Here is a 72,089-nt window from a genome sequence, read left to right on the forward strand (position 1 = left end):
ATTAAATAATAAATACAGTAGGCGATAGGCCTTTTTCAATCATATTGAAATACATTTAATGTTCAATCAACTGAGTATTTTACTACTTGTATAGGTTACTGTCTGTAATTTGTCTCAATATATTTCATGTGTAGCCTAACAAGTGGGCAATGATGTGCCAAATCTTGATTTAGTGCATTATTATAGTGGGTGTAAGCATTGTAATATTTGCAACAATAGGTGATATCTTTCTAGCAGCTGATCCTTCGTCATTTTTGTGGAATAATTCTAATGCTAAACTAAGATTTGAATGAAGAAAGCTGATACGAGAGCAGCAGTGTTTTGGGGAAATAGGGTGCTTGCATAGTGTCGCCAGCGATAAGGATAGCAGACTGCACAATAAATAACGAATATTGGTATCCATCTAGATGTTACCGTGATACAATCTACTCAATTGGGAGAACATGAATGGCAACAACACCGGAACACAGTGTCCTCCTTAGTTGTCACAACCCTATGTCAAAACACTCGTAAACCTAAATTCAATCGCTGTCGGGAAACCGGGCACAGAACAGTATGCAGAAACACAGGGCTAGATAAGAGAAGTAGATGAATAGGGCCACACTAGTACCATAGGTGGCACTGTAAGCACCTTAAGTTGGTTGCGATCGGCCAATACAAATTTGAAGAAGAAGAAAAAGAAGAAGACGAAATAGACCTTACCTACCTGTTACATCCATTCATGCTCTGTACACTGCGCGCAAGGACATTGCAACTTTATCTCTATCTGGATTGAAAGTGGAATATAGAAATATATAATGTGCAGATATAGTTAAGGGCAAAATAAATGTTGGTTTGACATCGACACAGAAGATACATGTTTTGGACACTCCAGAAAAGTGCCTTCGAAGGTGAGAGGTAACATACTTCTATATAGCATACTGTACAGTAATAGCTCATTGCGATGATGTAACGTTAACTGGCTTAGAGTAAATCGAACGTTGGTTACCGACTGGATTTAAACCTGGTTCCATGTAGAAGGACATTGGTGAACAAGACAACTACTGTTGCTATGGTACTTTTTACCCCCTCCAATTGAGGCTTTCTTTCTTGTCTTTCAGATTGTTTATAGCAACGACATGACTACAGCAACAGGTGTTTGTTTTGAGTTTATTTGATTAATGCATTAGTAAGATTCACATTGGCAGCCAGTGGATTTCCTTGTCATCCTTGTAACGTTATTTATGTAGCCTATCAAATATGCACATTTGTGCCTACCAACATAACAAGGTTCTCATAACATCGCATTGGTTGTCTTGAATATCATAACCAGAGGGGTGACACAGAGACGTTCATATTCTGTGTGTGTGTGTGTGTGTGTGTGTGTGTGTGTGTGTTTGTGTAATGCATGCACGCATCTGTAATGTATCGGTGTGTGTGTGCATATGAGTGTGTGCACGTGATCTGTTTTTGTATCATGTTCTTCATTCTCCTTTAGGGGCAGCCTATGTGTGTGTCAGTGAGATTCGGCCTTGTCTGTGTGTGTGTAGCACGTAAAGTGTGTATCTTCCACCTGTATCCAATACACATCTGTTCAACACAGCAGATCTGATTTTAGATGGAAGCTGGCAGCTCTATTGGCTGCATCTTAAGGGGGGTCCAACTCCTTTACCTCAGACCATTACTTGATGCTCTTCCTTCCTTGCTCTCTTCCAGTCTGCGTATCCATCCCTGGTGTATCATTCCCTGTGGCTGACCTCTCTGCTCCAGCATGTCTCGAGTGTCCTCCACCCCCAGGTACAGCCCCAGCTCCAACCCCCTGAGCTACTACAGCGCTTACGAGCCCACCATGAGCTACCCCCGTAGGGGATCAGAGCTTCTCCACCTCCCGTTCCCATCTTCCTCCATGTACGCCATCTCCACCTCCAGGAACCTGGGCCTCACCAGCCCCAGCCACAACCACAGAGGGCCAGAGAGGGGGAGAGCCCAGGTACCCCTCCCCAGGATCGAGGTCCCCCAGGCATGTCGGCGCAGTGAAAGCTTCAGCCGAGCCCTGGGGGCCACCAACAAATGGCGGCCGGTTGGGGAGCGTATTAACACCAATGGGGGTAGTAGGGGTCTCTCACCGACTTGTTCGGCGTACCTTATGGTGTCCACCTCGCCCTTGTCCCGCCGGCATCGCTTGGTCAGCCAGTCGGCCCTCACCCAGGACCTGGCCTCCATGGGGCTGTCGGACCAGCAGCCCTGCCCTGCCATCAGAGGACGGAGTCCAGCCAGAGCTGACTACTATGGCTTTCCCTACTGGGTCTCTGAGGTGAGTTAGTGGGACGGAAGTACTGTACATACTCTATGCATAGTTCTATACATAATTCTATGCATAGTTGAATGGTGGGTGAAGGAGAGTGAGTGAGACATACTGATACCATTATTCGTAAAAAAAAAAAAAAAAAACGTATGTACTGTGAGAGGCTGAGCTGATCTGTAGTTGATTCATAGTGATTTCAAAGGTAGACTCAGCAATATGACGTACAGTTGAAGTCGGAAGTTTACATACACCTTAGCCAAATACATTTCAACTCAGTTTTTCACAATTCCTGACATGTAATCCTAGTAAACATTCCTTGTCTTTGGTCAGTTAGGATCACCACTTTATTTTAAGTATGTGAAATGTCAGAATAATAGTAGAGAGTGATTTATTTCAGCTTTTATTGCTTTCATCACATTCCCAGTAGGTCAGAAGTTTACATACACTCAATTAGTATTTGGTAGCATTGCCTTTAAATTGTTTAACTTGGGTCAAATGTTTTTGGTAGCCTTCCACAAGCTTCCAACAATAAGTTAGGTGAATTTTGTCCCATTCCTCCTGACAGAGCTGGTGTAACTGAGTCAGGTTTGTAGGCCTCCTTGTTCGCACACTCTTTTTCAGTTCTGCCCACACATTTTCTATGGGATTGAGGTCAGGGCTTTGTGATGGCCACTCCAATACCTTGACTTTGTTGTCCTTAAGCCATTTTGCCACAACTTTGGAAGTATGCTTGGGGTCATTGCCCATTTGGAAGACCCATTTGCGACCAAGCTTTAACTTCCTGACTGATGTCTTGAGATATTGCTTCAATATATCCACATAATTTTCCTCCCTCATGATGCCATCTATTTTGTGAAGTGCACCAGCCCCTCCTGCAGCAAAGCACCCCCACAACATGATGCTGCCACCCCCGTGCTTCACGGTTGGGATGATGTTCTTCGGCTTGACGATGGTCATTATGGGCAAACAGTTCTATTTTGTTTTCATCAGACCAGAGGACATTTCTCCAAAAAGTACAATCTTTGTCCCCATGTGCAGTTGCAAACCGTAGTCTAGCTTTTTTATGGCGGTTTTGGAGCAGTGGCTACCACACTGTGACCCACTGGAATTGTGATACAGTGAAATAATCTGTCTGTAAACAATTGTTGGAAAAGTTACTTGTCATGCACAATGTAGATGTCCTAACTGACTTGCCAAAACTATAGTTTGTTAACAAGAAATTTGTGGAGTGGTTGAAAAACTAGTTTTAATGACTCCAACCTAAGTGTACGTAAACTTCCGACTTCAACTGTAGATTCCGTAAACAGCAATAGTGGGTCAATTTCCACAACAACTACGAGTGTGTAAGCACAAGGCTCAACTTCAGCTGTTTTGGTTCTTTGACTACCATGCTGTGACAGCGTGAAGTAAACCTTTGCACATGCACAGATACTGTGTGTGACTATTAGGACAAGTCTTGCATCTCGCCAATCTCAATATCTGCAGTGCTGCTCGTGGCAATGTGATTTAGCTGAGTTTACATTTAAAGGTGCATATCAGCTGCAGATAAAGATAGCTATATGACTTGGATGTTCCATGGTGGCATTGGTTACATAGGTTACTAGCTTTGCTTGCCAGGTCTCTGGGGCCGTGTTTTAATTTGACAGTGCATGCAGATTTAGTATTCTGATCATAGAGTTATGTTCAAGGAATTCCGAACACGTCATGCTTCTACACCTATATTTAAATGTGTGTCCGGATTCCCTATTCCTGCGCTATATTCAAATGCCAGGCTAAATATGATAATAACACAACAACAGCTGATGGCAGTAGCTATCTAGCCAGCTAACCTCTGTAGCTAGCAAGCAATGCTAAAGTGATTGCAAACTGGTTAGCATAACTCTAGCCAAACAAAAAAAATAATTCCCGAAATATTAGCCAGCTGGCTAGCATTTATGAGGCCAGCAAACACATTCCTCACACACTAGGAATGTATTTCCTCTAACGTTAGAATAAAAAGATAGTTTAGTGATTAGAGCGTTGGACTAGTAACCAGAAGGTTGCAAGATCGAATCCCCGAGCTGACAAGGTCAAAATCTGGCATTCTGCCCCTGAACAAGGCAGTTAACCCACTGTTCCTAGGCTGTCATTGAAAATAAGAATTTGTTCTTAACTGACTAGCTTAGTTAAATAAAGGTGCCTCTCGGTCCCAAAACACAAGTTTTCTGGAGACTTGTGGGAGGAGTCCTGATGACGTCGCCCACTGTATGCGCTTTCGGTAACCTGATTGCGTCCAGACTGAGGAGAAATCCGACCACCTTCTGAAGTGGTCAGCCAGATCTGAACACAACACCTGTCTTTTCAATGTGGTCTTCATATTCTGATAGCAGAAGTCGCATGTAAGTGTCAAGTGTAGACACGACCTAGGCTCTCAAGACACAGGGCTGGTGGTAAAAGCACACAAGGACATTGAGGTGAAATAATTTCAGTATTTGTTCAGTACTCACTGTAGACCACTTGATGGCATCCTTGCCTATGTCCAACAGAGGGCAAAGAAATACTATCTTTGACAATATAGTACCAAAGTGGTAGAGACTAGAGAGCACTGAACAACTTGAAACCTTCACACAAAACCTTCATTGACACAAACGTAATACTTTGAGTTATGTGCATTTGCGCATGTCTCTCAAGTTAGGATTCAACCCTGCATTCTAAGACACAGCAGGTTTTGATGACTGTTCAGCCACATATTTAAAAATCTCCTGAAAAGAATTACAGTCAATTGCATTTTTATTCACCTCACTGTCAGCAATTGTACTCACTGGGGAGGTGCCACTACTATGAGAATGACAAGACTGAGATCCATATGTAGGCATTCAGCCTCTGCCATAACCAAACTCACTTATTAGTCATCATAGATTGTATTTATTCTGGGTTTTATACAGTCTTTTCAATGTTTCAGTGAAATGAGTTGTGACCTTTATATCCTAAATAAGTTTAGTTGGTTTCAAATAATTAAAAGAAATGGAAGGGAGGACTGGCCTTATTCGTAGTAATGATGGGGGAAAAAAATCTATAGTTACATCGGGATATTATCTGTGATGATATATTTTAATGTGTTGACAATATTGCAATATTTTTTCTTCATAGCTTGTCATCCATCTTTTTTTTAAAGATAGAGAGCCTATTTGTTTTCAGCCATTTTATTTCCATGACTGATCAAAACTCATTTTCTCATGGCTCTCTTGCCCCTCTGCAGCAGACAGACATATGGTGAGCAATATGTTTGGACCATGGAATCGTAATAAAATCCCAGTATTGAATAGCGATACATATAGAATCGTGAGAACCGCAATACATATCGTATCGGCACCTAAGTATCGTGATAATATCGTATCGTGAGGTCCCTGGCAATTCCCAGTCCTAATTCCCATTTACAACACCATGTCTTAGCCTTTTCCATTTGGTTTTATTGAATGTATGATTTAGCCTTGATAGGAGGATTTAGTGGTAAAAGATAGGTTGATGAGCATCATGGGTCAATAGATGGGTAAACACTAAATGCCCCCCAAAAAAAACCACTAATGTAAGAGGTGGAAGAAGTCAAACCACAAAATAAGGTGCGTCTACATCATTGGTTATTGAGTGTATGTTTGTTTCTCAGTTTCATCATCCTAGATGAGAGTAGACTTATGACTATCCATATCTTCCGAGTGGCGAATGTGAGTCATGTAGCCTGATCTACTGATGTGCTGTCTTGTTTGTTTGCCAGGGTGATGATGCCTCACCTAGCAATAGTATGGTAGGTTTCCCTAGAAGGACTTTTCCCACAGAGGCTTCCCTGGAATCGTGGATATGTCCTGAATGGCACCTTATTCCCTATATAGCGCACTATTCACCAGGGCTCTGGTCAAAATAAAAGGAATAGGGTGCCATTTGAGATGGAGACCATGTGATGTATTGAGTAATACCAGGAATATTAGTCATGACTTTGGTGTTATTTCTCTCTGATGTGAGCCGAGAGAGAGTGGGTGTGATATTTCAGAGTGTATGCCTGTGGTTGAGAATGTCTTTTCAATTCTGTGAATAAGAGGTTGACCGATTATGATTTTTCAACACCGATACCGATTTATTGGGAGACCAAAAAAAGCCGATACCAATTAATCAGCCGATTAAAAAAAAAAATAATAATAATAATAATTGTAAAAAACATTTCAAACTAAAAAAAAAAACGTTTGATTTATTTATTTGTAATAATGACAATACTGAATGAACACTTATTTTAACTTAATATAAAACATCAATAAAATCAATTTAGCCTCAAATAACTAATGCAACATGTTCAATTTGGTTTAAATAATGCAAAAAACAAAGTGTTGGAGAAGAAAGTAAAAGTGCAATATGTGCCATGTAGGAAAGCTAACGTTTAAGTTCCTTACTCAGAACATGAGAACATATGAAAGCTGGTGGTTTCTTTTAACATGAGAGTTCAATATTCCCAGGTAAGAAGTTTTAGGTTGTAGCTATTATAGGAATTATAGGACTATTTCTCTCTATACCATTTGTATTTCATATACCTTTGACTATTGGATGTTCTTATAGGCACTTTAGTATTGCCAGTGTAACAGTATAGCTTCCGTCCCTCTCCTCACCCCTACCTGGGCTCGAACCAGAAACACATCGACAACAGCCACCCTCGAAGCATCGTTACCCATCACTCCACAAAAGCCGCAGAGCAAGGGGAACAACTACTCCAAGTCTCAGAGCGAGTGACGTCACCGATTGAAACGCTATTAGCGCGCACCCTGCTAACTAGCTAGCCATTTCACATCGGTTACACCAGCCTAATCTCGGGAGTTGATAGGCTTGGAGTCATAAACAGCTCAATGCTTGAAGAATTGCGAAGAGCTGCTGGCAAAAGCACGAACGTGCTGTTTGAATGAATGCTTACGAGCCTGCTGCTGCCTACCATCGCTCAGTCAGACTGCTCTATCAAATATCAAATCATAGACTTAATTATAACATAATAACACACAGAAATACGAGCCTTTGGTCATTTTTTTATTTTACCGTTATTTTACCAGGTAAGTTGACTGAGAACACATTCTCATGTACAGCAACGACCTGGGGAATAGTTTCAGGGGAGAGGAGGGGGATGAATGAGCCAATTGTAAGCTGAGGATGATTAGGTGGCCGTGATGATATGAGGGCCAGATTGGGAATTTAGCCAGGACACCGGGGTTAACACCCCTACTCTTACGATAAGTGCAATGGGATCTTTAATGACCTCAGAGTCAGTGTCACTGCCCTGAGGCATTGGGATATTTAATTAATATGGTCGAATCCGGAAGCTATCATTTCGAAAACAAAACGTTTATTCTTTCAGTGAAATACGGAACCGTTCCGTATTTTATCTAACGGGTGGCATCCCTAAGTCTAAATATTGCTGTTACATTGTACAACCTTCAATGTTATGTCATAATTATGTACAATTCTGGCAAATTAATTACGGTCTTTGTTAGGAATAAATGGACTTCACACAGTTCGCAACGAGCCAGGCGGCCCAAACTGCTGCATATACCCTGATTGCTTGCACGGGACGCAAGAGAAGTGACACAATTTCCCTAATTATAAGAAATTCATGTTAGCAGGGAATATTAACTAAATATGCAGGTTTAAAAATATATACTTGTGTATTGATTTTAAAGAAAGGCATTGATGTTTATGGTTAGGTGCAACGACAGTGCTAAATCATGACCCGTTTGGCGACGTAGGCTGTGATTCGAGGAGAAATGAACAGGCACCGCATCAATTATATGCAACGCAGGACACACTAGATAAACTAGTAATATCATCAACCATGTGTAGTTAACTAGTGATTATGTGAAGATTGATTGTTTTTTATAAGTTTAATGCTAGCTAGCAACTTACCTTGGCTTCTTGCTGCCCTCGCGTAACAGGTAGTCAGCCTGCCATGCAGGCTCCTCGTGGAGTGCAATGTAAGGCTAGGTTAGAGCGTTGGACTAACAAGGTAAAAATCTGTCGTTCTGCCCCTGAACAAGGCAGTTCACCCACCGTTACTAGGCCGTCATTGAAAATAAGAATGTGTTCTTAATTGACTTGCCTAGTTAAATAAAGGTGTAAAAAAAAAAAAAATACCGATTTCCGATTGTTATGAAAACTTGAATTCGTCCCTAATTAATCGGCCATTCCGATTAATCGGTCGACCTCTACTGTGAATGTATTCTAATGTATACGTAGGTTTGTTTGTGTCAATATTATTGTGTGTGTGTGGAAGTTTGCATTTCAGTTTTATGGCTTACATAACATGTGCAGTACCGGTCAAAAGTTTTAGAACACCTACTCATTTAAGGGTTTTTCTTTATTTTACTATAATCTACATTGTAGAAAAATAGTGAAGACATCAAAACTATGAAATAACACATGGAATCATGTAGTAACCAAAAAAGTGTTAAATAAATCTAAATATATTTTATTTTTGAGATTCTTCCAAGTAGCCACCCTTTGCCTTGATGACGTCTTTGCACACTCTTGGCATTCTCTCAAGCAGCTTCATTCCAGCTTCCTGGAATGCATGTCAATTAACAACTGTGCCTTCTTAAAAGTTAATTTGTGGAATTTCTTTCCTTCTTAATGCGTTTGAGCAAATCAGTTGTGTTGTGACAATGTAGTGGGGTATACAGAAGATAGCCCTATTTGGTAAAAGACCATATTGTGGCAAGAACAGCTCAAGTAAGCAAAGGGTAACAATAGTCCATCATTACTTTAACTTCTTATGGATCAAATCCCGTTAACGGGATCGATTTGACAACATCCGATGAAACTGGAGAGCGCAAAATTCAAAAACAATTATTAAAAATATTTAACTTTCATACATTCACAAGTGCAATACACCAAATGAAAGCCTGACTTCTTGTTAATCTAGCCACCGTGTCAGATTTCAAAAAGGCTTTACGGCGAAAGCAAACGATGCTATTATCTGAGGACAGCACCCCATCAAACAAACACATGACAATCATAATTCAACCCGCCAGGCGCGACACAAAAGTCAGAAATAACGATATAATTCATGCCTTACCTTTGAAGATCTTCTTCTGTTGGCACTCCAATATGTCCCATAAACATCATAAATGGTCCTTTTGTTCGATTAAATTCCGTCGTTATATCTCCAAAATGTCAATTTATTTGGCGCGTTTTATTCAGAAAAACACCGGTTCCAACTCACGCAACATGACTACAAAATATCTAATAAGTTACCTGTAATCTTCATCCAAACATTTCAAACAACTTTCCTAATACAACTTCAGGTATTTTTAAACGTAAATAATCAATCAAATTTAAGACGGGATAAACTGTGTTCAATACAGGACGAAAACAAAGTGGAGCGAGCTTTCAGGATCGCGCGCCCCAACCACAACAGTACACTAGACTCGACCCTCGTTCTGAACAGCAATACTTCTTCATTACTCAAAAGAAAAACATCACCCAATTTCTAAAGACTGTTGACATCCAGTGGAAACGATAGGAACTGCAAGAAAGTGCCTTAGAAATCTAGATACCCATTGAAAACACTGTCACCTCAACAACAAAAAATCCTGGATGGTTTGTCCTCGGGGTTTCTTCTGCCAAATAAGTTCTGTCATACTCAGACATAATTTTAACAGTTTTAGAAACTTTAGAGTTTTCTATCCACATCTACCAATTATATGCATATCCGAGCTTCTGGGCCTGAGTAGCAGGCAGTTCACTTTGGGCACACTTTTTTTCATCCGGACGTGAAATTAAGACATGAAGGTCAGTCAATGTGGAAAATTTCAAGAACATTTAAAGTTTCTTCAAGTGCAGTTGCAAAAACCATCAAGCGCTATGATGTAACTGTCTCTCATGATGACCGCCACAGGAATGGAAGACCCAGAGTTACCTCTGCTGCAGAGGATAAGTTCATTAGAGTTACCAATCTCAGAAATTGCAGCCCAAAGAAATGCTTCACGGAGTTCAAGTAACAGACACATCTCAACATCAACTGTTCAGAGGAGACTGTGAATCAGGCCTTTGTGGTCGAATTGCTGCAAAGAAACCACTACTAAAGGACACCAATAATAAGAAGAGACTTGCTTGGGCCAAGAAACATGAGCAATGGATGTTAGACCAGTGGCAATTTGTCCTTTGGTCTGGAGTCCAAATTGGAGATTTTTGGTTCTAACCGCTGTGTCTTTGTGAGACGCGGTGTGGGTGATTGGATGATCTCTGCATGTGGATTTCCCACCGTAAAGCATGGAGGAGGTGTTATGATGTGGGGGTGCTTTGCTGGTGACACTGTTGGTGATTTATTTAGAATTCAAGGTACACTTAAACAGCATGGCTACCACAGCATTCTGCAGCAATACGCCATCCCATCTGGTTTGGGCTTAGTGGGACTATAATTTTGTTTTTCAACAGGACAATGACCCAACACACCTCCAGGTGGTGTAAGGGCTATTTTACCAAGAAGGAGAGTGATGGAGTGCTGCATCAGATGACCTGGCCTCCACAATCCTTGACCTCAACCAAATTGAGATGGTATGGGATGAATCAGACTGCAGAGTGAAGGACAAGCAGCCAACAAGTGCTCAGCATATGTGGGAACTCCTTCTAGACTATTGGAAAAGCATTCCAGGTGAAGCTGGTTGAGAGAATGCCAAGAGTGTGCAAAGCTGTCATCAAGGCGAAAGGTGACTATTTGAAGAATCTCAAATATAATGCTATATGTGCTATTTCATAGTTTCGGTGTCTTCACTATTAAAGTAAAAATAAAGAAAAACCCTTGAGTGAGTAGGTGTTCTAAAACTTTTGGCCGGTAGTGTATGTGTGTTCAATTGAATTGTTTTTAATGCATTTCTTTAATGTTTCTTATTTTACAGCCATTCTTGGAAACCTTTATTAGTAATAAGACACATCCTAGCTTTACTGTTTCCAGAGAAACACAGCTCCTCTTCCTTTTCCTTCACTGAGAAGTACTGAGACCATGGGCATGTTCATTAGGCACCAAATAGAAGAAACACGCTGAAATGAACTGTGGGCGCTACTTGGACTTGTCCAATGAGAGAGGCTCATTTACATTTTAAAATGTTTTCAATTGTTTGCCCTAATGAATACGACCCAGGATTTTGTAGGTAATGTAATTGTCCCCAAAATAAATAGTTTCCATGCTAACTTTTTAACAGAAATCTATTCAGTTCCCACCGCTGGCTCTAAAATATCCTTGTTAAATTGATCTTGAATGGAACTCTACCATTTGAGTCTTAGCCTTCCTTACCCAGAAAGCTCTTTCCTGGAGTGACACAGTGATTGTGGAATGCGGTCAGGATAAACTGTCCTGGTATAGTATTTTGGCAAGGTGAGGTGACATCGGGAGGGAGAGAACCGGCAGGTTCAATTGTGTGCCTTGAATCACAACCAGGTTTATCCATGATTTGTGTGTGTGTGATCAAGGACATCTCACTTACGACAGTCATCTACCATCCAATCATACCTGATTCATCATCAAAGTACATGATGGAGTTACGTGGCTGTGGCATTGGACTCTGCCCAGCGCACACTTAATGGCTCTGGGCCACCCAGCAATAAGCTGTTAACTTTACCTGTCTCCCTAATGGTCTGTACAGAGCTGTACGGTTTACAAGGACGCTATCAAATCAAGGCTACAATTGCTGCTGTCCTCTGCGCTTTTCTGTGTCACGCTAGCTATATAGATTGATGTCAGGGCTGATGAGTCCTCCTAGGATGACGGCTTCTAGTCTAACCAGCTCATTCATTGTTACTGTGTCCGTGTGTGTGCGTGACCATTTACCTGCTCTTTGATGTCAATGTCCACCTCTGACAGAAACCAGAGAAACCAGAGACTGGTGAGGTCCATGTGGGTTCTAGCACGTATACAAGGAACTGCCCAGACACCTCAGTCCTCTCGCTGTCCGTCTTTCCTTCTTACAAGGAACCATTTGTGTTTACCTGACTCTTAGAAATAAGGGTACGGTTAGGGTACAAATTGTTTCCTGACGTACAAAAAGATAGATCAAAATACACAATGTACCATCCGAGGTACACATAATGATCTCACATGGTACTGTTCGGTACCTTTCTTTTTAGGTTACATGTGTGGATAATCTAGTATAATGGAACATTTTTGTACCCAATATTTTGAATGTAAAAGGTAGTCATGACATTCTACGGCGAAGGTACATTTCTGTTTTCCAGGGTACAAACATATATTTTGTGAACCCTTAATACTCTCAATACCCACCATAAGGTACAATGATGAACTTTTGCCACTTGAAATTAACTAACGGCTTTGTCACTGTGGTTATATCCTAAAAGGAAGATTTGTACTATAATCATGATCATATTTCCCAGCATGCTGTACTGCAGGTAGATTTTTAGAATTGTTTTCAATATCTGTGTTTTTGCATGTACATTGATTGATTAATCTTATGCTACACAAAGATAAATAACATACATTTTTCTAAACTAATCCAATCAGTTAGTTGGATTTTTTTGCACCTGTTACTGAAATGGTTGTTCCAGTTTCAATGTTTTAGGTAGTCTCCTCATAATGTTCCTAATTCTGGCATTCATTCTGAATGCAGGTTGCGTGCGGGCTAATAAAAATTCCAACTGTTGAATATCCTAGATAGGTTTGCAACTTTTCTAGAAATCTCAGTTGGAAAATTCCTGGAAATGGGAGGGAATAAGCAGGAACTCTGTAAAGTTACAGGAATTTTGCAAACCTACTTGCAGGCCTGATGTGGCCTGTAAACCATGAGTTTCATGGCCACTGTATTGGGGTGAATTTAGGCCTCAAAATAAGGCCTTATGAGATGTAATTTGTCATAAAGAGTTGTATTTTCGGTTGAAAACAAACGAATTGAACAACCATGTCATGGGTGGTAACTACAATTTACTCAAAGGCAAGGCACACAGGGAAATTATATTGGCGGCGTGGCTTAGTGGGTTGCTTTCAGTTAGTTATTTTTGGCCACCTTTGAGTGGAAGTGTTGTACCAGATTTTAAGTGGTCTATGATAGAGGTACATTTTTGCCAGTTACGAGGAACAAGTGGCTCTGTCACTGTGATGGCACTCTATAAAGGCTAAATGTACTTTATCTAAAGGTACGCTTTTGTACTTGTGGCCTAAATGTAAGAAAGGTACTATCTGAGGTATGAACTGGGGTGCAATTATGTTCCTATAAAAAAGGTACAAAGGACGTATCTTACAGGGTACAACTACAGTGACAAGCGTTTGTAGCCCATTAAGAACAAATCTAAACCGTTGTTTCTAGGAGTGTAGTGTTTACTTGGAAATTATCTGGTAACCACTTTATTGCCTCATATTTCCCTGCTTAAATTCCTTTTAAATTGCAGTGGGATTCAGTGAAACAAGTAGGAAATAAACCACTTGGTTTCAGGTAGTTCAACATTTTCTTAATAAGCACTAGAAAGTAACATATTCTTACTCTAACTTTCTATATTGCCTTTGTCTTTCCCTCTCTTTTGCCTCTCTCTGTTTCACACTCTCTCTTATCTCTCTCTCTCTTTCTGTTTCTCCATAAAAAAAATGCTATGAAGCAGGAAGATCATATTAGCAGAGACTGTGTTGCCATGTTCTCTAAGTTGAACTTTATGTCATGAAGTCAAAACTAATAGTTTAGATACATGAGGCGCCCTAAAGCTGCCCTATTGGCTGGCAGCAACGGCACTGACACTCACCAACCAATCAGAACCCCAGGACCACAACCAGCTAATGTTCCACCTTAAAGTGTGGTATTGTGGGAGATGACTTAGTAGCGATAGCGGTAATTGACAGCTGGCTGGGAGCGGAGAGCAGAGTGTGGGTGGTGGTGATGATGTCAGAAGACCCTGTCAGGAACTCTGGGGCTGCGTTTCAAATGGAAACATATTCCCTATATCAAGGTTCCCCAACAGGCGGCCAAGCGTAGTTTTATTTGGCCCCCCAAGTTTTAGTTTTATTTTCCATGAAATTAGTTCCAAGTGATTTTAATTTTGGAAATAGAGAGACATAGAGTGCCTTTAGAACGTATTCACAACCCTTGACATGTTCCACATTTTGTTGTGTTACAGCTTGAATATAAAATTGATTAAATGTTGATTTTTTTGGGTCACTGGCCCCAGAATGTCAAACTGGAAAAAGCAATGAAAAAATGTACATCTGAAATGTCTTGAGTCAATAATTATTCAACCTGTTTGTTATAGCAAGCCGAAATAAGTTAATTAAGGAGTAAAAATGTGCTTAACAAGTCACATAATAAGGTGCATGGACTCACTCTGTGTGCAATAAACGACGAAAAAATAAAAACATGGTGTCGGCTCGTGCACGCGCCCCAGTCTCATTGTTCTCAGATCGACCACTATCCAAATGCGCTACTGTTTTTCAGCCATGGCCTGCAAAGTCATGATTCAACGTTCTGGCGCCTTCTGAGAGCCTATGGGAGCGTTAGAAAATGTCACGTTATGCCAGAGATCCCCTGTTTTGGATAGAGATGATCAAGAAGGCCAAGAAATAGTCAGAGAGAGCGCTTCCTGTTTGGAATCTTCTCAGGTTTTGGCCTGCCAAATGAGTTCTGTTATACTCACAGACACCATTCAAACAGTTTTAGAAACTTTAGGGTGTTTTCTATCCAAATCAAACAATTATATGCATATTCTAGTTACTGGGCAGGAGTAGTAACCAGATTAAATCGGGTACGTTTTTTTTATCCGGCCGTGCAAATACTGCCCCCTATCCCCAACAGGTTAAGGACTGGGGAGTTTTTCAGGATAAAAAATAAATGGAATGGCGCTTAGTACAGGCAAAATCCTAGAGGTAAACATGGTTCAGTCTGCTTTCCACCAGACACTGGGAGATGAATTCATCAGCAGGACAATAACCTAAAACAAAAGGCTAAATCTAGACTGGAGTTGCTTACCAAGAAGACACTGAATATTCCTGAGTGGCCGAGTTACAGTTTTGACTTAAATCTGCTTGAAAATCTATGGCGAGACCTGAAAATGGTTGTCTAGCAATGATCAAAAACCAACTTGACAGAGCTTGCAGAATTTTGACTAGAATGATGGGCAAATGTTGCACAATCCAGGTGTAGAAATCTCCTAGAGATTTACCCAGAAATACAGCTGTAATCGATGCCAAAGGTGCTTCTACAAAGTATTGATTCAGGGATGTGAATACTTATGTAAATGAGAGATTTCTGTATTTTATCTTCAATACATTAGCAAAAATGTCTAAACATGTTTTCACTTTCTCATTATGGGGTATTGTTTGTAGATAACTGAGAAAATTAAATTTATAAAATGTTGAATTCAGGCTGCAACACATCAAAATGTGAAATAATTCAAGGGGTATGAATACTTTCTGAATGCACTGTATGTGATTGTTTACAAATGTAAGCAAGGTTTGAAATTATTGTTTTAGTGAAATATTATCTGTTTGGACTTCTACATTTTGTTATTTATTATGTTTCGGCCCCCCGACCAACCGCTCAAGGAAAAACTTGGCCCGCAGCTGAATCTAGTTGATGATCCCTGTCCTATATAGTGCACTACTTTTTACCAGGGCCCATAGGGATCTGGTCAAAAGTAGTGCACTATATGGGTGGTTGTACAGAAGTGCTGCAAATTGCAGTCCTACCCCCAAACAAACCTATGTAAATAAACAGTCTCCAAACTTTTATTTACATCATGATATGTTCGAATTCAACCCAAGGCAATAAAAAACATTTTTAAAGGTCCCATGCAGCCGTTTTTATCTATCAAACCATTTCTGGTAGGCATGTTGTGTAAATCAAATGATACAAACCCCCCAAAATGTATTTTAATTCCAGGTTGTAAGGCAACAAAATAGAAAAAATGCCAAGTGGGGGTGAATAATTTCGCAAGCCACTGTACTAATCTAATTAGTAGTTTGTTTATTTTTTTAACATCTTTCTAAAATAAATGCTGCCCCAACATTTGAGATCACAACCGAAACACACACATTAAAATACTGTAGAATAATTGTGACTTAAGCCACACCCCAACAAATATCACCAGGTGATGGGATTGCACCGCTCTCCAGCATGACCACATGGTGAGTATTCTCTCTCATATATATACATTCATACATACATACATACATACATACATACATACATACATACTGTGGCAAAGAAGGGGGTCGAGTGATAAATGGCAGATATGTGAGGGCAGAACTAATAAACGGGCTCTGCCCGATCACTAAAATGGCCACCCCGATCAGAACTACAGATCACAAAATGGCCAACTGCCAAAACTACAATTCCCAGAAGCAAGGGGAACCCTCAGAAGGTGGAGCCGACCCACAGATAAAAGGTCAAGAAAAACCAGGAAGAGAGAGAGAGAGAGAGGGCGGGAAGGATCTATGAACCATAGAGAAAGAGACAATCTACATTGGCTGGATTTACCGTGTACGAGCTGGACTGTTTTGGACTTACCTGTTGGCGTTTAGACCTGGACCTACCGAGAACCAGATTTGTGTACCGAACCCTGCTATCCTTGACCTTACCTGCGGCCTGGGTGGACCAGGACAGCGAAACAAACACACAGGTACTGTCATGTTTGAAATAACTTTCATTCTGGGCTGACTTTGGTGACAGTTTCCCACTTAATTTGTGACAAACGCTCCTAACTTTGAAGAGGTTTGCCACAATACATACATACATATACACATACACACACACAGTTGAAGTCGGAAGTTTACATACACTTCGTTAGGTTTTCAACCACTCCACAAATTTCTTGTTAACAAACTATAGTTTTGGCAAGTCGGTTAGGACATCTACTTTGTGCATGACACAAGTAATTTTTCCAAAATTGTTTACAGACAGATTATTTAACTTATAATTCACTGTATCACAATTCCAGTGGGTCAGAAGTTTACATACACTAAGTTGACTGTGCCTTTAAACAGCTTGGAACATTCCAGAAAATTATGTAATCACTTTAGAAGCTTCTGATAGGCTAATTGACATCATTTGAGTCAATTGGAGGTGTACCTGTGGATGTATTTCAAGGCCTACCTTTAAACTCAGTGCCTCTTTGCTTGACATCATGGGAAAATCAAAAGAAATCAGCCAAGGCCCCAGAAAACAAATTGTAGACCTCCACAAGTTTGGTTCATCCTTGGGTGCAATTTCCAAACGCCCAAAGGTACCACCTTCATCTGTACAAACAATAGTATGCAAGTATAAACACCATGGGACCACGCAGCCGTCACACCGCTCTGATAAAAAAAAATAGAACTGTTTGGCCATAATGACCATCTTTATGTTTGGAGGAAAAAGGGGGAGGCTTGCAAGCCAAAAAACACCATCCCAACCGTGAAGCACAGGGGTGGCAGCATCATGTTGTGGGGGTACTATGCTGCAGGAGGGACTGGTGCACTTCACAAAATAGATGGCATCATGAAGAGGGAAAATTATGTGGATATATTGAAGCAACATCAAGACTAAAGCTTACTTCCAAAGTTGTGGCAAAATGGCTTAAGGACAACAAAGTCAAGGTATTGGAGTGGCCATCACAAAGCCCTGACTTCAATCCTATAGAAAATGTGTGGGCAGAACGGAAAAAGCATGTGCAAGCAAGGAAGCCTCCAAACCTGACTCAGTTACACCAGCTCTGTCAGGAGGAATGGGCCAAAATTCACCCAACTTATTGTGGGAAGCTTGTGGAAGGCTACCCGAAATGGTTGACCCAAGTTAAACAATTTAAAGGCAATGCTACCAAATACTAATTGAGTGTATGTAAACTTCTGACCCACTGGGAATGTGATGAAAGAAATAAAAGCTGAAATAACTATCTATTATTCGGACATTTCACATTCTTAAAATAAAGTGGTGATCCTAACTGACCTAAGACAAGGAATTTTTACTAGGATTAAATGTCAGGAATTGTGAAACTGAGTTTAAATGTATTTGGCTAAGGTGTATGTAAACTTCAACTGTATATACTGTATTCTACACCATCTACTGTATCTTGCCTATGCCGTTCGGCCATCGCTCATCCATATATTTATATGTACATATTCTTATTCACCCCTTTACATTTGTGTGTATAAGGTAGTCGCTGTGAATTTTAGATCACGTGTTAGATATTACTGCAGTGTTGGAACTAGAAGCACAAGCAGTTCGCTACACTCACATTAACTTCTGCAAACCATGTGTATGTGACCAATAAGATTTGATATAGAAAGAGCCTATAGTGGCCTACACATAATATGGCAGAGTACAACATGGAACTAGAGCATGGACTGTGTACATTCACATATGACTGACACAATGCCACATACGACAAACATTCTGCTTGGCATCAACACGATGTGAAACAAGAGATCTGTTGTTTTACTCCCGCTGAGTCTCATTTCATTGTGTACAAAAGCTCTTGGGTAATGTCCTACACTTTGGCCACAAACTGACCGGGTACCCATGCCCAATGCTGTTGCTGTTCCCAACGTAACGGTGCCACTGTGTCAGTCTTACGTGAATGTACACAGTCCATACTCTAGTTCCATGTTGTACTCATTATGTGTAGGCCACTATAGGCTCTTTCTATACCTACATTGTATTTGAGTCCCCTTTCCTCCACTTCCCCACACAGGTGCATCCACAATGGTGCCCTATACCCTACACAGTGCACTACTTTTGACCAGGACCCCTACACAGTGCACTGCCTTTGACCAGAGATCTATGGGCCCTGGTCAAAAGAAGGGTGCAATGTAGGGAATAGGTTGCAATATCAGACACAGCCAGGGACTTAACACCTTGAGGCCATAAGAAAGTTCAGCTCAGTGGGGGGAAGGACATGTTGGTCAGACCATGTTTACTGTAAGTGAGCCTGTGTTGCTGAAAAGACCAGAGGTACTTTGTCACTTGAATTGCTACATGAAGGGACATTGCAGGACATTTTCTATGGCCAACTCCTCAGTGTCTATGTGTGTGCTTGGCCCAGGATGCATGCTCATGAATGAACTCTTCTTTCCTCCACTGTAGGTAGAGCTCTTCCTTCCTCCACTGTAGGTAGAGCTCTTTCTTCCTCCACTGTAGGTAGAGCCCTTTCTTCCTCCACTGTAGGTAGAGCCCTTTCTTCCTCCACTGTAGGTAGAGCCCTTTCTTCCTCCACTGTAGGTAGAGCCCTTTCTTCCTCCACTGTAGGTAGAGCCCTTTCTTCCTCCACTGTAGGTAGAGCCCTTTCTTCCTCCACTGTAGGTAGAGCCCTTTCTTCCTCCACTGTAGGTAGAGCCCTTTCTTCCTCCTTTGCTAGGCCTGGTTTGTTTGTTCCATACTTGTGATGTGTGGGTTGTTTTTAAAGATCAAATGCCAGCCAAATTAAAATGGAATTGTTGAGACGAAAACACACTCACGCATGTGAACGCACACACACACACACAAAGATGCAGTAAGTGCACGTTCACCTAGTAACAAGGTGAAGTTATATTTTTTAGGTTTTTCTTTACGTAATATGTAATTGTTGTACTGTATGTGTGTCTATAGTTTTGTTCAATGTTGTTAGTGTATCGAAGTTGTTTTGTCTGAAACATTGTTCCCCCTGCTGCTGTGGACCAGGTCTTTCTTGAAAAATATATTTTATCTCAATGAGAAAAACATGTATAAATGAAGGTTAAATTATTTTTTTAAATAAATAACAAAAAACTATGAGGACAAAAACACACATGCACACAGTGATGCAGGCATGCAACCAGTGACATCGAGTTTGTTCACAGAGTTTGTTGTGGACCTGTTCCGTGGCAGTCTGTGAAACACTGCTCTTGAAGAGATAGTTCACCCAAATTACAATGGACAAGGTATGACAGCAATCCATGCTTTGGTTTTATTTTCCTGGCACTGTTTCCTAATGCTAACGTTTTAGCATTTGTGGCACAAATCCCGTTCAAGTCATGCAACCCATACTAGCATTTTTTTGTGCATCATGTTCAAATCATCCGAAAGTATGTCAAATTGATTGTCACTTCTGTATTTTGGATGTTAAACGGGTGTCCTAAATCTCCCATGGCACGTATTGTAGGGGTGTTAACCCCGGTGTCCTGGCTAAATTCCCAACCTGGCCCCATTTCCATCATGGCCACCTAATCATCACCCTCATTCCTAATTGGCAAATATCACTCCTCACCATGCTAGCTGATGTGTGGTGAGCGTTCTGGCACAAATGGTTGCTGTGCATCACACAGGTGGGTGCCACACATTGGTGGTGGAAGAGGTGAGTTTCACCCCTTACTATGTAAAGGGATTTGAGTACCTCACTTAGTAGAAAGGCGCTATATAAATCCAATCCATTATGAGATGATTTGAACATGATGCGCAAAACATGCTAATATCGGTATCATGACTGGAATGGGATTTGTGCCACAAATGCTAAATTGTTAGCATTTAGAAAATAAGCCAAATGTATTATTTTTATTAACCTTTATTTAACTAGGAAAGTCAGTTAATAACAAATTCTTATTTACAATGACGGCCTACCAAAAGGAAAAAGGCCCCCTGCGGGGACGGGGGCTGGGATTAAAATAAATAAATATAGGACCAAACACACATGACAAGAGAGACAACACTACATAAAGAGAGACTTAAGACAACAACATAGCAAGGCAGCAACACATGACCACACAGCATGGTAGCAACACAACATGACAACAACATGGTAGCAACACAACATGGTAGCAGCAGTGGCGGTTCTAGACCATTTCAACTGGAGGGGCCAGTTACATTAGACGTTATTGTTGTCATATCGTTTTGCATGTGCTACGAAACTGTTGTGTTCCGCATAAAGCCGTCCCTCTAGAAAATGTGTGGGTTAAATTAGTGTTCCGCGTTGCCACTGTCTAATAACGGATGTAAAAAAAGAACGATAGCAAAAATGTGTTGTAAAAATTATTTCATACTCCACATTTAGGGGGGCCACGAGGGGGTCCAAAATTGTTGTCACAGGGGCACAGGCCCACCCAAATGATGTAAATTGAGAAGAGCGTGGGGCCTAGGATTGAGCCTTGGGGTACTCCCTTGGTGACAGGCAGTGGCTGAGACAGAAGATTTTCTGACTTTATACACTGCACTCTTTGAGAGAGGTAGTTAGCAAACCAGGCCAAAGACCCCTCAGAGACACCAATACTCCTTAGCCGACCCACAAGAAAGCAATGGTCTAATTTATCAAAAGCTTTGGCCAAATCAATATAAATAGCAGCACAACATTGCTTAGAATCAAGGGAAATGATGGCATCATTGAGGACCTTTTAAGGAGACAGTGACACATTCATAACCTGAGCGGAAACCAGATTTCATACCTGAGAGAATACTATAGACATCAAGAAAGCCAGTCAGTTGATTATTGACACATTTTTCCAACACTTTTGAATATCAGGGCAAAATAGAAATAGGCCTATAACAGTTAGAGGTGAGTTGGATTGCTGCATGGATTGCTGTCATACCTTGTCCATAGACTGCTTACAGGGTAAAGAAACCAATATGTAATTTGGGTGAGCTATCCCTTTAAATATCTTTGTCTCGCTCCACTCACTCCACTTTCTCATCCATCTCTTTTCGCTCTCATTAATTCCCCCTCTACTTGAACCCCTCCCCTTTCCCTCGTTTTCTCTCAGTCCATTCACCTCTCTCAGCTGCAGTCCAGAGGTGGCGTCCATCCAACACCATGGGTCACATGCCCCCCCCCCAGTGTACTAACACTCCTATTAGCATATGTCAGGCACATGGCCCCAAACAGCAGCTCAATACTCTAACGCTGCCACTTTGGGTGTGTATGTACAGTGCCTTCAGAAACTATTCAGATCCCTTGACTTTTTCCAGCATTTGTTATGTTACAGCCTTATTCCAAAATGGATCAAATCATTTTTGCCCCTCAATCACAATAACCCATAATGACGAAGCAAAAACAAGTTCAGACGTTTTTGCAAATGTATTACAAAAATAAAAAACAGATATACCTTATTTACAGAAGTATTCAGACCCTTTGCTGTGAGACTTGATATTGAGCTCAGGTGCATCCTGTTTACATTAATCATCCTTGAGCTGTTTCTACAACTTGATGGGGAATTATTTGGAAAGGCACACACCTATCTATATAAGGTCCTACAGTTGACAGTGCATGTCAGAGCAAAAACCAAGCCATGAGGTTGAAGGAATTGTCCGTAGAGCTCCGAGACAGGATTGTGTCAAGGCACAGATCTGGGGAAGGGTACCAAAAATGTTTTGCTGCATTTGAAGGTCCCCAAGAACTCAGTGGCTTCCATCATTCTTAAATGGAAAAAGTTTGGAACCACCAAGACTCTTCCTAGAGCTGGCCGCCAGGCCAAACTGAGCAATCGGGGGAGAAGGGCCTTGGTCAGGGAGGTGACCAAGAACCCGATGGTCACTCTGACAGAGCTCCAGAGTTCCTCTGTGGAGATGGGAGAACCTTCCAGAAGGACAACCATCACTGCAGCACTCCACCAATCAGGCCTTTATGGTAGAGTGGCCAGACTCCTCAGTAAAAGGCACAGCCCGCTTGGTCCCGACTCGTTCTCCATGTTTCTTTCATATCAGTATCGGTGTTTAAATGACGTGATATCTCCCTCCAGTTGTTGTTTTTGCTTGCTTGTCTGAATACAACCGCATTGAAGGGTTATAAAGGTTCTTGTATTGTCTCACCAGATCGCACAGACGCTCCTCCAAACTGGACATAGACATAATTGCGCTTAGCAAATCTCAAAATAAAAAGTGCAAAAAAGGAAGCTTGCAAGTAGTAAAAGAAAAGTAGAAGAACGTCCATCTTTTCTGTGTTTATACCAGAAAGAATACCAGAAAAGACGTGATGTAGACATGGGCGGGACTTCCGTTGCAAAACTCACTCAATACTGCCCCTCAGTCTTTGCAAGAAATGATACGTCGGGTCTCAATTTCCAGGTAGGAAAAAAACTGCGTCGAATGACGGCGCGTATTACAAGGATCCGCCCCTTTTGTGACACAAAACTACATTGCAACACTGCGCTACGCTCAGTCGTGCCTGTATGCGTATTGTCTGTAGACCCTTTAAATCTATGGAAGGACGTGAGAAGCATGAGCTTCCTAGGTTTTGTATTGAAATCAGTGTACCCAAAGGAGGACAGAAACTAGCTGTCCTCTGGCTACACCATGGTGCTACCCTACAGAGTGCTGTTGAGGCTACTGGGACCAAAAACTGGTCTTGGCATTTCTAACACACCAGACATTATTTTCCTTGAGGTCCCTATTATTAGCCAGTTAATGATCATTTTGCTCAAATGGGTTTTGCTTCTCTTCACGAAGATTGAATGGGTATGGTCTGAATAAATAACTGCTATAGCCTATCGCTCGTTCTCTCACTTCTTTCAAACTCATAGCGAGTTATTTTGGCTGCTGTATTTAACATTCAGCAAACAATAGCTTGCATTATAGTGTTTCTCAATATAAGTACCTGGGTGTCTAGATTGATGTCCGAAGTTGTTCTTCGTAACGCATATAGAAAATATGACTAAGAAGCTAAGATCCACGATTGTTTTTTTGATATGGAAAGAAATCATGCCTCAGTGTTGACAATTGGAAAAACAACGGTTGTTCAAACAACGGTTCTCCCTGTATTGGTTTTTGGTGGTATTGTTTACATGCATGTGGCAACCTCTGTTTTGAAACCCTTGGACGCATTCTACCATTCCGCAATACATTTTATCACAGGGGACAATTTTCGGACTCGTCATTGTAGTCTGTATAAAAATGTGGGATGGACCTCTCTGTCTGTAAGAAGAGCGCTGCATTCTCTTATTTATTTACAAAGCAATCTTAAAGAAACTCCTTTCATATGCAACTTCATTAATTAAGTTCAGAATCATATGTTACCAAACCCGTTCTCAGGAATGGATAACTCTCAAGATCCCTTCAGTCTCCACAGATTTGGGAAAATCAAGGTTTCAACAAGCTATTCTAGTCTAGCTTTTACTCGGACTCCACAAGAGCTAAAAGAAAATCCTGGTCTTGTAGACTAGACGTAACATAGTAAACAAAAATCCAGGACACTCAAATTAGTATGATATTTTCAGTTTGGTATGGTTACATTAGACAGAAGGTTACTTAAGGCAAAAAAACAATAATAATGACAATGTCTAGCAAGCTAAAGGTTGCGTGTTCGAATCTCATCACGGACAACTTTAGCATTTTAGCTAATTATTAACTTTAACTACTTTTTAGCTACTTTGCAACTACACTAAATAAAAATCTAAACGCAACATGCAATAATTTCAAAGACTTTACTGAGTTACAGTTCATGTAACGAAATCAGTCAATTTAAATAAATAAATTAGGCCCTAATCTATGGATTTCACATGACTGGGCAGGGGCGCAGCCATGGTTTGGCCTGGGAGGGCATAGGCCAACCCACTTGGGAGCCAGGCCCACCCACTGGGGATCCAGGCCCAGCCAATCAGAATGAGTTTTTCCCAACAAAAGGGCTTTATTACAGACAGAAATGATCTGGAATCAACTCTGGTGGACATTCCTGCAGTCAGCATGCCAATTGCACGCTCCCTCAACTTGAGACATCTGTGGCATTGTGTTATGTGACAAAACTGCACATTTTAGAGTATAATGATCATACTGTTTAATCCGCTTCTTGATATACCACTCCTGTCAGGTGGATGGATTCTCTTGGAAAAGGAGAAATGCTCATTAGTGATGTAAACAAATTTGTGCCAAAAATTTGAGAGAAATAAGCTTTCTGTGCGTATGGAAAATTTAGAGGATCTTTTATTTCAGCTCATAAAACAGGGGACCAACACTTTACATGTTGCGTTTATATTTTTGTTCAGTGTACTTAGCATGTTAGTTACCCTTCCTTAAACCTTGAACTCCTAACTATAAGCCTAACCTTCACCCTAACCTTAACCCCTAACCTAGCTAATGTTATCCACAACAAATTGTAATTCATAACATATTATATGTATTTTGTAACATAATTTGTAACATATTGTATGATTTGTAATATACAACGTGTCATACGAATTGTAATTCATAACATATTAAATCAATGATGGACATCGACAAATTCATACCAAACGTAACATATCATACCAATTTGAGTGTCCTGGATGTTTGTTTACTATGTTACGTCTACCCCGAATCCATGTTGCAAAGAAGGAGAGAGGCCAGCTGAGAGCAGATGCATATTGTGCAAGAGAACAGTATAGAGACTATAAGTTAGAAGCTTATGCATATTAACCCATCATTCATTAGCTAAATATAAGGCTAATAGTGCATTAAATGTATTACCTGAAAGAGGTAGGCTAGGACATCGATATATGTTTCTTGAACAGGATTATCTATTTTGGATGCAATTTGTTATTACTGTAGCATAGACTATGCTGCAGCAAATGTACCTGTCACAAGGAAAAAAAGTTACCAGCTGGTGAGATGATACATGCATTGTGAACTGCGCTCCATACTGAGATGCGCTGTCTGTCCGATTTAATCTCGGTAACTAAATCTCCCACTATTAAAACCTATTCTGTGTTACACATCTCTGATGTACACAGATACCTACCTCACTGATAGGGTGATAGTGGAGTAAATTTATGGCATACATTGCATTTGGAAAATATATTTCCAGATTTTGTTAGGTTACAGCCTTATTTTAAAATGTATTAAATTGCCCCCCCCCCCCACACACAATACCCCATAATGACAAAGCAAAACCTTTAGACATTTTTGCAAATGTATAAAAATAATAAATAAACTGAAATTTTACATAAGTTATCAGACCCTTTACTCAGTACTTTGTTGAAGCACCTTTGGCAGCGATTACAGTCTTGAGTCTTTTTGGGTATGACGCTACAAGCTTGGCACACCTGTATTGATATATTGTCAAGAGGTGAGTGTAGCTGGTGCATCGAAGTCAGGCGCAGGAGAGCAGAGATGAGTGGACAAAGCACTTTACTAAGGCAATCATTTGCACAGAACGCAACTGCGTCACAAAACAAATGCCCAACGAACCAGTGAGGCAGCACAAAGTACAAAAACACAAGTACAAAGTACAGGCTGCCACAAAACACGGGTAATAAAATAAAACCGGCGCAAACCAGCCGGAAGCGTGCCAACCTCAACAATAAACAATTACACACACAGACATGGGGGGAACAGAGGGTTAAATACATGACATGTAATGAGGGAATGAATACCAGGTGTGTGGGAAAACAAGACAAAACAAATGGAAAATGAAAGGTGGATTGGCGATGGCTAGAAGACCGGTGACATCGACCGCCGAACAAAGAGAGGGACCGACTTCGGCGGAAGTCGTGACATATATGGCCAATATACCACGGCTAGGGGCTTTGTTCAGGTACTCCACGTTGCGTCGTGCTAAGAACAGCCCTTAGGCGGTGTGTTATAAGGCCCAAGAAGGTGTATTTGGCCAATAAACCACGGCTAATGGCTGTGCAGCCTTTTCACATTCAATCACTGTCACTCAATGGCAAGTGTAAGATACACTCAAGTGTTAAAGTATCTGCTTCCGTACTGTGCCTGCCAGGCTGTTGAGTTCGGACAGTACGTTATTGATGATGATAATATCTGATATTTCAATATCTAACCCCTATTACATACATATCTGGAGCAGGTGCTATATGTCATATTATGACCCTGCCCTCTAGACTGCTAGTAAACACAGTTTATCGTAGTTCTTATATTTAACGCTTGAGTGTATGGCTGGGCGATATATCGAAATAATGTTTAATGTGTTATTGTGCGGTATTTCAGATGCCTGTATTGCATGAATCGAGTTTTATTTTTACATTTACGAGCGTTTATGTACGCTTCTTCTCATGTTGTATTTTTGGTCTTGTCTCCTTCGCTCCTTCTGTGCTGTGTCAGAGAGGAAGAGGCGAAGCGAGAGGTTTTACTCTCGCCTAACTCTGTCCAACAACTCCCATTGTTAGGGTGGAGACATGAGCATCTCCCCATTATATACAGGTCTTGGTCCGTGTGCACCTTTCCATTAAAACCTGTTATGGCTAGGGGTTCCGCTAGCGGAACGTTTCGACAACATCCGGTAAATTTGCAGAGTGTGAAATTCCCAAAAAATTATTTGAAATATTTAACTTTCATACATTCACAAGTGCAATACACCAAATTAAAGCTTAACTTCTTGTTAATCTAGCCACCATGTCAGAGTTCAAAAATGCTTTACGGTGAGGGCAAACCATGCGATTATCTGAGGACAGCATCCCATCAAACAAACACATGACATTTATATTTCAACCCGCCAGGCGCGACACAAAACTCAGAAATAACTATATAATTCATGCCTTACCTTTGAAGAACTTCTTCTGTTGGCACTCCAATATGTCCCAGAAACATCACAAATGGTCCTTTTTGTTCGATTAATTCCGTCATTATATCTCCAAAATGTCCATTTTATTTGGCGCGTATGATTCAGAAAAACACCGGTGCCAACTCGCCCAACATGACTACAAAATATCTAAGTTACCTGTAAACTTGTTCCAAACATTTCAAACAACTTTCCTAATCCAACTTTAGGTTAAATAATCAATAAAATTTAAGACGGGATAAACTGTGTTCAATACCGGACGAAAACAAAGTGAAGCGCGATCCCGGTCACACGCACTAAAACATTAGAGTGCACTAGGCTGGACCCTCGTTCTGAATAGCCGTGCTTCTTCATTTCTCTAAAGAAAAACATCAACCAATTTCTAAAGACTGACATCTAGTGGAAGCAATAGGAACTGCAACCAAGTGCAACAAATCTAGGTTCCCATAGAAAACCAATTGAAAACACAGTGAACTAAAAAAAGAAAATCCTGGATGGTTTGTCCTCGGGGTTTCGCCTGCCAAATAAGTTCTGTTATACTCACAGACATTATTTTAACAGTTTTTGAAACTTTAGAGTGTTTTCTATCCAAATCTACCAATTATATTCATATCCTAGCTTCTGGGCCTGAGTAACAGGCAGTTTACTTTGGGCACGCTTTTCATCCAGACGTGAAAATACTGCCCCCTATCCCAAACAGGTTTTAACACACACACCAAGCCCCCCTCCTGCCACTCACAACAACCAAGATGAGAGATCACTTCTTCCTCTCTGACAAGCGGTTTCAACTCACTAATTGCATTTGAGATTTGGGACAAAATCAGTCATATGGACACATTGAGACTCAAATTGCGCGCAGACTAGAACCTACTAAAACGGGAGTATCAATGAACATTGATTCTGGAAAATAAATTAATGCTCATTTTATTGCATGTGACATTGAGATAAAACGGCCCGCTAGCAGAATTTTAGCCAAGTACTGAAAATATTTTTTCTAGTCTGTGTGTTAAAGCATAAAACACAATTATATAACGAAGTGGTTAGTCGTTCTCATTCTGAGAAATAAGGTTGGCCACTTGACATTTCAACATCTGAACAAAGTGGACAGGCTAGCATTCTGTTCAAACTGTTGCAGACGGACAGAAGGGCCTGTTTATAACAAGTCAACTGGTCTACCTTGTTAGCTACTAAATAGATCCAAATTGGCTAAAATGATTACAGAGCTGCCAACTCCCACGCATTGGCCGTGAGACACACGCTATTGACCCTCAAATGCCACACCTCTTATATATCACGCAACGAAAATTACTGCTTTTATTTTTCTAATGAGTACATTGTGTAGTGTGTTAACTTTCAACTGTGCTCCATATCGTTTTGACATCGTAGCATCTGCGACATCAATTTTACATCAAGAGCGGAACCTCGATCGTTTTCTTGTCACAGCACCGTGAACCGCGGCACATTGCAGCATATGATTGGTCTTGTTAAGTACCGGATCACGGGGTTGGATGCGCGTTTACAAAAAACGCCCCTCAAGATTAGAGTGGAGCTGAATGGAGAGAGAACGTTCTCCGTTGACTTTATATAACTGTAAAAAGAGCAGCACGGTAGCGCTGTTTTATGTACAATGTTGTCAACAAAATTAGGTTGCTGTTACTCCGGGTCCTATTGCAGAATGCAGCCATTTGACAGCATGTACATTTAATCCACACTTGCAGTCCCCTCGTTTGACGATTGGCAGGCTGTGACAGCTAAACGGCAGCAAACAGACCCACAGTATGTTGTAGCTGGGAAGTTTGCTAGGGTGACCTGATTTGTAACTGTGAACATAATTTTGTCAAAGTTATTGTGAACCCAAAAGTGTACGTTTGATTCTAGAGGGGAGATAATGAATATAAACACATTGGTTATGAGATTTTATTAGCAATGTACTTTATTTAGTCTGATCAATGGGACAATTCTTATTCTTAACAATGGGCTAAAATAAAGGGTAATTCATGTGCTTGTCAGCAAGAACACTAATGTTATTCCCCACACTGACATTATTGTATTCCGCTTCTTCCCAATTTTGCCACTGTAATCACATTTTTGAAATCTGATATGCCTACTCGTTGAAAATGAATTATATGAGGCTATGTATTTTGCAGCCATTCATGGGCAGTTTTGAATAAGTCCCTACATATTACGTCCTGCATATTAAATGCTCCAGACCTCAAATATATATTTTGACATTTTAGTATTGTGCACATACTAGGCAGAGATGGTAGGGGGACTCACAACTCATAAACTCATATTTTGTCTTTGTAGAGTAAGATTATGGCAAGAAACTTCAACTAGATGGCATAAACCACCTAAATATTGATATACATTAGATTTGTCTTCAAGGTTGGGTGATTTTGATAAATTAATTGTTATAACAAGAACATTTTCAAACACCCAGCACTTGGGAAACAGATCAGGGGTGGACAACCATTCTGGAGAGCAAGCAGGATTTTATTCCAGCCCTATTTTAAAGAGAGTTCACCAAAATGTGTGTCCTTACCTTGAAAGCAGTCTATGGACAAGGAGACGGCAATCTATGATTTGGTTACCGACTGCCATCAACCATTAATATTAGTATTTCCTGTGCGGAGTATTGGTGTAGTGCAGGTGTGTCAAACTCATTCCATGGAGGGCCTAGTGTCTGCAGGTTTTGGGTTTTCCCTTTTAATTAAGACCTAGACAACCAGGTGAGGGGAGTTCTTTACTAATTATTGACCTTAATTCATCAATCAAGTACAAGGGGGGAGCGAAAACCCACATACTCAGCCCTCTGTGGAATGAGTTTGACTCGTGGTGAAGTTCTTATTTACAATGACGGCCGAGGAACAGTGGGTTAACTGCCTTATTGAGGGGCAGAACAACAGATTTTTACGTTATCAGCTTGGGGATTCGATCTAGCAACCTTTCGGTTACTGGCCCAATGCTCTAACCACTGGGCTACCTGCTACAACTTTCCACCTGAGAATAGGGATCAATCCGTGCTTCCGACCTTCCCACTGTTTCTCCCATTTGCCTGTCTCCCCATCTAATTTCATTACTGTCTGAATAAAGTGTAAAATCACCTAAACAAATGTGTAAAAAATATTAGCATACTTTAAATTTCATCCCCCCCAAAATCTCAGAGTAACAAAGTTGTCCATTTTTTGTGTTCATTTAATATTAAAATAATTTTGTTGTTGTTCATTGAGTGACACATGCAACAATGTTGATCACAACTATGTTGTTTACACTTTGCTTCTTAATATAAATCCACAAGTGTTCTATAATTACACTATTAATTTGTGTTTCTTACATATGCAAACAGCTAGTTTGTCTTTTCTTAGAAAGTTTAGCTAAATAGTTTTAGCCTCTAATGCCAATCGCTAGTTAGCTAGCTAATAAATGTACGTAGTCAGAGCAAATGTAGCTAGCTAATACAGCCTGATACCAGTGATGGTGTAGGCCTAAATCAGCATGCTGTTTGTGCAACAGTATCTTCTAAATCAAAGAGGAATAGGTGAAGCATAAATATTTTGGCTGCATGAAGAAACATTTCATGTAGCCAAAGATTATAGGGTCCCCTAGGAAACGCTGACCAACACTTTGGTTCCTGCCCTGTCACAATAACTCCTTCCTGGCATTTTCATTCGTTGTCATGTCAAACAGCACTGTATTCAAAGTGCCCACAATTATTTATATTCTAACTATAGAATTAGAATAAACATATTTCCATGATTCCATGTAATGATATTTTGGCCATTTCCCCTGGTGTGCATTATGCATGGTTCTGGTCATTTAAAAAAAAAGAATGTTTTACAAAATGTCCATTTCAATAGACAGACTTGAATGCCAGATCAGTGATTATTTCAAAAAAGCAGATGTATCTATTTTTTATAAAATAATTAAATCATTAGTGGGTCTTATGGTTGTGGAAGGCTCATATTTAGCCTAGGTATAATTTCACAAACCCTGAATGTATTATATTATTGCTGACTATTTGCAATGCAGTGCATTTTACCTTTAATTGTACAAAAAGCTTATTTAAAGAACACTTAAATCGAGATATATATCGTGAATCGCACATAACTTTGAAAAAATCAAGATATGATTTTTAGACCATAACTCCCAACCTTACATGAGTGGCGTTTCATAAGAGGAATGCACTGATTCTCAGGGAACGGGTCACCACGCTGCTTACGTAATGATGCGGCGAAAAGCGACACTTTGCTTTCGTAAGATTAAGGAGCTGTGTTTGTTGGATTTCCTGTTTAGGTTTTGAAGGTGGATGTATTACTTTTTCTTAACACCCCCTCTACCTGGTATTATTCTGTGTACAGATTGAATGTGACTGTAGAGTGATGATGGGCCAATTAGGAAGAAAACGGTGAAGGGACTCCCTGGACTGGAAAGCTAATTTTCGTTTACGGTTGCAAAACCTTTTTTTGACTGTGTGCCCTAATGAGCACAACCCTGGTATGCCAAAAATCTGCTTGCATTAAAAACAATCTCTGATCCAGGGAAAATGTTTGATTGGGTAATGTGTTACATTGCTCTTACTGTACCCCAGGGTCGTATTCATTACTGTACACCGTTGCAACACGTTCTATAACGGAAAATAAAAACAAGCGTTTCTTATTGGTCAGATCTATGTAGGCCCTCCCTGTTTCGCGCTGTTTGCTGCTTAGTGAATGCAACCCAGTTTTGTCATTCATTCACAATATTATAGAGAAACGCATGGCAATGCTTGAGCTAGGACCAACTGTTGCTTTAGTTTGCTAAATTTGCAAGCAACAAACGTTGGACGTTATTGACTTTTGATTGACATAATGCCATAATGCTTGTCATACCATGTTATAGGTTTTACTAATGACATTACACTGATATTATGCATTATATTGTCAAGCTAAATTCACATGTCAAGGTGGATGAAGCCAATGTTGTAAGGCAAAGTGTAAAAATATATGGATAGATAAATGGATCTATATGTAGAGACCGACAGACGTAAAATTACTGTAAGTAGCTTTGGATAAAAGCGTCAGCTAAATTGCATATATTATTATACACGGACGGATATATCATGCATTTCCTCCACCCTCCTCTCAGTCCTCATCCGCTCCGCTTTCATCCTCCTCTGTGAATGGGGAGAAGGTCTCGTCCTCTGCTGTTTGACGTCTCGACAAGCATGAGATACTTCGTGACGTCTACCGAGTCCGAGGGGGCGTGTGCTGTGTAGTAAAACGAAAGGGCACTGCACACCGACTCTAGTTTATTGGTGGAACCATATAAAACCGAATCGGCCTCAGTCTGCAGCCAGTGATATTCCAGATTGAGTTTGGGGTCTAATGTTATTCTGGTAGGCAAAGTGCCCGTTGGGGCCTATATGTTACTGTTTATTTATAAATAAAGGCTAGTATATAGGCTGGACTACCTGGTCTATCGGGTTGTCTCACTTCTGACGGACTGCAAATCGCGACAATTGATCATCAACCCCTGTTTTATTTGATCATTAAAGTGTTTCGAGGGATTCGAATTGAACACCTTGTCCTCGATGAGAAGAACATTTTCCTTACCAAGTGCAACCACGTTACACAGGGACCAGCTACTGTTGCACCCGCGGAAGACAACTTTTCAGCATCGCCACCTCTAATTGATTGTATCGTCTGCTGTTTAGACCGTAGCCTACACCGCCATCATGCCTAGTATGCGACAGTCGTACACCGTCACCGTGCCCGAGGAGCCGCCGGTCACCGCATACCCCTTCCTAAAGACGGACCTGCGCAGGAAGAGTCCTCCAATGTCGCGCTCAATGTTGGTGTCCACATTTGTGGGTCTTCTTATTAATCAAGCCAAGGTGAGTGCGCCTATTCTGTATGCAAGCAAAGGCATATTCAGGTAGCCGGTGCCCAAACTGTGACTGAGCGAATATTGTCAGACGATTTTTGATATTAGGCTTATGGGCCTATTTCATATTTACATTTATCATCGGATAGATTTGTTTTAGTTACAGGCGACATTTCAATCAACAACATAAACCTCAGGAAAGGATCATGTTGGCAGCTGTAGTCTACGTACTTACATAATAATATCACTTACCCTGTCAGCAACAGATTAAATGTGTTATGAAATTGCTTTTAGAGCTTGAGCCCTTTAAACTACACTTTCCACGTTGGAACTTGGAATCTTAACGGGTCTGTGGCTTAGTTATTGATTTGCAAAAGTGAAGCAAGGCTAACTTAAATTCTGCACCTGTAGCTCGAATAGGCAAGCCTACATCCTCTCCAAAAAGTTACACGTTATTTTGACACCCGTGATGATATAAAATAAGAGTATTACACTTTTGTGTGGTGGAATGTTGTCATCCTACACAAGCCAATATAGGCTCAGGGTTGTTGCACTGACAACAAATGTGGATCCAAATATGGTATGACAGCATGCAATAGCTATTGTTTCAATCCAATAGGAATAGTTTCACATTATGTTCAAGTCATCGGGCATCTGAAAACAGTGCTCGAAACAGCTGCCTGCCTGTCAACTTACTATAACCTCCTGCAGTTGATTTGGCTACATAATCAGCAGTTCTTACAGAGCTCGGAGCATCCTCTGCACAAGCGTTTCTCAACCAGGACTCCCTGGGTTACTCTGGGAAGAGCATAATGAATGTACTTGGTGGTACAGTAACAGCAAAAGGTTGGGAACCACTGCTCTGAGCTGAGTAGGAGTGTGTGCACCGCTGGCCCGTAATGCACATAATATAGGCCTGCTTTCTTCCGTTCCAGCTGTTCTTTTCTGGCCCTGAATGTAGGCTACACTGTACAGTACAGAGAATTAGTGAAGAGACAAAATTCGTGCCTTTCCCTTCTGAACCTCCAATGCAACATGCATAGTCTACTGAAAGGAGAAGAATTAGGCCTAAAGACAAAAGATCATCTGATGCGGCACAGACTACATTAACACTACACAGTACTTTGAAGTCGTTCTTGAAATAATATGTATTTTTAAATAGCTTATATGTAAGCCTAAAGGCCTGTATAACATACCACACCATAGACAGGGGCCGTATGTATCAAGCGTCTGAGTACGATTTTGATTTAGGATTAGTTTTGCTTTTAAGATCATACGGAATAAGATTACATGGACATGGGGGAACTGATCCTAGATCAGCACTCCTACTCCGAGACCCTTTATGAAAATACCGGCTCATTAATCAATACATGAATAACCCTGAGGAAACGACAGGATGACCCCTAGTGGACAAACCAAAGGCTCACAATGCCCTATAGCACTGTCTATCATTCCTTCTATCAGTCAAGTTCTCAACACAAAACCTCGCAATGAAACACCAAACAAACCACCATTCATAACCTTTGCCCTCAGTGACTGCTGCTTAGCCCTTGAAAGTCAAACGTACCGCAGTATACACTTGACAAAGAACACTGTTTTACCTCACCGTGTTCCCTGGTTGATAGAAGAAAGTCCCATCAGCACTTGTGGGTGAAGATAACCTGATTTGCCTATTGTTACATAACTGCAACACACGTTAGGGTATCGAGAACACTGTTAACACCATTTGGCCTGCGTCACACTAACAATTGGGGGCGTGACGTTGTTTTACGACGTTGAACGAACACCAATAGATAAGGAATGTCAGCCTATGTCTCCAAGAATGTCTCGCCTTATCTCATGTACTGTACAGTATGCTGTGGGATGATTGGGTGCATGGGTTCTTAGAATGGGCTGAGGGCCTAAAGATATGGATGTCCTTTACGGGGACATCTAGAGAGCAGAATGTTCCTCAGTCAGCACCATCACAGTGACAGCCATCGCATAACCGTAATGCAACATTATTGCTGCTTTGACAACATTATCAATGGTTCTAATACGTTATCAATGTTTTATCCGCCACAGTTTTTAGTGTTATTGGTATGAGCAGTACAGTCAGCCTACGGTGTGGCTGCTGGGTGGTGCACCATATGCCAACTTTATATGGGTATGAGTGTGTATGAGAGAGCTATGAAGCGGGTTTTGTGTGTGTGCGTGCGTGTGTGCGCCCAGCCACAAGTTGTTTGGCTGTGACTAGTCCTGCAAAGCAAGGTTGGAGAACACAACGTTCTCCCCACTCTTACACTTTCAACCTCTGCCAACCAATGGAATGACTGCCTCCTCAGAACAGATGGGCCGTTAGCCAATCAGGGCCCTTATTGTTGGACCCCCCTCCATGTTCTGAGTGAGCCACATGCCAATAGAGCCCATTCTCTACAGGCCTCTCCTCAGTAATCACTGTAACAGTGTCCCTGGCTCTGGTGCTATTTCTACCCAGGGTGTGAGAAACTGACCTGTGCATGCGGCTCAAGCCATATGGTCCGTCTCAGCGCTAACGATGAAGAGTGGGCCCAGACACGCTCTCTGAAGGGCCATGTAAAGCAGCACTGTCTGTACTCCGTACTCACCAGCTCAATGAATTTGGCCTGTAGTCAGTGCCTGCACTGCTCTACCAGTGGAAAGTGAACTATGAGAAAGAAGTATGTGGAATTTGGTACCTGTATGGGTGTGAGAAGTGTCATTGCGGTGTTACATACTGTACGGTATGTGGAGTGGTTTGGGGTGGGACAGGAGATAGATACATGTGAGTCAGTAACTATCTGACTGCTGTTTCTACTTCATTCACTGTGTGTGTGTGTGTGTGTGTGTGTGTGTCTATGGCGTGTGTGAATGTTCCTTTTAGGCCTGTGTGTGCCTGACTGTTTGTATTTATACTGTACCCACATGCACGTGTGATGCCACCCCAGTCCTGTCAGCTGTGGCGTCAGGCGGGTGCTGCCTGCCTCCCGTAGGTGTTTCATTCGTCAGCAGATGTACCGATGCACTTTCACCAAACCCTCCACTTCAATTTGGACTAGCCTAGCTAGAACACTAGAGGAATATGGAATATTAATATGGAACTTTCAAGAATGTCCAGTTCCCAGAAATGTCCCTCTAATACAGCAATGTGTATTACGGGGACACTGTATACAGTAGGTTACATGTAGCAGTTAGCTTGGAAAAGCAACATTATCCATTAAACCTGCTTAACCCAGAACTGGTGTAACCCAGTATTCAGGGAAGGCTACGTTACCACAGTATGGCTGATGGTGGGGGGTACATGTAGCTTACTACAAATGTGATATGTGGTTGTCTCAACTAGCTATCTTAAGATAAATGCACTAACTGTAAGTCGCTCGGATAAGAGTGTCAGCTAAATTATTAAAATGTTATGTTTCTGTCTAGCACTTTGTGACCTGCTGATGTAAAAAGGGATTTCTGAATACATTTGTTTGATTAATGTAATGTACAATTATATTAGAAGTCTATAGTTTATACAGTAAAGCAACTATATGCTTATGGCTTAACCCAGTATTCAAGGAAGACCTGGTCTGTCTAGTGGGTTCCTGTGAGGTTAGACTTTGTGCACGGGGGAATTGTCATGCTGAAACAGGAAAGGCCTTTCTCCAAACTTTTACTACAAAGCTGGAAGCACAGAATCATCTAGAATGTCATTGTATGCTGTAGCTTTAAGATTTCCCTTCACTGGAACTAAGGGGCCAAGCTCAAACCATGATAAACAGCTCCAGACCATTATTCCTCTTCCACCAAACTTTACAGTTGGCACTATGCATTTGGCCAGATGGCGTTCTCCTGACATCTGCCAAACCCAGATTCATCTGTCAGACTGCCAGCAGGTGAAGCGTGATTCATCACTCCAGAGAACGCGTTTCCACTGCTCCAGAGTCCAATGGCCGGGAGCTTTACACCACTCCAGTTGACGCTTGGTGATCTTAGGCTTGTGTGTGGCTGCTCGGCCATGGAAACCCATTTCATGAAGCTCCCAACGATGATACCCAGATGAAGACAGCTTTGCTGTCGAAACGTTGGTTATTAGGTTATTACATTTTTGCATCTGAGCTCTTAGAGTGTGCGGCTTTCCCTTATTTTCTAGTTTTCTACTCCTTTAGCCAGCACCTCGCCTTTATAGGTGTGCGTTTCTTTTTTCTAGATTATGAAGCTCCCAACGAACAGTTCTTGTGCTGACATTGCTTCCAGAGGCAGCTTTGAACTCAGTAGTGAGTGTTGCAACCGAGGACAGACAATTTTTCCGCGCTACGCGCTCAGCACTCGGCGGTCACGTTCTGTGAGCTTGTGTGGCCTACTACTTTGCGGCTGAGCCGTTGTTGCTCTTAGACGTTTCCACTTCACAAACAGCACTTACAGTTGACCGGGACAGCTTTAGCAGGGCAGAAATTTGACAAACTGACTTGTTGGAAAGGTGGCATCCTATGACGGTGCCACGTTGAAAGTCCCTGAGCTCTTCAATACGGGCCGTTCTACAGCCAATGTTTGTCTATGGAGATTGCATGGCGGTGTGCTAAATTGTTTACATGTGGCTGAAATAGCTGAATCCACTAATTTGAATGGGTGTCCACATACTTTAGGCCATGTAGTGTATGTGTGGTGACAGTATTGACACTTACATTGACACAAGCTAAGTCTATAGTCTTTCCGTAGACACCTGAAACCCCACCTCTTTAAGGAATACCTGGGATAGGCTAAAGTAATCCTTCTAACCCCCCAACCCCCCCCCCCCAAAAAAAAAAGATATAGATGTACTATTGTAAAGTTGTTGTTCCACTGGATATCATAAGGTGAATGCACCAATTTGTAAGTCGCTCTGGATAAGAGCGTCTGCTAAATGACGTAAATGTAATGCAGTGTAGAATCTATGCTTATGCTTAACCCAGTATTCATATGAATGGATTGAATAGGGACAGTTAATTGCTGAATTACTTAATCATGTGTACAGTGGATCTCTCCGTACAGTAAATGTTAAATAATTGAGATCCATTCCATCAAAACCAACATAGTAGTTGTAGGGCTACTCACTCTCTTACCCATTACATTTTACATTTACATTTTAGTCATTTAGCAGACGCTCTTATCCAGAGCGACTTACAGTAGTGAATGCATACATTTCATTTCATACATTTTATTTTTTTTTTTTTTTTTCTACTGGCCCCCCGTGGTTACCCATGTGTAGCACATCGCCCTGCTATAAAGTTGTCACCTCAAGGGCGGCAGGTAGCCTAGTGGTTAGAGCGTTGGGCCAGTAACCGAAAGGTTGCTAGATCAAATCCCTGAGGTAAAAATCTGTCGTTCTGCCCCTGAACAAGGCAGCTAACCCACTGTTCCTAGGCCATCATTGTAAATAAGAATTTGTTCTTAACTGACTTGCCTAGTTTAAATAAAATAAATCCAAATAAAAAAGGGTCTGTGACATCACCATGCAATAGGAGCCTGTTGGTGGCTCTTTGTGGAATGGCGATGATTAGCAGAGCAGTGGCAGATTCCTCCAGTGACACTAAGTCATATGTGATTCGTGTGACACGGTGACAACCCGTGTGAGTGTATCACACAGCCCCGTGAGGCTCTCGCACAGATGCGGAATGCGCTATACGCTGCCGGAGGCTGTCATATGTTCAGTATGTCGACTAGTTTCATCCCAGCTCTATGTGCTTACACCGTAGTAATACCCCACCGTTACTATAGTAATACCATACCCTTCAGACAATGTTACACAACTCTAGTGAACATCCAACATGTCAGTGTACATTACTGTCATCAAAGGCCATACAGTTCACGCACTGTGTATAATTAAGCAATAAGGGTGTGGTATATGGCCAATATACCATGACTAAGGGCTGTTCTTACGCACAACGCAAAGTGGAGTGCCTGGATCCAGCCCTTAGCCGTGGTATATTGGCCATATACCACAAACCCCCGAGGTGCCTTATTGCTATTATAAACTGGGCACCAACGTAATTAGAGCAGTAAAAATAAATGTTTTCATGTACCACGGCTTTCAGCCAATCAGCATTCAGGGCTCGAACTACCCAGTTTATGATGTCCATGTTTTCACAACAGAGTCAAATACTTCGTGGGGGTAAATAGTAATACCACCAGTTTCTTTCAGTATTCACTGGATAGAGGGTTCTATTTCCTGACTCACAAGAGCAGGCTTAAACTGGTGACCTCGTGTTTGGTCCCATCTTCTTGTAAGTTGTCATGTACCATAGTGTGACTGAGTGAAGAAAGATTTCTGCTGTGCTCTAACCCGTGTCTCTCTTACTTTGCCTCAAAAGAACTCCAAGAGTCCTCAAGGCCTGGTGGGACTGAGAAACCTCGGCAACACAGTAAGTAAACCATTACTTAAATCACTAACACATGAGTCTGTTTTTACACTGTGTTTATGTCTGGTTTGTAGTGGATCTGATGTCGTCTATCCCCTCTCTCTCTCTGTCCTGGTGTAGTGTTTCATGAACTCAATCCTGCAGTGTCTGAGCAACACACCTGACCTGAGGGACTACTGTCTGAGGAACACGCACCGCACCGACCTCAACAACAACTGCAGGGCCAAGGCCGCTCTCATGGAGGGTAAGGCACACTACTGATCCAACAAGGAGCACTTTACTTAAGCCTTAGTGCAAAGTGCATTATTAGAATAACATTAGGACGTTACCAGCTGTCAAATTCTGAAAAGGTTGGAAGTGGGCCAGTGTGGACTATTTGGTAATAAAACATAATAATAATCCATTATTTCCCTTAGGACAACATTGTGTAAAGAAGCACTAACCATGATTATGCAGCATAATTATCATCCTAAGAATATTTCCAGAACCACCTGGGGACACTATAATACTGACCTCTAATATGTAACATAACCTCTATGCTTAATACTTGGACAGATTGTGTCGTAAATTGATTTGAAATTTATATTTAACTCACACACACACACACACGGTTTGGAAATGATTAACATTTGAACAGTAGCTAAGGTCTGTCTGCTACCTGATTGTTATTCTTCACATGGCTCCTCTCCCCTGCAATGTGACCTCTGCTTCACAGTACAAGGGCTCTAAAAGTGGTCTCATTTTCTTTCCCCTGTCTCTCTCTCACTCCGTCTCCCCGTCTCTTTCTCTCTCTCTCTCTCACACACAGAGTTTGCCAAACTCACTCAGACCCTATGGACATCAGTCAGCAGCGAGGCCATCAGTCCCTCAGACTTCAAGACCCAGATCCAGAGATACGCGCCCAAATTTGTGGGATACAAGTAGGTTAATTCAGAAAAGGGCTGTGGTCTGTTCTAGTAATTATATTTCTATGGTCATACGTGTGCCGTGAGAAAGCGAGTTCATAAATTAGTGTTAGCTATTAAAAACGGCATCTCGCTCTCTCTCCCTTTCCCAGTGAGGCATTAATGTCTGTTAATATCTTTCATTTTCATTTCTTATTTTGTGGTTGAAAAAAAAGAAAGCTTTTGAAATGAAATGTCTTTCTCTCTCCTCTAGTCAGCAGGACGCTCAGGAGTTCCTGCGTTTCCTATTGGACGGCCTCCACAACGAGGTCAACAGGGTCACAGTGCGGCCCAGGCTCCCGGCCGAGGACATTGACCACCTCTCGTAAGTCTCACCTCCTGTAGCACCAACCCAGGAGCTTGTTCAGTAGTTTTAACCGTTTTGAAAAGGAAAAGGAAAATCAGCGTTTCTTAGTGGACAAGTCTGTCCATTTTCTTCTGTTTGGTGCCTACCCACTGGGCACAGACATTAATTCAACGTCTATTCCAAGTTGGTTCTACGTCATTTCATTAAAATGACGTGGAAACAATGTTGATTCAACCAGTGTGTGCCCAGTAGATAATGAACCTGACCTGTTCTCCTAGGATTAGACATGCCTAGACATGCCTAGACATAACTGCCTGAATATCATGAGGCAACTGCCTTTGTAATGAGTCATGTTTTATTGGTTAAAGATATTCTCCAGTACTTTTGTATACATTTTAGCCAGTAGTTCTGAAAGTAGCGCACGAGCCAAAAGTGGTCCCTGAAAATTGTACACTACTTCACAAATGTGTGGATAAGTGCACCACGTCATTGCTCTCTCTCTCCTCTACTGTGTGCATCTTGCTAGCTCTCACTCAAATGGTGAGAGGCTGTAACTAGAATTGCTAGGGGGCTGGCCCACGTGGGGGAAAATGGCATAGGACAGCTTCCAGAAAACAGTTGCTTTCAAACTAGGTATTTCGTGGCTAATTGAAATAAGTCAGTAATTCTGTTAACAGATTATGCATGCATGAACTACACATTGCCACATACAGCCCAAAGCTGCAGGTTTCAAAAATACTTACTAGTCAGCAAAGTACCAGAGCATGTTATGCTCTGCCACACGGGGCGGCAGCGTAGCCAGGTGGTTAGAGCGTTGGACTAGTAACCGAAAGGTTGCAGGATCGAATCCCCGAGCTGACAAGGTACAAAATCTGTCGTTCTGCCACTGAACAAGGCAGTTAACCCACTGTTCCTAGGCCGTCATTGAAAATAACATTTTGTTCCTAACTGACTTGCCTAGTTAAATAAAGGTAAAATAAAATGTCTAAGTGCTTTTTTACTAAGACTGGGTGCCCCAGTTTAAACTGACCTGGGATCTGTATTAAAGAGGAGTGTGGCTGTTGTGGAGGACAGCTTGTTTGATTGTAAACTCACTTGGGATCTGTGTTAGAGAGGTCCCAACTAGCACACTTGGTTCCTTGGAGGTTGTGGGAATGTACGTTTTTGGTTCCCATTGGTTCTGTGAACGAAACGTATGGCTTCTTGACAGGGGAATCATTTTTTGTGAAAATTTTACCTGTTCTGGAACATCCATTTTTAGGTTTCAGGGAGGTTCTGCGAATGTTTTACTATTGTTCCCTGAAAGTTTTCCTGGAAGGTTTTATTAACGTTCTGAGAATGGAAATTATAGGTTATTTGAAGGTAATTAAATAACATTCTGAGAACATGTTTCAATAAGACTTTTAATAACACTGCTAGCTTAGTTTGGGTCAACGGTTTTGAGCTCCAAGCCCTGATAGGACACATGGAAATGAATTTGCTTAGGCATTAACCTATGATCTTCTGTTCTCTATCCATGGAATTAGTCCACTACGCCACCAGGATGGAGCTAGCATGCTATGTTTTTTTACACATACAATGCTGTTCATTTTAGTCCATTCAAACGGACCCTATTTCAAAGGAAAGTCATTAATATCACCTGAATACACTTAACAAGAAGAGGATAGATTTTTTTGACACTGACAACAGAATGTATATGTTTTTCAATAACATTCTGAATGGTTTTTTTTGTGTTTTTTATGGAATGTTTTCTTAATGTTCTGAGAACATTACTTTAAATAGAAGCATGCAGAAAATGTTCTGCTGAAGTACTGAAATCCCCACAGAAGAACGTTGTTTCTTAGAACATAACTTTAAATATAACCATGAGTAAACCTGCAGAAAAAGTTATGCTGAGGTACTGAAATTCCTACGGAAGAACATTCCCACTGGGCACAGACGTCAATTTGATGTCTATTCCACGTTGGTTCAATGTAATTTCAATGAAATGACGTGGAAACAATAATGATTCAACCATTGTGTGCACAGTGGGTTGTATCTTAATGTTCTCTGAACTATTTGAGAACATTCACAATGTCAAACCAGTTGGAGAACATTCCTAGAACATTACAAAAATGTATATGAAATGTAGCCATGTTTGAACTTATGGGAAACTTTCTGTTAAAGTAAGGAAATACCAAGAAAATACTGGGGCGGTTTTTCAAGTTCCCTTAATGTGCTGAGGATCTTCCAAAAGCCAAGCAACTATCCTGCACCATTCCCAGAACGTTGTGGGAAGGTTGCATGCAAAATAACCATAAGACAACCACGCTCTCACCAAGCTCTAAGAAACATATGGTTCTCAGACCGTTATGTGCTAGCTGGGGAATGTATGTTCTAGAGGACAGGTTGTTTGACCGTAAACTGACCTGGGATCTGTATTAGAGAGGAATGTGTCTGTTCTACAGGACAGCTTGTTTAACATAACTGACCCAGGATCTATGTTAGAGAGGAGTGTGTCTGTTCTAGAGGACAACTTGTTTGACACTAATCTCACCTGGGATCTGTGTTTGTCTCCTCCACAGTGACAATGAGAAAGGGAAGAAAATGTGGAACAAATACCTAGAGAGAGAGGACAGCAAAGTGGTCGGTGAGTGACTGAGAAAAAGTGTGTGTATTACAAGTGTGTGTGATGTCCAATGTGTATAATCGTGTGTCTGTTTCTCTCTGTGTAGATCTGTTTGTTGGCCAGCTGAAGAGCTCTCTGACCTGCAGTGAATGTGGTTACTGCTCCACAGTGTTCGATCCATTCTGGGACTTGTCACTACCCATCGCTAAGGTCAGTGTACACAGACATGCAAGCAGGCATGGACACAGGCACAGACGCGTGCACACACACACACACACACACACACACAAAGAAACAGTGAAAGCTGTGTCTGACTGAGGGTGTTTGCGTCTGCAGAAAGGTTCAGGGGAGGTGAGTCTGACAGACTGCATGCGATTCTTCACCAAAGAAGATGTACTGGATGGAGATGAAAAACCGGTAAGGGACTACTGCGCTTGGTGTGTGTGAGTGAGTGTGTGTGTGAGACTGAGTTTCTACATGTAATGACCAAACCCTCTCTTCCGCTCCTCCTTCAGACATGCTGCAGGTGTAAAGCCAGAAGGAAATGCACTAAGAAGTTCACCATCCAGAAGTTCCCCCAGATCCTTGTGCTTCGTATCCTTTCTACTACATCATATTGGCCTCCCCAACATTGGTTCCCCCAACAATTAAGTTACTCTCAACCTTTCTAATTAACTAATTCTAGGAACTTTGCAGCCAAAATCATTGTAATGCTATGTTTCAAACAGTGTATTGAATGTCTATGGTTCTGGGGTTAACCCAGTAGCCAGCTGAGCTATGAAAGCTCAATGCTACTTCAATATCTATATATGCTACTATGCTATCAATAGCTGTCTGTTCTACCATGCTATCAATTTCTATCAATATCTATATATGCTACCATGCTATCAATATCTATAGATGCTACTATGCTATCAATAGCTGTCTATTCTACCATGCTATCAATATCTATAGATGCTACTATGCTATCAAAAGCTGTCTATTCTATCAATTGCTATCAATATCTATAGATGCTACTATGCTATCAATAGCTACTCTATCTATGCTACTATGCTCGAGCTGTACATGTGCTTGTCCTTGACGGAGCCTGTCTCCCAGACCTCAAGCGCTTCTCAGAGAACCGCGTCCGAACCAGTAAACTCTCTACCTACGTCAACTTCCCCCTCAAAGAGCTGGACATGAGGGAATTTGCCTCCGAAAACAGCAGTAAGTAGTACACACACACACACACACACACACACACACACACACACACACACACACAACACCAACACAAGATCTGTAAATAGCCTACCACTCTGTCTCCAGCTACTTTTATATTTTTAGAATTGCTCGACTGACTAGATCAACTGGCTTCATTGAACTCAGGACACACAGTACACACACCCACGCACACACAGTTCAAATGACTTGCTTTATAGTCTATAGGTATGGCATCCTCTTTCTAAATCAGGCTTAACAGGCATTGTCTTTCAATAATGATAGGGTGTCTGTTGAAACTGAATGAAGGCCTCAGTGATGTCAATGACATAACACTAATCTCTGTCTCTGTGTGTGTGTGTGTGTGTGTGTAGTGAATGCAGTGTATAATCTCTATGCGGTGTCCAACCACTCTGGGAACACGCTGGGTGGCCACTACACAGCCTACTGCAGGAACCCAGCCCTGGGGGAGTGGTACAGCTACAATGACTCCAGGTATGTAATGACGCCATGATGTCCCCTCCACCCTATATTACGAATCAGAGTCAATAGCTTTGTTTTCGGTGTGTTTGTGCCTGTATCTATCTATATTTCTATATCTCTGTGTCTATAACAATGCTCTAACTAACACACACTTGTTCTCGGCGTCCTCCCTACAGGGTGAGCCCCATGTCATCCAGCCAGGTCCGCAGCAGTGATGCCTATGTGCTCTTCTACGAGCTGGCCTCCTCCTCTCATTCACGCCTGTGAAGCTACATGTCATGGACATATAGGCTACGTAAAGCCTGGCAGCCTGGTCATATGGATAATATATGGACTACATAGATCTACACAGCACCTGGATCCTATGCAACGAGCCTAAAAGGCCTGTGTCTGGTCTGATAGTTGATTTTTGAGCCTTGCTCTGTATATATGTATACAGTAGCCCTTGGCACCATGGATTCAGCTACAACACATAAGCTGCACTGCCAGGATACAGATATTGAGTTGAGGTTCAACCATAGCAGTTCTCCCGGGGACGTTGGGAAGAGTGGGTGTGTGCGTGTGCAGTCGCCATGCCGACGGTGAAAATATATATATTTTTTATGCACTACAACGAGGTCTCTAAGACCCTAAGCCGGAGTTTCGTCATTCACTTCAAGGCCACCACTGAGACATGAAAGCCTATCACGTGACCTTCCGTTCTGTAAATTATTCTATTTAAACAAATTTCACCATATTTGTGACTTTAGAGATGGATGGATGACTCTCTAGCACCATCTGGCGTAGAATGAGGTCAGTGTTTGTCAATGCGTGTATGAACAGTTGTAAAAGGCTTAGACATAACTTGGAATTACTTCAAACAGTATTTGACCTGGGTTCCTATACTATTTGAAACTCTTTCAAATACTTTGAGCTTTTGCTTAAGCCTGCCTGGGGTGCCAGGTTTGCAGGGTTTGCAGAGCACGTTTGGGACTGTTCCATTGCAACAGGAGAGCTTAATCAAGCACAGCTAAAGTATTTGTAATGATTTTAAATAGTATCTGGACCCAGGGTCATATTTATTAGTGTAAATAATAAAGCTGGGTTTTTTTCTACAAAAACTAGAGTTTGTTATTGGACAAATTCAGCTAATCCCTAACCCATTTGGTCTGTATTCGTGCGTTTGGTGTCTACAACCCTGATCTGTTCAAAACAAGGACTCACAATTGTGTAATTTTCTATCTAATATTCAAACACCTGTACAGTAAATGGCTTTGATTAAGAGTAATCTTCTCCACCTGTGCCAACTATGAACTCCTAAAGGCACAGTTCAGAGAAATTACATGTTTAGATATTTATTCCCTTATCTTGAAAGCAGTTTATTGATAAACAGGGACTACAATCCACACTTTGTTCAACTAGTCTCTGCTAACAAATGCTAATATTATTATTATTAGCATATTATTAGCATTTTTTTAATCAGAAACCAATGTAGGTTAATCTTCTCCATTAAGCATGTTTTAAATATCATGTCCAAATGATCTCTATAAATGGATTTTGTTGCCCAGTTAACCATGACTTTAAACAATTCAGAGTATTAAGGCACCATTCCTAGATGCAGAAAACAACACAACGGCAGCCCGTCACTTGGTTTGCTAGAGCTAAGCTAAGAGATGGGGTTGGGGGGGAAGTGTTACCACTTTCCATTATGGAGATGGGAATGTCTAATTAATTGCATTTTTCAGCAAAATTAGATGACAATAATTCATTTGGATGTCTTAATTTTACACTGTGTGCACCTGCCCCCCTAAATGTCTAAATGCCCAAGGCCTGTATTGATAAAATGTCTCACGGTAGGATTGCTGATCTAAGACTAGGTCCCACCTGTCCATAAAATCTTATTCATTGTGATATTATAAAGCAAAAAACTGATCCTAGACCAGAACTCCTACTCTGAAACTATTTGTGAATACGGGCCATGAGGTCAACATGAGAAGTGATGTTGGTTCAGTACTGATCCACTGGGGGGTGGTGTCTCCTCTAACATACTCCCATGGGAGATTTTGTGTGTGTGTGTGTGTGTGTGTGTGAGTCCAAGGTTATTCAAGTCTAAATCCTCTCAGTAGCAGCCAGCAGCTTGGCCCAAACACAGTGGATAGTTGTTGTTTTGCGTGGGGCTAATGTGGAGGTAACCTGCCTGCTGCCTTTCTTTGTGCTCTCTTTCTACCTCTCTCTTTCTGTCTCTACTCTGTCTCTCTCTACTCTCCCTCTCAACTCTGTCTCTCTTTCTCTTCTCTCTCCCTTCTCCGCCTGCCTCTACATCTAGGTCAGAGTCACCCCATTTCTCTCCTCAGTGACCTCTGGCTGGAGACTAATCCTTATGTCACTGATCTTGTTAATGTGGGTATTAAAGAGAGAGAGAGAGAGTGAGTGAGTGTGTGTGGGTGCATGTACATGTGTGTGTGTGTGCATATTCAAGCTTGTGTAAGTGGGTATTTATTTATTTGTTATTTTTACTTTTATTTATAGAGGATGGGTCACCATTGAGACCAGGGTCTTATCTGCAAGGGAGCTCTGTGAAAAGGAAACATACAGTAAATACAACAAAATAAATCAAAAACACAACTCTCACATACAGTATTACCTCCCTTATACTCTAAACTGTCCAATGGAGACCAGCGAGCCTAATTTCAAGGTGTGCTGAAGGCTATCCCATGAGCTGGGGGCATAAAAACTAAAAGCATTTTTACCCAGGTCAGTGGAGACCCGCAGGACCTCCAGAACCAGCCAGTCTAGAGAGTGGGTCTTAAAATGTCTGGATCTCCAGTTTATACATGAGCTGAGGTAGTGGGGGAGTTTCTGAAGAACCTCTTTACAAAAAGTAACCAATGCTGGGCCCTTCTGGTAGTCAGAGACTCCCAGCCAACATAACTATACAAAATGCAGTGATGTGCACGAAAATCGTTCCCAGTGATAAAACGCAGTGCTGAACGATAGACTGAATCTAAAGGTTTTAAAGCAGAGGCTGCAGCATGCATGTAGATTATATCACCATAATCAAGTACTGGGAGAAGCGTTGCTTGAACAGATCTTCCTTCTACTTTCCAAAGTGAGGCAGGATTTATTTCTCTCGGTGCTGTCTCTCTGTCTTTCCTACCCTCTGTGTCTCTTCTGCATCCACTCTTCTTCCTTTTCTCAAGGCTGGTGAGTGCAGCTTAGAAGCTTTAGTTTAACAGGGTGCTGTGTTGGATTAACACCCCAGAGTCTAAATCGAATTAGCATAATACATAAAAATCGCCATCATGTTTAGAAAGCAGCTGTTCAGAGCCAGATTCATTTTTTATGGACTTTGTTGTCCTTAAGCCATTTTGCCACAACATTGGAAGTATGCTTGTGGTTATTGTCCATTTGGAAGACCCATTTGCGACCAAGCTTTAACATCCTGACTGATGTCTTGAGATGTTGCTTCAATATATCCACATAATTTTCCTTCCTCATGAAGTCATCTATTTTGTGAAGTGCACCAGTCCCTCCTGCAGCAAAGCACCCCCACAACATGATGCTGCCACCCCCGTGCTTCACGGTTGGGATGGTGTTCTTCTGTCTTGCAAGCCTCACCCTTTTTCCTCACACTTTTGGCCATAACATAATGGTCGTTATGGCCAAACAGTTCTATTTTTGTTTCATCAGACCAGACATTTCTCCAAAAAGTACGATCTTTGTCTCCATGTGCAGTTGCAAACCATAGTCTGGCTTTTTTATGGCGGTTTTGGAGCAGTAGCTTCTTCCTTGCTGAGCGGCCTTTCAGGTTATGTCGGTATAGGACTCGTTTTACTGTGGATATAGATACTTTTGTACCCGTTTCCTCCAGCATCTTCACAAAGTCCTTTGATGTTGTTCTGGGATTGATTTGCACTTTTCACACAAGTACATTCATCTCTAGGAGACAGAACGCGTCTCCTTCCTGAGCGGTATGACGGCTGCGTGGTTCCATGGTGTTTATACTTGCGAACTATAGTTTGTACAGATGAACGTGGTACCTTCAGGCGTTTGGAAATTGCTCCCAAGGATGAACCAGACTTGTGGAGGTCTACAATTGTTTTTCTGAGGTCTTGGCTGATTTCTTTAGCTTTTCCCATGATGTCAAGCAAAGAAGCACTGAGTTTGAAGGTAGGCCTTGAAATACATCCACAGGTACACCTCCAATAGACTCAAATTATGTCAATTAGCCTATCAGAAGCTTCTAAAGTGATTACATAATTTTCTGGAATTTTCCAATCTGTTTAAAGGCACAGTCAATTTAGTGTATGTAAACTTCTGACCCACTGGAATTGTGATACAGTGAATTATAAGTGAAATAATCTGTCTGTAAACAATTGTTGGAAAACAAACTTACTTGTGTCATGCACACAAGTAGATGTCCCAACTGACTTGCCAAAACTATAGTTTGTTAACAAGAAATTTGTGGTGGTTGAAAAACGAGTTTTAATGACTCCAACCTAAGTGTATGTAAACTTCCAACTTCAACTGTATACACTCAGTCGCTAATACTCGCTTTACACTACTCTACACAATATACATTCTATACACACGTGCACATCACTTTCTCGGTGCTCGGATGTGTAAAGGCATTCCATGCCGTTTCTCACATATAATAATTTCGGGGGGGTGCTTGCTTATGTTTGTCCTGATATTGCAAAAATGTGAGTACAACTAGTGTGTTGTCTGCCCTACATGCACAAACAGCATTAGGATATCTTAATTCATCTTGGAAATATAGACCAGTAAACACAGAGATACAATAGGTGGAAATATCAACTATGAATATTTATGATGAATGTAATCTTTACTTTTTGGTAGCTGATTTATAGACAAGTTCTATAACTTGCGGTATAGCTTGTGCCTCCAGGATTGGACTCTTAAGTCACCTCCTTATTATTAAGAAGTAAGCTTTGATTCATTGCTAGTCTAATACGACTGCCTATATCCAACATGACCTTCCGCTGGCTCACTGCATTTGTGTTTCGCATTGGGGAGTTCCAGTGCACGGTCCGTCATCCCGGCTGTCATCCCGGCTGTCTGCCCTGGAGTTGCCGTATACAGTGCCTTCAGAAAGTATTCACACCCCTTTTAGTTTTTCCACATTTTGTTGTGTTTCAGCCTGAATTTAAAATAGATTAAATTGAGATTTTGTGTCACTGGGTTACATTTCCATTTCACATTTTAGTAATTTAGGACACGCTCTTACTCTGAGCGACTTACAGTTAGTGCATTGCAGAGGAGGCTGGTGGGGGGAGCTATAGAAGGATGGGCTCATTGTAATGGCTGGAATGGTATTAATGGAATGGTACCAACCATATGGAAGCAATGTGTTTGGCGCCGCTCCATTGATTCCACTTCAGCTATTACAATGATCCCGTCCTCCTATAGCTCCTCCCACCAGCCGCCTCTGGTGCATTCATCTTAAGATAGCAAGGTGCGACAACCACATATCACAGTAAGTATATTTTTCTTCAATAAAGTAGCTAAGTCAGAGCTACAGTAGTAAGGGGGAAAGAGTCGAGTGTTAATTCCACTTTGACATTATGGGGTATTGTGAACTATGTTTTTAGAAATGTATTAAAAATGAAAAACTGAAATGTCTTCAGTCAATAAGTATTCAACCCCTTTGTTACGGCAAGCTTAAATAAGTTCAGGAGTACAAATGTGCTTAAGACGCATAAGTTGCATGAACTCACTCTGTGTGCAATAACAGTGTTTAACATGATTTTTGAATGATTACCTCATCTCTGTACCCCCACACATACAATTATCTGTAAGGTCCCTCAGCCGAGCAGTGCATTTCAAACACAGATTCAACCATAAAGCCCAGGGTGGTTTTCCAATGCGTCACAAAGAAGGGCACCTATTGATAGATGGATAAAAAAATATATTAAAAAAACACATTGAATATCCTTTTGAGCATGATGAATTTATTAACTACACTTTGGATGGTGTATCAATACACCCAGTCACTACAAAGATAGAGGCGTCCTTCCTAACTCAGTTTCCGTAAAGGAAGGAAACCACTTAGGGATTTCACCATGAGGCCAATGGTGACTTTAAAACAGTTACAAAGTTTAATGGCTGTGATGGGAGAACACTGAGAATGGATCAACAACATTGTAGTTACTTCACAATACTAGCCCAATTGACAGAGTGAAAAGGTAGCCTGTACAGAATAAAAATATTTTAAAAAAACACATCCTGTTTGCAACAAGTAACTGCAAAAAATGTGGCAAAGCAATTCACTTTTTGTCCTGAATACAAAGTGTTATGTTTGGGGCGAATCCAATACAACACATTATTGAGTACCACTCAACATATTTTAATGTTGGCTGCATCATGTTATGGGTATGCTTGTAATCGTTACGGACTGGGGAGTTGTTAAGGATAAAAAATAAACTAAATGGCGCTAAGCACAGGCAAAATCCTAGAGGAAAACTGGGTTCAGTCTGCTTGCCACCAGACACTGGGAGATAAATTCACCTTTCAGCAAGAAAATAATCTAAAACACTAGGCCAAATCTATAATGGAGTTGCTTATCAAGACGACAGTGAATGTTCCTGAGTGGCCAAGTTATAGTTTTGACTTAAATCTGCTTGAAAATCTATGGCAAGACCTGAAAATGGTTGTCTAGCAATGATCAAGAACCAATTTGACAGAGCTTGAAACATTTTGAAAAGAATAATGGGAAAATGTTGCACAATCCAGGTGTGGAAAGCTCTTAGACTTACCCAGAAAGACTCACAGCTGTAATTGCTGCCAAAGGTGATTCTAACATGTATTGAGTCAGGGATTGAATACTTATCTAATCAAGATTTATGTTAGACGGATTACCAGGACGTGTACTCCGAGCAGGCGCTGACCAACTGGCAAGTGCCTTCACTGACATTTTCAAACTCTCCCTGGCCGAGTCTGTAATACCTACATGTTTCAAGCAGACCACCATAGTCCCTGTGCCCAAAAACACTAAGGTAACCTGGCTAAATGACTACCGACCAGTAGCACTCACATCTGTAGCCATGAAGTGCTTTGAAAGGCTGGTCATGGCTCACATCAACACCATTATCCCAGAAACCCTAGACCCACTCAATTTGCATACACGCCCTAACAGATCCACAAATGATGCAATCTCTATTGCACTCCACACTAGCCTTTTTCTCTCCGTCAACGAGATCAAGATAAAAGGAGATGACTGTGGACTATAGGAAAAGGAGGACCGAGCACGCCCCCATTCTCATCGACAGGGCTGTAGTGGAGCAGGTTGAGAGTTTCAAGTTCCTTGGTGTCCGCATTACCAACAAACTAACACGGTCCAAGCATACCAAGTCAGTAGTGAAGAGGGCACGACAAAACCTATTCCCCCTCAGGAGACTGAAGAGATTTGGCATGGGTCCTCAGATCCTCAAAAGGTGCTACAGATGCACCATCGAGAGCATCCTGACTGGTTGCATCACTGCCTGGTATGGCAACTGCTCGGCCTCCGACCGCAAGGCACTACAGATGGTAGTGCGTACGGCCCGGTACATCACTGGGGCCAAGCTTCCTGCCATCCAGGACCTCTATATCAGGCGGTGTCAGAGGAAGGCCCTAAAAATTGTCAAAGATTCCGGCCACCCTAGTCATAGACTGTTCCCTCTGCTACCGCACGGCAAGCGGTACCTGAGCGCCAAGTCTAGGTCCAAGAGGCTTCCTAACAGCTTCTACCCCAAAGCCATAAGACTTCTGAACATCTAATCAAATGGCTACCCAGACTATTTGCATTGCCCCCCCCCCACCCCTGTTTACACTGCTGCTACTCTGTTATTATCTATGCATAGTAGCTATAGCCTGTGGCAAAAATGGGGGGACACGAACAACAGGTATAGACCAATCAAAAAGGTTCTTTATTATAAACCAAAAACTATTAACTTTAAACAAAAAAAAAGGAATGAGGTGTGGAAATGTCTTAATGTGGGGTGTATGTAAAGTGCAGGGATGCATGAATCTGTGTGTGTGTGAATATGACGGAATGGAAACTACGTAAAACTAGAAAGGAACAAACAAAACAGGATCATACCTGGAGGAGCAGAGAGAGATAAGAGTGGTTAGTGAAGCAGTTTAAATACCCTGAGCCCAGGTGGCTCCAATCACTAACGACCCTCCTCTGCCTGCAGGAGGAACCGCCCCTGCACTACAGAGGAGGGGCCGTGACACTTTAATAACTCTACCTACATGTACATATTGCCTCAATTACCTTGACTAACCGGTACCCCCTGTATAAAGCCTTGCTATTGTTATTTTACTGCTGCTCTTTAATTATTTGTTACTTTTATTTCTTGTACTTAATTTTTGTAGGTCTTTTTTAACTGCATTGTTGGTTAAGGGCTTGTAAGTAAGCATTTCACTGTAAGGTCCACACCTGTTTTATTCGGTGCATGTGACAAATAAAATTAGATTTGATATGATTTATATGACTTGTAAAATGAGTGATGCCTGAAACGTGCCAATTCTTTGATCAGTTGTGTTTCTGTGTATTCTAGTTTAAATCACTTTTTAAAAATTATGTTGGACCTTCTCTTAAAATGACACTCCTTTAAATTAACAAAGGCCACGCTCTACCTTCAACATGACAATGTTGTCATTGAACCGGGATTATTTAGTTCTTTATTATGACAAATAATGCATATTTTCATGTTTTTATCCCATTTCCTATAAAGGCAGTAGTAAGGCACAGGAGTAGGAGGCTGCTTTTTGGAAGTGGTGTGGAGGGGTTGGAGAGCTGCGGTCACTCGTTCCAGTTCCTCAATTGGCCGTCACAGCTACAGCTTCCAAGGCTACAAGGAAGAATATAATGAAGCAACTGGGCATGCAGCAATGTGTTGAGGTGGAACAACATCAGGAACAACATCAGACTGGCCGTGAACGTGTCGTCTGACCCTGTAGAGACGTTTTCATGGTTGCTCACAGAGTTGGAGTCAAAGGGGCCTGAGACCGCAAGGACTGTCATATACTATAAGAGAATTGAAGACTGTTCTTTGCTGTATAACCAGGTTTTTCAGCATTTCCTTGTGGAGAAATGTGCATCCAGGAGGAGCAGAGGACACAATAGAAAAATACTTTTCGACATGTACCACTCACAGCAGATACCTGAGCACATCAAACTGCACATCATCGCAGCCTTGAAAGATGAGTCATCTAATCTGAGTTGTGATAGATACTTCAGCACTGGGAATGGGGATAGACTTTAAGGGTGTCATGTAGTCAACTCAATTGAAGACAACGTGTTGGAGTTTCAAATAAGATGAGACTATGTGTCAAACAGTACCAGCTGCAAGCGGGTGAAATTGTTACAGCTCTTTGATAAGGTCATGCAACCAATATAACCCAAACATGACTGCTGTGACAATTGTGCTACCTCATGCAACTGCAAGGACGTATGTGAGGGCAATTCAAGTCTTTTGGAGAGGCATGTAGGACAACAATAACAACCCAGATATAGGCTGGTCAGTGAAGAGCATAGGCATTACCTGAGAGTGAAATTAAATGACCTTGCACTTGAGATGGGGCACGCAGGTGTTCATGGGTGTCACGCCCTGACCATAGAGAGCCTTTTTTATTCTCTATTTTGGTTAGGTCGGGGTATGACTAGGGTGGGTAATCTAGTGTGTGTATTTCTTTGTTGGCCTGGTATGGTTCCCAATCAGAGGCAGCTGTTTAGCGTTGTCTCTGATTGGGGATCATATTTAGGCAGCCATTTCCCCACTGTCTTTTGTGGGATCTTGTTTACGTGTAGTTGCCTGTGAGCACTCCATAGCTTCACGTGTTTGTTTATTCTTTATTTTTTTTGGAGAGTTTCATTTAATAAACATGTGGAACCCAGATCACGCTGCGCTTTGGTTCGAGTATGCTTCCAATGACGTTCGTGACAATGGGAGTGTCTCTGTTTATTGCGCATCAGCCAATGGCAGTAACCCTGACAAAATAATAGACAACATTCTGAGTGCAATTCCCTTTTCTGAATTTAGGAAATGTTTTCTGCTCTGCCTATTACTGACATGAGGCATGCAATAGCCCTACCCTCTATCATCATAGAGGTTTTTGGGGATGATGAACACTTGAGTGGTCATGATTATGATTCAGTGTTGGGACAACTTGGGGCTTTTGCAAACATGACTGTGTATACATGAAGACTTTTACATGTTGATTAATACTGTAGGTATTGTCTCATCTGCTTAACACCTCAAAAGACTTATGGTATGTAGTCTAGGATAATATTTTTGTGGAAACAGGCCCTTTTACCATTGAGCTGTGGAATAGTAGAATATATGCCATACACACACTGTAAATAAATAATTTAGCTTAAATATTTGTGGGCCAAGATGTGACCTGTCACCCATAGCAATTTTTTAACTTTCACTTTTCTCCTTAATAAATATTCCAGATTTGGAAACATTAATGCTCAGTGGATTGTATGACTTTATTGTAATTTGTAGTTGCCTTATTTGGCTGAAATAAGTAACAAAGTATACTACTATAAACTTTACACAACTTTCAAAGTAGAAAAATTGTGGGCTTTCCCCCCAGTGTTGGCCCAAAGAATTGTGAAAAGGCTATAGCATTTGTTACTGCTCTTGCATGGTGTACACATCACAGCCCATACAATGTATTCCTTTATCACGTTTCAGACAGCAACAACAGGAAGAATGTTAACAGTACATAACATTGTAAGTAAAAGTAATTACACAAGTAAATGATAAGAAAAGGTACATAGAATATTTTCAGTTAAAGGAATTACACAAATTAATCCAACCAAGAATGTAGCGTTATAAAAGTAAATACACCTTTTGTGAGTCTACATTGTCATTGGTTACAGTACTATGTCTTATTTCCTCTCTTACATTACTTCTCTAACTGTCATTTCAGTTCATTTCCATTCTAGGGTCTCAGCACTACAGCTGAAATCAACTGGCAACGTTTGTGCCTCTGTCTGCGTGCCAAACGAGCAGACAATTTGTTCTTCTCACGGTGTATGTTCCGTTTGTGGTTGCTGATCCACAACACTAGGTCCTCATAGTCCAATTTGTGCAACAGGTTTATTTGCAAGTTCTGGAAGCTTGGGTAGAACCTGCCAGTGGTCAAAGCAAACACCTTCTGATTATGAAGCACACTTTCTATATGGTTAATGTCCTCAGATCTACTTGAGATTGAGGGCTTTCCAGACTGACTTCAGCTCACAGTCTTAATCAAATCGCTGCATCAGGTCTGTCTGCCCTCCAATGGTCCTGCTGACTTTCTGTGCAATGTCAAACTGGACATGGGCCCCTTGATGTTGGATGAAGTCTTTTGTGAGGCATACATGGTGTTTGCAATTCTTGCATCAAATACTTTGGTATTTCTCTGGGCCGATTACCTTGAAGACATATACCAATTATTTCCAAAAGACCTCTAAGTATCCTTGACTTTGTACCAGAAGTAGTTGTAAACAAGCAGGTCACCCGTGATAGAAGTCAATATTTGATGCACATCCATGTGTGAGGGAGATGTGGAAACTGGCCACTAGGGGCAACAGTGAGCGCTGTTACGTTCAAGTAGGTTTCGGTTTTGCTGGGGCATTGTGGATGGGCACAAGCATCTACCTCCGATTCCAAAGGTTGCATGTTCTAATCCAGTGATGGAAGGTTGTTTCTGATATTTTGGTTTTCAGCCTATCCCAAACCTTAACCTTTAATTCCTAACCTTAAGAATTTGGGGTCAATGCCTAAACATAACCCAAACTGTAATAAACAATCAAACAAAAGTTCACCTGTAGCTGCATGGCCTATTCCATTGACAAAAGTTAGCTGTAGATAACTATGTTGTTCGTAGGTAGAACACTTACTTTCATTGTTGTCACTTACAGCCAATTATGCTGAAAATTAATTCCTACATTTTTGTCCATTAAAATAACATCAAATTTATCAGAAATACAGCGTAGACATTGTTAATGTTGTAAATGACTATTGTAGCTGGAAACGGCTGATTTTTTTTATGGAATATCTACACAGGTGTACAGAGGCCCATTATCAGCAACCATCACTCCTGTGTTCCAACGGCATGTTGTGTTAGCTAATCCAAGTTTATCATTTTAAAAGGCTAATTGATCATTAGAAAACCCCTGTGCAATTATGTTAGCACAGCTGAAAACTGTTGTTCTGATTAAAAAGAAGCAATAAAACTGGCCTTCTTTAGACTAGTTGAGTATCTGGAGCATCAGCATTTGTGGGTTCGATTACAGGCTCAAATGGCCAGAAACAAAGAACTTTCTTCTGAAACTCGTCAGTTTATTCTTCTTCTGAGAAATGAAAGCTATTCCATGCGGGAATTTGCCAAGAAACTGAAGATCTTGTACAACGCTGTGTACTACTCCCTTCACAGAACAGCTCAAACTGGCTCTAACCAGAATAGAAAGAGGAGTGGGAGGCCCTGGTGCACAACTGAGCAAGAGGACAAGTACATTAGAGTGTCTAGTTTGAGAAACAGACGCCTCACAAGTCCTCAACTGGCAGCTTCATTAAATAGTACCCGCAAAACACCAGTCTCAACGTCAACGGTGAAGAGGCGACTCCGGGAAGCTGGCTTTCTAGGCAGAGTTGCAAAGAAAAAGCCATATCTCAGACTGGCCAATAAAAATAAAAGATTAAGATGGGCAAAAGAACACAGACACTGGACAGAGGAACTCTACCTAGAAGACCAGCATCCCGGAGTCGCCTCTTCACTGTTGATGTTGAGACTGGTGTTTGCGGGTATTATTTAATGAAGCTGCCAGTTAAGGACTTGTGAGGCGTTAGTGTATATCTGGCGGCTGGTCATCTGTTGCTGAGCCTGGGTCCCTGAAATAGGCCTTGTCTCGCTGGACTCTCAGTGCTTTCATGAACAGACACTGTTTTGGTACTTGAGGGGGATCGAGACAGCCGTGGCACATCTTTCAGAACCATCCTCACGCACTGTTGCACATACGACACTAATTTAGTGAGCCGAAGCAAGACATTTGATTGGTTTGATGTGTTGAACTGAATTATTTTGTATTTTCTTGTACTTTTACCCCTTTTTCTCCCCAATTGGTAGTTACAGTCTTGTCTCATTGCTGCAAATCCCCTACGGTCGAGAGCCATGCGTCCTCCGAAACACGACAAGCAGCACTGCTTTTTGACACTGCTCGCTTAACCAGCCGCACCAATGTGTCGGAGGAAACACCGTTCAGCTGGTGACCAAGGTCAGCTTGCAGGCGCTCGGTCCACCACAAGTAGTCGCTAGAGCGCCACATGACAAGGAAATCCCAGCCGGCCAAACCCTCCCCTAACCCGGAAGATGCTGGGCTAACTGTGCGCCGCCTCATGGGTCTCCCGGTTACGGCCAGCTGTGACACAGCCTGGGATCGAACCCGCGTCGGTAGTGACACCTCAAGCACTGCTATGCAGTGCCTTAGACCATTGCGCCACATGGGAGGCGTCATTGATTTACACTGGGTTCTAACTCTTTTTAGCAGATGTTGTGCCATGGCCTTCCCCAGGGAAGCCTGGTTCTCGACGAGGCTATCATAAAGCTAGAGAACTGTTAAATGATATTTTCCTACAAATATAAACACTTTCAACACATTCTATCGTCACATTGCACAAAAAGTTTGGATGCAATCTTGTTGGCTTTGCTTACATGAAAACCATTAGCAACGAAGCAAACCTCCATTACTTATAATTGGAAAATATCAACCAGTTTTTCACTCTTAAAACGCCCTTCAATTACCTTCACTAAACTCATGGACCATGTAGTTAACCATGTTATCTCATATTGTACTTTTGCACATTACATACCTGAATTACCAGGGTGGAATGATGTGACGGAGAACAGTTAGTAGTAGTCTGTACCAGGCATTTTCCAGGATTGAAGAAGAAACATCCAAGACCTCACGATCCCACTAATGCTCCCCATTGACGTCAGAGCTCCCCCTAGCGGCAGTAAGCATATGCATTACTTTCTATGCTAATATCTGGGAAGCGTAGAAAATTATACAAGGGATGGCTCCATAAAATAACAAACTAAATAAAACATATTTGTGTGCATTGTATATTATCAGCAGTTGGAAGTAGTATTTTATCTGAACTGAGCACAGCATACAATTTCCTAGTTTGGCCCATAATAATGCAATCTGCATTCCTGTTAAATTATAAATTATGGTTCTCAATGTGTTGTTTGGCAGTGGTTTCAGATAGAGGAAGGAGGCAGGGCTTTGGTTCTTTGCCACAGTGGTTGTGCAGGAGGTTGAGTCTTGGACTGGTCTCAGGCCAATAGAATCTCCGCTTATCATCTCACCAAACCCAGTCTGGCAAAACTAACCCCTCCCCAAACTTCCCAGCCTCCCACTAAACTCCAGACCAACAAAGATCCCTCTCACCTAGAGGAGACAGAGAGAGAGATTACCGTGGGATATGTGTCAACAGCAACCTTGGGAAAATCCTCTGCATTATCATTAACAGCAGACTCGTACATTTCCTCAGTGAAAACAATGTACTGGGCAAATGTCAATTTGGCTTTTTACCATATGACAGACCACGTATTGACCCTGCACACCCTAACTGACAAAGAAACAAACCAAAACAAAGGCAAAGTCTTGTCATGCCTTGTTGATTTCAAAAAAGCTTTTGGCTCAATTTGGCATGAAGGTCTGCTATACAAATTGATGGAAAGTGGTGTTGGGGAAAAACATATCGACACCATCTCTGGTCTGATAAAACCAAGATTGAACCTTTTGGCCTGAATGCCAAGCTTCACGCCTGGAGGAAACCTGGCACCATCCCTACGGTGAAGCATGGTGGTGGCAGCAACATGCTGTGGGGATGTTTTTCAGTGGCAGGTACTGGGAGACTAGTACAGAGAGATCCTTGATGAAAACCTGCTCCAGAGCGCTCAGGATCTCAGACTGGGGCAAAGGTTTACCTTCCAACAAGACAACGACCCTAAGCAGACAGCGAAGGCAATGCAGGAGTGGCTTTGGGACAAGTCTCTGAATGTCCTTGAGTGGCCAAGCCAGATCCCGACTTGAACCTGATCGAACATCTCTGGAGAGACCTGAAAATAGCTGTGCAGCGACGCTCCCCATCCACCCTGACAAAGCTTGAGAGGATCTGCTGAGAATGGGAGAAACTCCCAAAATACAGGTGTGCCAAGCTTGTAGCGTCATACCCAAGAAGACTCGAGGCTGTGTTCACTGCCAAAGGTGCTTCAACAACATATTTAGTAAAGGGTCTGAAAACATATGTAAATGTGATAGAAATATTTTTTAAAAATACTTAACTAAAACCTGTTTTTGCTTTGTCATTATGGGGCATTGTGTGTAGATTGAGGGAAAAAATGATTTAATCAATTTCAGTATAAGGCTGTAAAATAACAAAATGTGGAAAAAGTCAAGGGGTCTGAATACTTTCCAAATGCACTGTACCTACAGTACAACCAGGTCATATTAATTAAGAACCAAATGGAATAAAACAGACTGAAAGAGGGAGGACTACTTGGACTTGTTTGTTAAAAAAAAACACACAAAAAAACAGATTGCAGTTGCCAGAGTAGCCTGGAGCAGGCATTTTCATTGACAGATGTATGTCTCCTTGTTGGTCTGTTTTGTTTGTACTTTATTTGGTTTTTACATCATTTTGTATCTATTTATTTACTTTGTCCTCTGATTTGGCAGTTGGGGCTGCTGCTCCCGCCTAATAGAGTGATTTGAATAGTAGCATTTGAATAAATTTGGTTACACACAAACAAGATGAAACCATGATGGCCAATAAACCCGTGTGGTATCACTTTCATGGTTCAATATTGGGTTTCCCCTTCCTCTGTTCTGTTAATGAATAGATAAGGTGTGTGTTTGTGTGTGTGTCTGTGTGCGTTACGCTCAATGTCTGGCCAGTTGACAATACTGGCTCTGGGGCTCCCTCGTTGGTCTAGGTGGATGTGGGGGTGGCCTCTGTGGGGTTAGATGTTGGGTCGGTCACTGGAGTAGAGGTGTAAGTATCAGCAGTGGAAGATGCAAAGGTGGACACATCGGTAGTAGTAGTCTCTGGGTTTGTAGGTGGTGTTGTTGGGGTGGGTGTGTTTTCCGCAGGTGCAGGAGAAATGTATGCATAGAGAATGGCTGACGATAAAAGAGGAAGAAAGAGTTAAGTCACCATTGTTCACACTTACTATATAAGCACCTACAAATAAATCACTTCTTTTAGTTTTTTAAAATTCATTACGCAATGCTCATTCGTTTTAATACACTGAGTGTACAAAACATTAGGTACATCTTTCTAATATAGAGTTACAACCACTTTTGCTCTCAGAACAGCCTCAATTCAAATAAAATTTGAATAAATGTCACATATGCCAAATACAACAGGTGTAGACCTTACCGTGAAGCCCTTAACCAACAATGCAGTCCAGGAAATAGTGTTCAGAAAATATTTACTAAATTAACAAAAGTAAAAAATTTAATAAAAAGTAACACAATAAAAAAACAATAACAAGGCTATAGACGGGGGTATAGCGACTGTGCATAAATACTAAACAGCGAGTAGCAGCAGTTTAAAAACAAAGGTGGGGGGGGGGTCGATGTAAATATTCTGGGTGGCCATTTGATTCATTGTTCAACAGTCTTATGGCTTGGGAGTAGAAGTAGTTAAGGAGCCTTTTGGACCTAGACTTGGTGCTCCGGTACCGCTTGCCGTAAAGTAGCAGAGAGAACAGTCTATGACTTGGGTGACTGGAGTCTTTGATAATTTTTTGGGACTTCCTCTGACACCGCCTAGTATATACAGTTGAAGTTGGAAGTTTACATACTCGTTTTTCAACCACTCCACAAATTTCTTGTTAACAAACTATAGTTTTGGCAAGTCGGTTAGGACATCTACTTTGTGCATGACACAAATTATTTTTCCAACAATTGTTTACAGACAGATTATTTCACTTATAATTCCCTGTATCACAATTCCAGTGGGTCAGAAGTTTACATTCAATAAGTTGACTGTGCCTTTAAACAGCTTGGAACATTCCCGAAAATGATGTCATGGCTTTAGAAGATTCTGATAGGCTAATTGACATCATTTGAGTCAATTGGAGGTGTACCTGCGGATGTACAGTGGGGGGAAAAAAGTATTTGATCCCCTGCTGATTTTGTACGTTTGCCCACTTACAAATAAATGATCAGTCTATAATTTTAATTTTAATGGAGAGACAGAATAACAACAACAAAAAATCCAGAAAAACGCATGTCAAAATGTTATAAAATGATTAGCATTTTAATGAGGGAAATAAGTATTTAACCCCTCTGCAAAACATGACTTAGTACTTGGTGGCAAAACCCTTGTTGGCAATCACAGAGGTCAGACATTTCTTGTAGTTGGCCACCAGGTTTGCACACATCTCAGGAGGGATTTTGTCCCACTCCTCTTTGCAGATCTTCTCCAAGTCATTAAGGTTTTGAGGCTGACGTTTGGCAACTCGAACCTTCAGCTCCCTCCACAGACTTTCTATGGGATTAAGGTCTGGAGACTGGCTAGGCCACTCCAGGACCTTAATGTGCTTCTTCTTGAGCCACTCCTTTATTGCCTTGGCCGTGTGTTTTGGGTCATTGTCATGCTGGAATACCCATCCACGACCCATTTTCAATGCCCTGGCTGAGGGAAGGAGGTTCTCACCCAAGATTTGAAAGTACATGGCCCGTCAAATGATGCGGTGAAGTTGTCCTGTCCCCTTAGTAGAAAAACACTCCCAAAGCATAATGTTTCCACCTCCATGTTTGATGGTGGAGATGGTGTTCTTGGGGTCATAGGCAGCATTCCTCCTCCTCCAAACATGGCGAGTTGAGTTGATGCCAAAGAGCTCCGTTTTGGTCTCATCTGACCACAACACTTTCACCAGTTGGCCTCTGAATCATTCAGATGTTCATTGGCAAACTTCAGACGGGCATGTATATGTATTCTTGAGCAGGGGGACCTTGCGGGCGCTGCAGGATTTCAGTCCTTCACGGCGTAGTGTGTTACCAATTGTTTTCTTGGTGAATTTGGTCCCAGCTGCCTTGAGATCATTGACAAGATCCTCCTGTGTAGTTCTGGGCTGATTCCTCACTGTTCTCATGATCATTGCAACCCCACGAGGTGAGATCTTGGAGCCCCAGGCCGAGGGATATTGACAGTTATTTTGTGTTTCTTCCATTTGCGAATAATCGCACCAAATGTTGTCACCTTCTCACCAAGCTGCTTGGCGATGGTCTTGTAGCCCATTCCAGCCTTGTGTAGGTCTGCAATCTTGTCCCTGACATCCTTGGAGAGCTCTTTGGTCTTGGCCATGGTGGAGAGTTTGGAATCTGATTGATTGATTGCTTCTGTGGACAGGTGTCTTTTTTACAGGTAACAAGCCCTTTAAGAGTGTGCTCCTAATCTCAGCTCGTTACCTGTATAAAAGACTCCTGGGAGCCAGAAATCTTTCTGATTGAGAGGGGGTCAAATACTTATTTCCCTCGTTAAAATGCAAATCAATTTATAACATTTTTGACATGCGTTTTTCTCGATAATTTTGTTGTTATTCTGTCTCTCACTGTTCAAATAAACCTACCATTAAAATTATAGACTGATCCTTTCTTTATCAGTGGGCAAACGTACAAAATCAGCAGGGGATCAAATACTTTTCCCCCCCACTGTATTTCAAGGCCTACCTTCAAACTCAATGCCTCTTTGCTTGACATCATTGGAAAATCAATATAAATCAGCCAAGGCCTCAGAAAAAAAATATAGACCTCCATAAGTCTGGCTCATCCTTGAGAGAAATTTCCAAATGCCTGAAGGTACCACATTCATCTGTACAAACAATAGTATGCAAGTATAAACACCATGGGAAGCTTGGAAGCTGAAGAATACCATCCCTACCGTGAAGCACGGGGGTGGCAGCATCATGTTGTGGGGGTGCTTTGCTGCAGGAGGGACTGGTGCACTTCACAAAATAGATGGCATCATGAGGGAGGAAAATGATGTGGATATTATTGATACCATTTGAAAGGAAACCCTTTGAAGTTTGTGTAAATGTGTGTAGGAGAATATAACACAGATCTAGTAAAAGATAATACAAAGAAAAAACATGCGTTTTTAATTTGTTTTATCATCTTTGAAATGCAAGAGAAAGGCAGTAATGTATTATTCTGGGTTAGGTGCGATTTAGATATTGGCCACTAGATGGCAGCAGTGTATGTGCAAAGTTTTAGACTGATCCAATGAACCATTGCATTTCTGTCCAAAATGTTGTATCAAGTCTGCCCAAATGTGCCTAATTGGTTTATTGATACATTTAAGGTCATAACTGTGCACTTTCCTCAAACAATAGCATGGTATTATTTCACTGTAATAGCTACTGTAAATTGTACAGTGCAGTTAGATTAGGGAAATGTTTTTGTTACTTACAACCTCATGCTAATCACATTAGCCTACGTTAGCTCAACCATCCCGCAGGGGGTACACCGATCCCGTAGAGGTTTTAAAAACAATATGATAATGCTATTCATATGCATACTCTGACAAATCAAATGTTGAACTATATGCCACTTTTATCGTATTTGTTTGCATATGAATAGCATTATAGTCTGTTTATCCAAGAGCACTATGGTTACAACCCTTTTTGAGGCTAAATAGCACCCTTTTTATGGTTCTTTATAGAACCAGTCTCAATCTGAAAGTTTCTTTGTAGATCCTTATGAAGAAGTTTTTTTTAATTCTGGTCAGCCATATTATATTGTTAAAATTACATAGGTGTTATTATTGTGTTAAGTTGAATCAATTTAGATACTTCTGGAACAACTGGGGGTCCCCGAGGAGAGAATTGAGAACCACGGATGGATTTAGTCAACCATTTTCAATTGACACAAAGCCACTGGCCATAGTCATACACAATATGTAATGGCATAACACAACACATTAGACAGACAGAAGCGACACTCTCACTCACAGTTGCACAAAAAGAGCTGTAAGCAAACCAAGCCCCAAAATATTCGAATGAGCCGCTTCCCCTACATTTGAATTATCACTTAAAGAACAAATAATCATTTTGTGAACTGTAAAGAACCATTGAATAGCTCAAAACGGTTATTTGAGTCATTATGGTTCCACTTAGAAGAACCATCATCCTTCCCAAATAACCCTAATTTGTTTATGTGTACTCTGCTTACGTCACAAATGGCAACCAGTAGTGCCATTTGGTCAAAAGTAGTGCATTACTTAGGGAGTAGTGTGCCATTTGAAACGTAGCCTCTGAATAGGCCCAGTAAAATGTGTAAATAAAATATTTGCTGCTCTGACAATAGCATTGATTGATGATACCTATAGGTTGGTAGCCTAATCAGTTGATTTGAGAATGGAGAGGGATTTGGTTTGCCCCCTGGCAGTCATGGTGATTGGACCAAGGGAGAGAGAGAGAGACAAGAGACATAACATACAACATTATAAAATCCATGTACCAAACAATATATATGTTGAAGAGGGTGTGGTTAAACATGGCAAAAATTGTCTTTCCACAGGGCCGTGGGGTGAGACAGGGAAGCAGTTTAAGCCCCACCCTCTTCAACATATATATCAACGAATTGGCGAGGGCTCTAGAACAGTCTGCAACACCCGGCCTCACCCTACTTGAATCTGAAGTCCAATGTCTACTGTTTGCTGACAATCTGGTGCTTCTGTCCCCAACCAAGGAGGGCCTACAACAGAACCTAGATCTTCTGCACAGATTGACAGTAAATCTCAGTAAGACAAAAATAATGGTGTTCCAAAATAGGTCCAGTTGCCAGGACCACAAATAAAAAATGTAATCTAGACATACCTCGGCCTAAACATCAGCACCACAGGCAACTTACACAAAGCTGTGAACGATCTGAGAGACAAGGCAAGAAGGGCCTTCTATGCCATCAAAAGGAACATAAACTTCGACATACCAATAGCCCTTATGTACATTCCATGACCGAACGTTCTAAGCACACTTCCTACTGGTGTGGTAATTTCGGGTGGCGCATACTATAGAACGGAAGTCAGACTAGTTATGGACAACATAACATTACTACCACTATGTTGCAGTTTTTTACTAGGTGTCTTCAGGACTTACATCAAATTAATATTAATGATTCGACATCGAATTGTTAAATCAGCCTCGGAGACTCCAGCGAGCAAGAACGAAAAGGGGTTCAAGATGTATATAGGAAGCTATATAGAAACTATGAAGGTGAGTACCAAGTCAGTGACACATATAGCGTTAGCTAGCTACAACCATATTAGCTAGCTAGCTAATTTAACTAGTAACTGTAGCTAGCTAGTTACTTCATAAAATGATGTAACCTTGACAGAATCTACCTGAGAATGTGTGTATTTTCATTAGCTTGCTTAAAAATGATCCTTGCTAGCTAAAAATAATTGTTATTCATGTCTTCTACACAGTAGTTAACAAAGATACATTGACAGGGGAGATCACCGTGAGGGCTGCCTGTCACAGGTCCATGAGGAGGAGTGAAAAGTCGCACAGCGCAAGATTAGGGAAAGGTTATAGATACAGTGAGGGAAAAAAGTATTTGATCCCCTGCTGATTTTGTACGTTTGCCCACTGACAAAGAAATGATCAGTCTATAATTTTAATGGTAGGTTTATTTGAACAGTGAGAGATAGAATAACAACAACAAAAATCCAGAAAAACACATGGCAAAAATGTTATAAATTGATTTGCATTTTAATGAGGGAAATAAGTATTTTAATTGCCCACTTAGGTTATTTGGTAAAGATCTGTTGATGCGGTGTTTGGTAATTTTGTTACTGAGACAATGTATTCCTGTATAGTTAATTGAACCCTAGTTAAGAAGACTAGACACTACCATGTTTATTATTTATGGGCCGCATCATTCTTGTTTCTCACTTCAGTCTTTCATAACACTTATCTTCACTTCACAGATGGTGTTAAAGGACTTTGTACCAGTGATAGTGGTCCAAAGCAACTTCTCCTGTGTTCCAGGAAGTACTATGTGCAATCATCTGGTGGCCCTTCTTTACCAGAATAAGGTAAGTTGGAGCTTCCTAGAAGACAAACATTTTAGAAAACATTTTCTTGTGATTTTTTTGTTTCCAGATGATAAGCCTAAACAGTGGCGTCTTTATGATGTCATGACAAATGTTAGGAACTGTAAGAGGTGCGTAACTGGCTGCAGGGAAGTCAGGCGCAGGAGAGCAGAAATGGGTAACAACCGGAGCACTTTAATGAGGCAAAACAAACTGCACCCAGAACAACAAAATACGGGTTGAAATAACCTGTCGCAAACTAGTCTGAAGTGCACATACACTTTACAACAAACAATTCCACACACAGACATGGGGGGAACAGAGGGTTATATGCACGTCAAGTAATGAGGGAATGTAAACCAGGTGTGTGGGGCAAACAAGACAAAACAAATGGAAAATGAAAGGTGGATCAGCGATGGCTAGAAGACCGGTGACGTCGACCGCCAAACGCCGCCCGAACAAGGAGGAACCGACTTCGGCGGAAGTCGTGACAGGAACAAAGACTGCGGGGAAATATAGAATAATCTATAAATCTGTATATTTTAATCAATTTTATTTGAACTTTCGGGCTTTTGCTGTTTCTGTAAAAGGTACATGAGTCTTTGTCATAGTAATCTCTCCAACCGGATGTTAAGGTTTTAAAATGTTTTGCAGAAGTTCTCTCTACAAAGCACTCAAAGGATACATGCCTGACATGGACCTTCTCTGTGTCTCAGAAACATATGCCAGCTTTACTCCACTTACTGCCCCTCTTGTGACAACAATGGAAATGTCAACTGACATGCCCCTGGTTGAGTCCGCCTTTGGGCCAGTGCAAGCTGGCAGTGTGCTGTCCTATCAACTTCCACAGCCAAAGACCTGTGAAATTGTGAAGATTGCCGATGCCCCTTCTCCACCAATACTTCCATTAGATAGCTACAGGCTTCAGTCTTCCCAGTGGGCTTACGTCCTTAGCCATCAGGAGCAGTTCCACGCCAAGGCATTTGAGACAACCTACAAGATGTTACACAAAGTCGAAGTTGCTATAAGGGAACAGAGCAGCAGCCCAGAATGGCATCAGCTCAGGAAAATGAGAATAACATCCTCTCGTTTTCGAGAGGTTTGCCATGTCCGGGAGAGACCTCAGCTGACCGCCTAGCTGAGCGGATGTTCAAGGGATCTGGTATGCAGACCATGGAGATGAAGAGGGGGCTAGCCATGGAGCCAGTGGCTGTACAGGAGTACAGCACACTGAAGAATGTTAACTTTCTGTGTGGCTTCGTAGTCCACCCAGATGCCCCGTGGTTAGGATCCTCTCCAGATGGCATCAAATTTGATCCCAGTGTGAGACCACACTTTTGACTCTTAGAGGTCAAGTGCCCAAATGTACCAAGTTATGTTGACTGCCCTTACCTGAAGATATAGAATGGAGAGCTGAAGTTGAAGAAATCTCATGCTTACTACTGGCAGATGCAAGGTCAAATCCTTCTCACAGGTTGTAGTTGGTGTGACTGTCATCTATGCACAGGAGGACATCCTAGTTGAAAGGATATATAAAGATCAACAGGTTTCAAGAACTATAAGAGAGAAGGTTGACCACTTATTTTTACCACTACTTTCAGAATTGTCTTATCTCGCACCTGAATGGGTGCCAAGTTTAGTGGTATCATGAAAAAATAAGTATTGATGTTCTTGTGAAGAAAACTACAGTAGAATAGATTTGTTTAAAAACATTTATTTCAGCAAATGTTCAACAGTTCAGTTAATCAATTACACCTCTAATATTGTATTCAATCTTGCATTCTGGCTATTCTGTGTTTACTTGATTTCTTTCCCCCACTCCTAAACTCATTGCCTAATTAAAGCCAATACAAGCTCCACACAAACAGATATTCACTACAATACAAATTATTGATACATGTCATAGATAAACAAATTATTATTTTTCTGCTAGCAAATAAACACATGTACATTTACACTGGCTTGGCCTATGTTCTGACCAAAGGTCCATTTTGATAGTTGACCAACAGGCACGCCACTGCAAATAATTGGTTGATGCTGCCTGAGATGGTCAGGGGGATGACCCTGTCAAACAGCTTGTGCTCCTTTACTCTGTGGATCATTCATTCAACATGCACTCTCAGCCTGGCTATGGATTGGGTCTCCCTAACCTCATGCGCTGGCATCTGTGTGTGTCTTGACAGAAAGGCTGGCGGTAGACCTGGCACAGAACAATATCATCTACGAGAAAGCCCTTATCCACCATAATGCCGATGTCAGGGGTGAGTAAGGAAATAATTCCAGACTACCGTAATTTCCAGACTATTAAGCGCACCTGAATAGTACCAAACTTGGTGGGTGTCAAATTAGCTAGCCCGTGATGGCGAGCTATCTACTCAGAATATTGCAAAATGTGCTTTCACCGAAAAGCTATTTTAAAATCGGACACCGCGATTGCATAAAGGAGTTCTGTATCTATAATTCTTAAAATAATTGTTATGTTTTTTGTGAACGTTTATCGTGAGTAATTTAGTAAATTCACCGGAAGTGTTCGGTGGGAATGCTAGTTCTGAACGTCACATGCTAATGTAAAAAGCTGGTTTTTGATATAAATATGTACTTGATTGAACAAAACATGCATGTATTGTATAACATAATGTCCTAGGAGTGTCATCTGATGAAGATCATCAAAGGTTAGTGCTGCATTTAGCTGTGGTTTTGGTTTTTGTGACATTATATGCTAGCTTGAAAAATGGGTGTCTGATTATTTCTGGCTGGGTACTCTGCTGACATAATCTAATGTTTTGCTTTCGTTGTAAAGCCTTTTTGAAATCGGACAGTGTGGTTAGATAAAGGAGAGTCTTATCTTTAAAATGGTGTAAAATAGTCATATGTTTGAAAAATTGAAGTTTTCGGATTTTCGAGGAGTTTGTATTTTGCGCCACACCCTATCATTGGATATTGGAGTGGTGTTCCGCTAGCGGAACGTCTAGATGTAAGAGGATAAGCCGCAGGTGCCTACCGGTACATTGAAACAAATGAACTTTACACAGGCTTTGACGAAACACGGCTTGTAACAAAAATAAATAGGCTTTAACGAAACATGGCTTGTAACAAAAAATAAAAAATTTGCAGTAAGCTTTAGTTCCTCACGCTGCTGTTTCCAACGTCTTATCATCGACTCATTAAGACCAAGCTCCCATGCAGCAGCTCTATTTCCTTTTCCAACAGCCAGATCAATCGCCTTCAACTTCAAAGCTGCATCATATGCATTTCTCCGTGTCTTTGCCATGATGAGGGTGACAAAATGACTACCGTAATCAGAATGATGGGAAGTTTGAGAGCGCTCGATTTAATCTAAACAGTAAACAAAAAAGTTGTTTGACCTTAACCCGTTCAGCAATTTCATTGGTCTAATGAAAGCTTCATGCCGCCCAAAAACTGAGCACGTCACAGAATGTGTTTTTTTTTTGCAAGAAAAAAAATTGAAAGCGGGAAAAATCCATATATTAGCCGTGTCATTGTTTAAGCCGCGAGGTTCAAAGCTGGGAAAAAAGTTGCGGCTTATAGTCCGGAATTTACGTTACTTGAAGATCTCCTTGTCACTCACAGATCCAGCATACAAGGATGACACATAAGTGACAACTCCATGTGGTGACAATCCCAACATGCCCTTAAAAAGGTACAGTGTGACTTGTAGGAAGAAAACACCTCACTCTGCAATAGTAGTGAAGATGATGTCTGGCAGCGGAGTTCAGTGCAGTCGATCACTACCTGGGTGTCTGGAAAGTCCTTGAACTCAGGTGGCTGGTGTGCTTTGATGTTTCCTTGGGGATCCATATCCGTGCTGATCCAAGCAGACAATAGAGGATGATGGCCCAAGATATGATAATCTGTCTCACTGTCGATTGGTGGATCCTGAACCGATGGGCCAAATCCTTCTGCTTCAGACCCAGCGACAGACGAGTCATAAACAAGAAGAACTCATCGATTGATGGCAGGGTCTGAACATAAAGAAAACAGTTTTAGTACAATAAAGTCCTAACATTCGTTCCATAACACAAAAAGTAAATAATGTTGAACAATTACAGTAAAATCAAATAATATTCTCTATTAAGTACTGTATTTAATGAAGTTGTCCCTTACTGGTTTTCTTCAAGTAACACTTGTTTCAGATGGATTGGTGCTTGTGACTCTTATAAACTTGGTCTCTGCTGCCCGCTCAATCATGTACCAGAAGGCCATCAGGTGGGTGTAGTTTGCAAATCTAAAGACGGACCCAGAGTATTTGAATACCAAAAATGATCATTCCTATTTTTGCCCATTTTCTCTAAGCATCAAGTAGCACTAGACATGACCTAGCTGCTATTGTAACCTGTTTTTCTTGTTACTGCAATTCATACTGTAATTCACAGCAGCTATCGTCACAGCAGTGAATTTGTTTTAAATTGTCCTTATTTAGCATGGGAAGTGGACTAAGAACCAAATCTCATTTGCAGCAACAACCTGGGGGTTAACTGAAAACGAATGTAAATACAATATACATTCAATGTGCC

The 72,089-nt window shown here is 41.4% G+C and overlaps 1 protein-coding gene and 1 long non-coding RNA gene across 4 annotated transcripts in view; one reads left to right on the plus strand and one right to left on the minus strand.

Moving 5' to 3' along the window:
- Positions 1–672: 672 nt before the first annotated feature.
- Positions 673–48,073, plus strand: LOC106567574 (ubiquitin carboxyl-terminal hydrolase 2). Of its 3 annotated transcripts, XM_014137047.2 has the most exons (14): positions 684–890; positions 1,101–1,134; positions 1,696–2,293; positions 39,874–39,924; positions 40,042–40,165; positions 40,730–40,841; positions 41,080–41,190; positions 43,737–43,801; positions 43,887–43,990; positions 44,117–44,197; positions 44,296–44,374; positions 44,879–44,986; positions 45,355–45,475; positions 45,640–48,073. In XM_014137047.2, exons 3-14 carry the CDS (start codon positions 1,751–1,753, stop codon positions 45,728–45,730), a joined length of 1,590 nt encoding a protein of 529 aa, XP_013992522.1. In that variant the 5' UTR covers positions 684–890; positions 1,101–1,134; positions 1,696–1,750; the 3' UTR covers positions 45,731–48,073. The 3 variants fall into 3 exon arrangements, with proteins under 3 accessions (XP_013992524.1, XP_013992522.1, XP_013992526.1); XM_014137049.2 differs by lacking the exon at positions 1,101–1,134 and having other exon boundaries at positions 673–890; XM_014137051.2 differs by lacking the exons at positions 684–890; positions 1,101–1,134; positions 1,696–2,293 and adding an exon at positions 32,955–33,554.
- Positions 48,074–71,354: 23,281 nt separating this feature from the next.
- Positions 71,355–72,089, minus strand: part of LOC106567576 (uncharacterized) — a 1,508-nt gene continuing 773 nt past the window's right edge. The window contains exons 2-3 of the long non-coding RNA XR_001320102.2: positions 71,680–71,800; positions 71,355–71,537 (exon numbers count right to left, since the gene is read on the minus strand). This is a non-coding gene — a long non-coding RNA (uncharacterized lncRNA). The remainder of the gene's footprint in view (positions 71,538–71,679; positions 71,801–72,089) is intronic.

Source organism: Salmo salar, chromosome ssa13 (assembly GCF_905237065.1).
Source record: "Salmo salar chromosome ssa13, Ssal_v3.1, whole genome shotgun sequence".
NCBI lineage: Eukaryota > Metazoa > Chordata > Actinopteri > Salmoniformes > Salmonidae > Salmo > Salmo salar.

What these genes read in the sequence shown, in the direction of transcription:
- LOC106567574 (XM_014137049.2), top strand. Translation starts at nt 1,751, where the DNA reads ATGTCTCGAGTGTCCTCCACCCCCAGGTACAGCCCCAGCTCCAACCCC. An exon ending in GAGGACATTGACCACCTCTC is followed by an intron (nt 41,191 to 43,736) that starts GTAAGTCTCACC and finishes TCTCCTCCACAG; the next exon opens with TGACAATGAGAAAGGGAAGA. An exon ending in TGGATGGAGATGAAAAACCG is followed by an intron (nt 44,198 to 44,295) that starts GTAAGGGACTAC and finishes CTCCTCCTTCAG; the next exon opens with ACATGCTGCAGGTGTAAAGC.